Raw genomic sequence first — 72,089 nt, forward strand, 5'->3', positions numbered from 1 at the left:
TTATATTCAATGCTCTCCCTGACCAGGGATAAGAGTGATGAGGCACACCCCTCATATCCTTTCATCTGCTTCACCTTGGCTCTCAATGTCAAGGTTAAGAGCGCCATCTACCCTTTTCCAGTTGACTTTTAAAGTCCAACCTTTGATTGAGCCCAAATTGTGTGGTTATAGTGGGTGCTAAATGACTTTGTTCGCTTGATTTTGTTGCATTTGTACATGCTTACTTGCCATTGTGCATTCATCATTATTGATTGTTACTCCTTGTATGATCATTATTGCATATCCTTGTGATCTATGTTTGAGTTTACCCATTGAGGACAATTGTAAGTCCATGTTGATTGGCTTTTGTTCCCATGATATGGAAGGATAGAGTGTAAGACCTCATTGGTCACTCATATCTTCTTTGCTCTTGTTTGTTGTATGAGAGGATGCAATTGTAAGTCCCTGTAATGTGGCATTTGTATTCCTATGACCATACTTTGGAGGTTGGTATAAGTCCAGATAGATTGGCATTCGACATCCAAGTTTTGTTTTACTTTAGGAGATTGGTGTAAATCCATTTATTGGTATCCGATATCCGCTTTTTGCTTTTGTGAGATTGGTATAAGTCCATTGATGGAATCCGGTATCATTGTTTTGTTTAGGAGATTGGTGTAAATCCATTTAGTGGTATCCGACATCCGCTTTTGTTTGTGAGATTGGTATAAGACCATAGATGGCATCCGGTATCACCTTGCTTTTATTTACTTATTTTTGTTGCCTCATTCCTAAGGACACACTTGAATCATCTTCTATATGATTTCAAGAGGTGAACCTTTATAAGAAGTTTTACATTCCATCATCCATACCCTCATTGTCCTAAACTTTTTCACACTTTGATTTCAAAAAACTTTGACTTGTTGTGCAAACATTCTCACCTCTTTTCAAATTAGAAACTTGGACCTAAGTCCTTGATTTTTCAAACTTCACTTTTCATAACACTCCTTTGAATCAATCCTAATCATGCTTTGACCATATTTTGTGAATAATCATAATCAATTAACTTCACCCATTCAATTGTTTTGGCTTTGTCCACTGTTAATATGTTTTCATACATTAGCCGTAGGTTTTAATTACCATAGTGGTTGATGTAAACCTTACCTTATCCTTAGTGAGTTGATTGTAAGTCTTCCATACTTATTATAGGGTTAACCCCTCACTAGTATGTTGAAGCCGTCCTCGCATGGTGGATTGTTGATATTGGTTGAGTTTTCTCCCATTGGTAATGAAAAGCCTTAGTGCTTGTGTTTTAAAATTGAACTCACTAATTTTTGGAAATCTCTTAGCCGAACTACGGCGTTTTGATCCTTACCTTTGATGGAAGGTACGTAGGCAACGGGTTCATCCGTTCGAACACAAAAATAACTAACTTGTACATTCTTTTCTCATCTTCCCATTCATGTTTGCACAATATGTCAAAACAAATAAACATTTTTTATACAACAAGTGTGAAAAGGGCTCCCTAGGAGTACCTAGGACGTGATGAGTGCCTAACACCTTCCCATTGCGTAATTTACCCCTTATCCAGATTCTCTGATCTTTTTCATTGGTTTTCTACGTGTAAAACTTCTTAGGTTTTTGTTCTCTTTTTAACCAGTCCTTAGGATAAATAAAAGTGTGGTGGCGACTCGATTCATTGTATGCTATGCTTATGGTTTAATCAATAAATCATATAGCGACGAATACACCGCTACAGTTACCCTCCCTTTATCTTATTTCAAAACATTGGGGACAATGCTCGATTTAAGTGTGCGAGGAGATTTTATCGCTTTCTATTTCCCTTTGCTGTTTTTAGTTAGATTGTTTATTTTTATTGCTTTTAAGTTGTTTACCTTGTTTTATTTTGTTTTTAGTTAGTGTGTTTTAGAAAATACATGTGTCTGACGAGTCACCAGTATAGTGTATCTTTAGTACATCCTCATCTCCCAATTCCTTTAGCCCTACCAAAAACATTTTTTGCAAAAGAAAACGGTGTTGTTCTGAAAGTTTTTGGGTTTTAAGACAGGTTTGAGTTAGGATGTGGTGACTTGGGAGAACTTTTTGAAACATCAGTATCGTTTTAGCACCATAGACTTCATGAATATAGGAATCACTCCCGAAACCCCATATACCATGGCCTTAATTATCATTTCAGTATAGTCCTCAGTAGTTTATTCTAGCAGTCAGCTCCGGCCTAAGCATGCTCTACGTAGGGGACCGATGAACATAAGTGAATGATCCAATGCAATAAATAAAGAAAAAACGCAACTCCGGGATAGGTGACCCTCACAAGGTCATTTAAACCAAAAAGTTGTAAAAATTTGCTGCAAAAGAAAAAAGAAAAACTCAGCCACTGATAGTTGGTTCAGAGGTATCTGGCACTGAACTCAGTAGGGTGGATTACGATCCGATCCCCCACAACTGCATTTGGGTCAAATAAAAGGGTTTACACAAATTTATGTGCCAGAAACCCCATGTTTAGGATCAGAATCACTAACCGGTTACTCCACTATGAAGCATGTACGGATAACGAGCTTAATGTGATTGCGCCTGAATGAAAATGATCCAAAAAGAAATGAAGAGGTAGGCCTAGGTATTGTGGGATAATATGGGTTGGTTAATATAGGAATGGAGTTTATGTCCGTGTCTGCGAATAAGTGTCATCACGATACCCTTGGTTCACTCAGTTAGTACCTATCACTGCATGCCGACTTGAACTTAGAAGCCCTTTTAGCCTGAATCACTCGTCGACACCGGTTTTTCTTCTTTGAGCTTTTAAGTGTTTTGCTTGAGGACAAGCAAGGGTTTAAGTGTGGGAGAATTTGATGACACTGAAATTCACCCTATTTTCGACTCTGATTCGCATGCATTTTAGTTGTTTTATTGTTATTTTGTTATGTTATTACTATGTTTTTCTTTGTTTTCAGATTTTTAGTCTAATCGGAGCCTCGATCGAGAAAAGGAGCGAAAATGAGCTAAAAATCCATAAAATCAATATTTTACACTTGTGGCTCCCACTGTGGCGGGCGCCATCCAGCCATGACGTGTCCTAGTTTCAACTTCTCCTCAACTGCAACGTCTCCCACGATCTCTACTTGGACACTGCAATTTCGTCCTGTGGCGGGCGCCATGATATTGTGGCGGGCGCCACAAGAACAAAATGGTTCCCGCCCATTTTCAAACTTAGGGGCATCCTTGTAATCTCCATGTTTTTTTTCTTGCCTATAAATAGAGCCTTGATTTCATTTGTTTCATCATCCAAACTTAGTTACAACTAGGCATATATCAGTATTGTGTAAAAGTGGTAATCGTTTCACATCGGAGTCACTACGCCAAAAACTGGAATAGACAGCGCACCTTAGAGGGCACTTTATTACAAAAGCGCACTCTAAAGTGAAGCAAAAAAATAAGGAGCGAACAACTGGAATAGACAGCGCACTTTAGAGGGCGCTTTTGTAATAAAGTGCCCTCTAAGGTGAAGCGAAAAAATAAGGAGGAGATAGAGGGACAACAATACATGGCGCTTTTTAGAAAGCGCTCTCTAAGGTTACCCTTAGAGGGCGCTTTTAAAAAAGCGCTCTATAAGTCCATGTGCATTTCCAGTTTATAAAGCGCTTTTGGAAAGCCTTAGAGAGCGCTTTCATAAGCGCCCTCTTAGGCCCCCTTTAGATGGCGCTTTTTTTCCATAAGCGCCCTCTAAGGTCCCCTTTAGTAAACATTAAAATTATAACATACTGCGCGTTTTGTTATTTCACTCTCTGTTATTTTCGTTCTTTTTCACGTTAGGGTTCTCACTGCTACGATTTTCGCTACTTCTAAGGCGTTCTCCTTTCACCTCTGTTAGATCTACGACGTTTCCTCCTTCTATTAATTCGTTGTTAGCTGTTCGATTTTGACACCATAGGTATTTTTCTAATCTTCATATTACTTGGTTTCTCTTCTGACGTTCGCTATTGTTCATTTTTGGTTTCATTTTTCTTGGTTCATACATTTATTGAGTATTCTCAACAATAATTATTGTGTTGCAATGCTAGCAATGGAGACTAGGCATTATGGGTTAAATTTCACCAACTGTTCCATTTGTTTCTCGATGAAGAAAAAGGAGGCAGCAATATCTAAAACACCTTCTACCAATCAAAGGTACACTATGCAGCTTATGAATGTATTTATTCTAGCATACATACCGTAGCTAGTAACTTCAGAAGTTTAGTGTCATACCCCAAAATTTGCCCATTAATATTTTAAGACATTCTTCAGGGCATTCCGACTCATTTTTATGACACTGATCTCAAAGGAACGAAGGCCCAGCTCACGAATGGCCCAATCCAGAAAATGGCCCAAACTGGCCTGTTCGCTACGCGCTCGCTACACGCTCGCTACACGCTCGCCTAGCGAACGTTCGCTACACGCTCGCCTAGCGAAGCAAACGTTCGCTACCAGCTCGCCTAGCGAAGCTGACAGACAACAGAAAATTTCGGGCTTCATTCTGAGCCCATTAGGTCATGAAAAAGAGCATTATAAATACCAGCACTTCAGTAATGAAAAGAGGGGACGAAAAACGGAGGAAGAGGGACGAAAACCCTGGCACAGAAACCCTGGAGGCTACTTTAGAAAGTTCCGAGTGCAGAAACCCTGAAGGCCGCTTCTCCGCTCCGAAGCTACCGCCGCCCAACTCAATCCGGCTTCCAAGCAACCAGTCCCTTTCAATATCGCAATTGCACACAGGTTTGCGTATCATCGCTGTTTTACGTTTCCAATTGATATTCTTTACATACATGATGCATTCCGATTAAAGTATTGATATGTAATTCGATTTCGTATGTGAATCTAAGTATGAATATCCTGTATAATTGTCTATGCTATGCCTGTGATCGAATGCCATAAGAGTGCAGGTTTTCGGAAGTCATGCTGCTGTCAAACTCCAAATCCGTGGCCGCTCGCTAGCTCATCGCTAAGCGAGCCTGCAGCGAGCCTTCGCTAGGCGAAGCAGAGGCGAATGGGACAGTGGCTGCTTTGTCCCTTTGCTGTTCTATCTTACGTTTATCTAATTGCGATTTTTGTCTCACCTGGCCTGAACTCATAACTGTTATGTCTATTTTATGGTGCAATTGTCAAATCATATTTTATCTTAATGCTCTAACCCGTGTGTTGAATGGTGTAAAGGCTTCCATATCCTCAATGAAGTGGCCGGCTAGGTACTCCACTTTACGTGTGGGAGACCTTCGTGGAGATGGATTCTAAATTACTTCACTTTAATGTGAAGATTCATATTGATTGCCTAATTAATTTTAATGTATTAATTTTTAATGTATTAATTTTAATGTATTGATTTTAATGTGGAGATTCATCCTAATCACCTAATTGACTTTAAAATATGGACTTTAAATAAATAATATCGGACCTCTCTTTTACCCCCGATTACGTAATATGGTCATGTCCCGCGAATATGGGGATACACTTAGCAAAGACCCTCCGGTTAAATCATCATAAAATAAATCATGGTCCCTCGGATGTTGCCTTCGAAAATACGATTTTGTCCCTCGATGACCCTTCGGTGTAGCCTACGGTTAAATGATGATCGTCCCTTCGAATGCTAAGGTATCCTTACAACTGTTGTCTTCAATGACCTATCGATGACCCTACGATGACCCTTAAACATCCAAAGGGTAAAATTACTTACTTCTCAATAGTAAGGACAGTTTTACCCTCATAAGGATAGGAAATGCCCATAACGACCTTAGGAAGGTATAACTCTCAATTACTGGATCATAACCTAAAATACTTTTTACACCTCACACATTTCCAAACTATTTTTTTTAAACAACTTTCAAAACTAAACGAGGTAACCACTTTGTATACATTCATACAAGAATCATTACAAAGTTAAATTCTCTTTTCAAAACCTTTTCTAAACCGCTTTCAAAATCAAACGAGATAAATACTTTGTATACATTCATACGAGAATCATTACAAAGTTAAACTCTCTTTCAAATATTTTTAAGCAATTCACCAACACTTTTTCAGACAAAAATATAAGTGATCCAGCAATTAAGAGCCCATGGATAACCGTGGATACAAAGGGTGCTAACACCTTCCCTTTGTATAATGTACCTCCCGAACCCAAAATCTATTGAGGTCTTTCCTGTTCTTTTCCACCTTTCCTTATTGGATAAAAGAAAAGTCGGTGGCGACTCTTGCTATCCGCGACATTGCGATAAAAAGCAAAACACAAAAAGTCAGTTCACCGTATGACAGAACTGGCGACTCTGCTGGGGACTACTTACAAGAGAGGTTACCTTAAAAAAACAAGATCACTTATTTAAAATTGTCTGATTTACTTTTAAGGGACTGCTTGGGTACTCTTGAGTGAAAGATCCTACACCCGGATCTAGTGTACCTTAGGTAAGTAGCAATAGATCATCGCGACTATCCGGCGTATACTGGAATGGTTAAAATGATGGCTACGGTTAATGTGACACTTTGGTTGTCCTGATGTTCCTCATGTTACTTGAGGAAAAATTTGGCTTCCGCGTGGTGTCATCAAAGCATTAACCAGACCTTTAGAACCCTAATTGACTCATCCTGGCCATTAGAAAGTAGTGAGATAACTGACTTCGGTTCCGACTGGGGTTGGTTGAGACTCGATACTACACTCTTTGAGATTGGACTTTAGGGACGCTTCGGTCAACCACTTGGTGTTGCACTGAAGTGGACTTAAGGAAAGGTCGATGATTTGAGATCCTTTTAGAACCCGGTTACTATTCTAGGACAGGTTGAACCAACCAAACTTCAGTGGGGAGGGTACTTACCTATGGAACTCATGCAAGCCTTAAACTTAGGGATGATTGTTGTGTGACTTGCTTGTGCTTGTTATTCACCTAACATCATAACATCATAACATCTTAACATCATAACATCTTAACATCATAACATCATAACATCATGACATCATGGCATTGTACTAACCATTTCAAGGACTTTAAACATTGAAAACATTTCATACGTTGCATAGCATGACATAACATTTCATAACAGGTACTCTAAAGGGATCAATGTTCTCACGGTTTTCCTCCAAACAGAAAAATGGACCTCGAACAAATTGTCAGAGATCTCCAGGCTCAGAATGCTCAACTCCAGAAGATGATCTTGAACTTATCCAGGGGGCAGGAGGAACTGAAGGCTCTTTTGCTCGAGAAAAAGAAAGACCAGAAACCTGTGAGGCACGTTAACCCGGGAAGGAGGCAGTTTACGAAGATCAATATGACTTTAGCACAAGCACTGCAGGGTATGCTAAAAGCAAATTTAATTACCCTCAGAGATCCTCCTGCAAAACCCAACACTACTTCTCCTCGTTACAATCCCAATGCCAGGTGTGCATATCACTCCGATAGCCCCGGGCATGATACAAACAATTGTTGGTCGTTGAAGAACAAAATTCAGGATATGATCGACGCTGGAGAATTTGAATCTGATCCGCCTGAGACTCCTAATGTCATCACTGCTCCTCTGCCTAATCAAGACGAGACTGTCAATGCTGTGGAAGATACTGATAACGATTGCGACCTGGATAGCTGGATTTTCCCAACAATTGGTGACAGACTCGACAATTGGAAGGCTGAAGACACTATCCCGATTTCCTTTAGTCAGGAGTAATTGTTATTGCTATTTTAGTGTTTCAAAGCATTGTGTCTATGCCCGGGGCACAATAGCTAATTTTTCAAGGGTTTTGTCATTTTCATAAGCATATTCATATTCAATAAATCAATGGACTTTTTGCATTCAAATATTGCGCTCTTTATCTTTCCTGTCATTTTTCAAACAAGCTATGTTTTCTTGCACACACTCACGTAACAATTTGCCGATCCATATCCACTCTGGATCCTGTTGGTAATGACTCTGCTACTGTTCATTATGACTTTGAAAATCCGATCTACCAAGCCGAGGATGGAAGTGAGGAAGATTGTGAAGTCCCTGGAGCACTTGCCAGGCTGGTACTACGAGAAGAAAAGACCATACAGCCGCATGAGGAATCAATCGAAATTGTAAATCTGGGTACTGAAATAGACAAGAAAGAAGTCAGAGGTTTCTGGGGACACTTGAATTACATTGCCCGATTCATTCCACACTTGACTGCTACCTGCAAACCCATCTTCAAATTACTAAAAAGGAAAAATCAAGAGATGGTATGGAATGATGAATAACAAAATCAGGAAATATCTCCAAGAACCTCCAGTTCCGATGCCACCAGTTGAAGGAAGACCTTTAATTATGTATTTGGCCGTGTTAGAAAATTCAATAGGGTGTACTGGGGCAACATGACGAGTCTGGTCGAAAAGAGCATGTCATACACTGCCTTAGCAAAAGGTACCGACTGTGAAACAAGATACTCACAGCTCGAGAAAGCTTGCTGCGCTTTGGCTTGGGCTGCTCGCCGACTAAGACAGTATATGTTGAACCATACCGCTTTATTGATTTCTAAGATGGATCTTATCAAATATACATTCGAGAAACCTGCTGTCTCCTGAAAGAGTTATCACTGATAATGGTATTAAACTGAACTCTGCATGTAGTTCAAAATAAAACACCATAACTCTTCTCCGTACCAAAGACGAACGACGCCGTGGAGGCTGCTAACAATACCAAGAATACAACAGTAACATACAAAGACTGGCCTGAGATGTTACCTTTTGCTCTTCATGGTTACCGCACTTCGACAGGGGCAACCCCTTTCTCTTTAGTCTATGGAATGGAAGCCGTTTTACCAGTGGAAGTTCAGATTCCCTTTCGAAGAATTGTGAAAGATGCAGGCTTAGGTGAGGATGAATGGATTCAAACTCGACTCTATCCGATAAATCTGATTGATGAAAAGAGACTTGCGGCTGTTTGTCATGGACAGATATATCAGAAGCGCATGACCCAGGCATTTAACAAAAGAATCAAGAGACAGGTGTATCAAATCGGCGACTTGGTGGTCAAGCGTATCATTCTACCACAAGGGGACCCCAGAGGCAAGTGGACTCCCACATACGAAGGGCCATTTGTGGTTAAGAAAGTATTCTCTGGTGGAGCCATGATACTAGCTACAATGGATGGCGAAGACTTCCCACATCCCGTGAACGCAGACATAGTTAAAAAATACTACGCATAAAAGAGACCCGCTAGGTCGACGTACCTAGGCAAAAGTAAGGGCATCCCGGCGAACCAAAAGGGTTCGGGCAAAAATTAGGGATAAACATATAAAGACATACACCCGGCAAGTCGAAAACCTGAAAAGGCGGCTTGAGCAAAAAAGGGTATCCCGGTGGACTGAAAACCTGAAAAGGCGGTCCAGGCAAAAATTAAGGATTAAAAGCGTATGACTATGCCCCGTTCTCTGTCTGCTTCAACCAAGTTCAAGGGACTGAACCAGCCAATCACTTCTATCCGACAGCAGGAGATGAGATGCTTGAAGACATAATGACAGTGGTGGAATTAGAATCGATAGGACTTTTTCTGCATAGCTTTCTCTTTGTTTGCCTGACAATTTCCTCTTACTAGGATTTCTGTCTCCTTGTACTCAAATTGCCTATGTATAGGCCCTCTTTCAAAATCAATACCATTTCATTTCCAAAAAGATGCTTTTGTTTTACTTTCTCTGTTTTGTTTGCGTAAACGTCCATTGATTTAACTTGAATTGATATATGCATTTGAATATGATCAATGTTTATCAAAATGCGTGCATAAAATAGAAGTAGCAGTTACTAAAAGACTTTAGGATCGTGGATAAGGTCTAACCAGGATTTCCAATGAATCTGTCGCTAATTCTATTCCCCAGCATAAACCAGCTATTCCTCAGAAGAGGTTGACATCACCAGACAGACTAGTCATCTCTTCCACTCCCAGCCAGGCTCTGTCGAATATTGCTACCATCAGACAAGGATCAAGTATCCCCCAGCTGAGACAGGGTCATCAACACAAATATCCCCGACCAGAAGACTGAGATTTATTTCCCCCAGTAGAGTCCCCCGACGCATAATTCATTCATTTCATAACATATACCTGCATACAGTGTTCACATTTATTTCATTCCGCATCATATACATTACATCGTTTCATAGCATGCACACGCATACCATGTTCGCATGCATACAACATTTGCATCTCATGCATCATGACATGGCATGAAGCTAACTTTATTTTTCAGGTTAATTATCCTCTTGATACAATCAAAACAAAGGTCCATTCAGACGGGCAGCTTTATCAATTACAACCAGAATTCGACTACATCTTTCAGATAAACTCCATGTCAATATTCATTCTGACATCCTCATAACGATGGCGTCTATGAGTTCATCCCAGACATTTATCGCAAATACAACATATACAAATACTATCAGATACAGCCTAACGTACGGTTCACTCTGATTCAGCTCAACATATGACTCTTCCAACTCAGATGCGATCTAACGTACGATCCATTCTGACCTTCAACAACTCAGATACGATCTAGCGTACGATCCATTCTGACCTTCAATAACTCAGATACGATCTAGCGTACGATCCATTCTGACCTTCAACAACTCAGATACGATCTAGCGTACGATCCATTCTGACCTTCAACAACTCAGATGCGATCTAGCGTAAGATCCATCCTGACCTTCAACAACTCAAATACGGTCTAATGTACGACCAAGTTAGACCTTACATTTCTGAAGCGTAGTCTAGCGTACGACTACCCCTTTCGGCATCAGATTCAGCCTAACGGGCGGCTCGTTCCAGTCAGCAACTACAGTCTAATGTACGACCAAGTTAGACCTTCAAGTCAGATTCTGCAGTGACAGTCTAATGTACGACCAAGTTAGACCGTCAAGTCCTCGGATTCTGCCCAGATACAGTCTAATGTACGACCAAGTTAGACCAGATTCTGCTCAGTGACAGTCTAATGTACGACCAAGTTAGACCGTCAAGTCCTCGGATTCTGCCCAGATACAGTCTAATGTACGACCAAGTTAGACCAGATTCTGCTCAGTGACAGTCTAATGTACGACCAGGTTAGACCGTCAAGTCCTCGGATTCTGCCCAGATACAGTCTAATGTACGACCAAGTTAGACCAGATTCTGCTCAGTGACAGTCTAATGTACGACCAAGTTAGACCGTTAAGTCCTCGGATTCTGCCCAAATACAGTCTAATGTACGACCAAGTTAGACCGTTAAGTCCTCGGATGCTGCTCAAATACAGTCTAATGTACGACCAAGTTAGACCAGATGCTGCTCGAATACAGTCTAATGTGCGACCAAGTTAGACCAGATGCTGCTCGAATACAGTCTAATGTACGACCAAGTTAGACCTTCATCTCCTCAGATGCTACCTAGTGTACGGTACATTTCTGAAGTGTAGTCTAGCATACGACTACCCCCTTCTGTCATCAAATTCAGCCTAATGGACGGCTCATCCAGCTCAGATACGATCTAACGTACGATCCACTCTGATCTTCAACAACTCAAGTAAGGTTTAATGTACGACCAAGTTAGACCTTTATCTCCTCAGATGCTACCTTCGGACAGGTACATTTCTGAATGGTGGTCTAGTATACGGCTACTCCCTTACTCAGATGCTACCTTCGGACAGGTACATTTCTGAATGGTGGTCTAGTATACGGCTACTCCCTTACTCAGATGCTACCTTCGGACAGGTACATTTCTGAATGGTGGTCTAGTATACGGCTACTCCCTTACTCAGATGCTACCTTCGGACAGGTACATTTCTGAATGGTAGTCTAGTATGCGACTACTCCCTTTTCAGCAGATTCAGCCTAACGGACGGCTCGTTCTGCTCAGATATGGTTTAATGTACGACCAAGTTAGACCTTCATCCCCTCAGATGCTACCTTCGGACAGGTACATTTCTGAATGGTAGTCTAGTATGCGACTACTCCCTTTAAAGCAGGTACAGCCTAACAGACGGCTCATTCTATTACTCAGATGCTACCTTCGGACAGGTTCATTTCTGAATGGTAGTCTAGTATACGACTACTCCCTTTTAAAGCAGATTCAGCCTAACGAACGGCGCATTCTGTTACTCAGATGCTACCTTCGGACAGGTACATTTCTGATCCCTCATCCCCAGCAGTATATAGCACACGCTGACTCCCCAGCGAAGCCAACAGCATGATGGATGATTCATTATACGGTCTAGCGTATGACCCGGTATGACATCCATGTCTTCAGACATCGTCTAATGAACGACGCACCCTGAAGTTCTCATCATCAAATTCCCTGGATGGCATCTTTAAGCCCATCTCCATCAAGACTAGCTCCTGATTGACAACCGCAAATTTTTGGGCATTTAGTGTTCAATAATCTTCCACCTCCAGACCACGAATGGTGCACATACCATTCTACTCTCTCGGTTCAAGAATATTGAACAGGGGCAGCTGTCATACCCCAAAATTTGCCCATTAATATTTTAAGACATTCTTCAGGGCATTCCGACTCATTTTTATGACACTGATCTCAAAGGAACGAAGGCCCAGCTCACGAATGGCCCAATCCAGAAAATGGCCCAAACTGGCCTGTTCGCTACGCGCTCGCTACACGCTCGCCTAGCGAACGTTCGCTACACGCTCGCCTAGCGAAGCAAACGTTCGCTACCAGCTCGCCTAGCGAAGCTGACAGACAACAGAAAATTTCGGGCTTCATTCTGAGCCCATTAGGTCATGAAAAAGAGCATTATAAATACCAGCACTTCAGTAATGAAAAGAGGGGACGAAAAACGGAGGAAGAGGGACGAAAACCCTGGCACAGAAACCCTGGAGGCTACTTTAGAAAGTTCCGAGTGCAGAAACCCTGAAGGCCGCTTCTCCGCTCCGAAGCTACCGCCGCCCAACTCAATCCGGCTTCCAAGCAACCAGTCCCTTTCAATATCGCAATTGCACACAGGTTTGCGTATCATCGCTGTTTTACGTTTCCAATTGATATTCTTTACATACATGATGCATTCCGATTAAAGTATTGATATGTAATTCGATTTCGTATGTGAATCTAAGTATGAATATCCTGTATAATTGTCTATGCTATGCCTGTGATCGAATGCCATAAGAGTGCAGGTTTTCGGAAGTCATGCTGCTGTCAAACTCCAAATCCGTGGCCGCTCGCTAGCTCATCGCTAAGCGAGCCTTCGCTAGGCGAAGCAGAGGCGAATGGGACAGTGGCTGCTTTGTCCCTTTGCTGTTCTATCTTACGTTTATCTAATTGCGATTTTTGTCTCACCTGGCCTGAACTCATAACTGTTATGTCTATTTTATGGTGCAATTGTCAAATCATATTTTATCTTAATGCTCTAACCCGTGTGTTGAATGGTGTAAAGGCTTCCATATCCTCAATGAAGTGGCCGGCTAGGTACTCCACTTTACGTGTGGGAGACCTTCGTGGAGATGGATTCTAAATTACTTCACTTTAATGTGAAGATTCATATTGATTGCCTAATTAATTTTAATGTATTAATTTTTAATGTATTAATTTTAATGTATTGATTTTAATGTGGAGATTCATCCTAATCACCTAATTGACTTTAAAATATGGACTTTAAATAAATAATATCGGACCTCTCTTTTACCCCCGATTACGTAATATGGTCATGTCCCGCGAATATGGGGATACACTTAGCAAAGACCCTCCGGTTAAATCATCATAAAATAAATCATGGTCCCTCGGATGTTGCCTTCGAAAATACGATTTTGTCCCTCGATGACCCTTCGGTGTAGCCTACGGTTAAATGATGATCGTCCCTTCGAATGCTAAGGTATCCTTACAACTGTTGCCTTCAATGACCTATCGATGACCCTACGATGACCCTTAAACATCCAAAGGGTAAAATTACTTACTTCTCAATAGTAAGGACAGTTTTACCCTCATAAGGATAGGAAATGCCCATAACGACCTTAGGAAGGTATAACTGTCAATTACTGGATCATAACCTAAAATACTTTTTACACCTCACACATTTCCAAACTATTTTTTTTAAACAACTTTCAAAACTAAACGAGGTAACCACTTTGTATACATTCATACAAGAATCATTACAAAGTTAAATTCTCTTTTCAAAACCTTTTCTAAACCGCTTTCAAAATCAAACGAGATAAATACTTTGTATACATTCATACGAGAATCATTACAAAGTTAAACTCTCTTTCAAACATTTTTAAGCAATTCACCAACACTTTTTCAGACAAAAATGTAAGTGATCCAGCAATTAAGAGCCCATGGATAACCATGGATACAAAGGGTGCTAACACCTTCCCTTTGTATAATGTACCTCCCGAACCCAAAATCTATTGAGGTCTTTCCTGTTCTTTTCCACCTTTCCTTATTGGATAAAAGAAAAGTCGGTGGCGACTCTTGCTATCCGCGACATTGCGATAAAAAGCAAAACACAAAAAGTCAGTTCACCGTATTACATTTAGGTATGGATGTTATTTGATAGAGTAAATTAGAGTCGACTATTCTTCTGTTAGCTTTCAGTTAGACCATTATACAATTCTACATATATATTTTCTAGTCAATGTTTATCTTTTGTAAAAACTATATGATGATATATAACTATGCTACAAATTAGTGCATACCACTAATGCTTAATGCATGGTTCATACATTCTCATGCTAATGAAGTCAGAGATATCTGAAAATGTTGAGAAACTAACTCAATAAACCAAAATTGTTTTGGTTTTGGGTTGTTGTTGGAGACATGAATGCCCTCCACAGAGACTAACTCAATAAAGCGAAATTGTTTTGTCTCATCCCATTTTTGGTTTCTCTTCTGAAATTGTTTTTTGTTTATTCTAATTAGTAATGGATAATACATGGATGTCTTCCAATCGATTGTCGAGAGAGTACGAGAATGGGGTATCAGAATTCGTTAAGTTTGCCGTTGCGCACGCCGAAGACCCCAGTAGAACGATATGTCCTTGCTTGGGTTGTTGTTATGGGAAACGGGTTGACGCAGTTCAGTTGACATCGCATCTAATGAGGCATGGAATTGATCGAAGTTATACATGTTGGAATTTGCATGGTGAGAAAAGTAACGAGAATGTTGAACCGGGGGATAGTACGACCTATGCCTCAAACTATAGTGGCGCAGATACATACGATTGTGATCGAGTTGAAGAGATTGCAGAAGCACTTGAAGGAGATCTTAAGGATTGTCCCGAAATGTTTGAGAGGTTGGTAAGTGATGCAGAGAAACCTTTGTATGATGGTTGCACTAAATTCACAAGATTGTCTGCGGTATTAAAGTTGTACAACTTAAAGGCGGGCAATGGATGGTCGGATAAAAGTTTCACAGAGTTATTAGCCCTTTTGAAAGATATGCTTCTTGAGGATAATGTTCTTCCCAATCGAACATATGAGACCAAAAAGATGTTGTGCTCTATTGGCATGAGCTATGATAAGATACATGCATGTCCAAACGATTGCGTTTTGTTTCGAAATGAGTATGCATCGTTAAATGAGTGTCCTAAATGCGGTGTCTCGCGATATAAGAACAAGTTGTCTCCAGCAAAAGTATTGTGGTATTTTCCTGTTATTCCGAGATTTAGACGCATGTTTCGTAGTGAAACCGATTCAAGACACTTGACCTGGCATGCAGATGAAAGAATTATAGATGGAAAGTATCGACATCCGGCAGATTCACCACAGTGGTTGAAAATTGATAATGATTATCCTGAATTTGGAGAAGAATCAAGAAACCTTCGCTTGGCATTATCTACTGATGGAATGAACCCACACGGTATCCAGAGTATCTCACACAATACATGGCCTGTGATTATTATGATTTATAACCTACCTCCATGGCTATGTATGAAGCGTAAGTACATGATGTTGTCTATGTTGATTTCTGGACCTAAACAACCAGGGAATGACATAGACGTGTACTTGAAGCCCTTAATCGAAGATTTAAAGATTTTGTGGGAGACCGGTGTGGAGGTTTATGATGGATATAGGAAAGAAAGTTTCAACTTGAGGGCGATGTTGTTTGGCACAATTAATGATTTTCCAGCATACGGAAATCTATCAGGGTATAGCATAAAAGGTCAATGTGCGTGTCCTATTTGTGAAGATAAAACAGATTAGAAGCGCTTGGAGTTTGGTCAGAAGAATGTCTTTCTCGGTCATCGGAGATTCTTAAATTCAAATCATCACTACCGTGGATGGAGAAAGGCGTTCAATGGAGAGACAGAACAAGGCAGAGCTCCACCTATATTGACGGGTGATCAAATTTTTGAAAAGGTGAAAGATTTGGATACTCAGTTTGGCAAGCCTTTTGCCCACACACTTGTCAAAAGTGGGTGGAAGAAGAGGTCAGTTTTTTTTGAATTGTCGTATTGGAAGTCCTTGTATGTGAGACATTTTCTTGATGTTATGCATATTGAAAAAAATGTATTTGTAAGTGTTATTGGCACGTTACTCAATATACAAGGAAAGTCTAAGGATGGCCTTAAGGCAAGAAAGGACTTGATAGCGATGGGAATAAGAACTGAATTAGGACCCTTGAAGAAAGGAAAACGAACATATCTACCGCCTGCTGCTTATACTCTATCTAGAAAGGAGAAAAAAACATTGTGTAAGTTTCTAAGTGAAGTTAAAGTTCCAGAAGGGTACTCTTCAGATATTAGAAGACTTGTGTCTATGAAAGACCTCAAGTTAAAGAGGTCTTAAACCCCAAATTTGCACATCTGTCGTATTTTGGTGTTATCGAGCGCATTTGGGTGTTTGATTATGAGAAGTTTCAGATTCCTATATTTGGTTGCAAGTGGGTTGAAAATAATAACGGCATTCGAATGGATAAGTCAGGACTTTTGCAAGTGGATCTTAATAGGGTGGGATACAAAGATGAGTCTTTTATTCTAGCCGCTCAAGCTAGACAAGTGTTCTATGTCAATGATCCGAAAAGTACGAAATGGTCTATAGTTCTTTTTTCCAACAAAGTAATTGATGAAAACACTGGAGATCAAGGTGATATTGATGTTGAGATTGAATCGTTTACCAGAAATGATCAAGATGGGAATATTATATCAAATGATTCATATATTAGAAATGATCATAATGAGGGTATTTGGATCAATCCAACCGTCCGTGTTGTTAAGAGACATGTAGAACATATTCCAACCAAGAAAAGAAAGAGAACTTAGTGAAAAAGGTACAGGTCAAATGATTTTAATTGTTTTCTTTATTACAGGTAAAATGGCTTTTATTACAGCAAATCGAGTCAGTTGCATAAAAAAAAAAAGGTATAAACACAATTATATGATATTTATGCATAGAAAATGTTAATTCTTGATCTTATACTTCACCTAACTAATTTTATGATATTTTAGGTTCATGCTATTGATATTGAACAAAAAGAGGTTGTTGCTAAGAAGACTGCGGCTAGCAAAAAAAACATACATCTCAGAGATGCTTTTGCTACTTAGTTTTATTTCTTTTTAAGTTATGAATTGGTTGTATATTTAGAATCTTTAGAAGTTAAATGATTATATATCAGTGGATTGTTGTATATGTATGGATTGTTGTATATAAGGCTTGTTGAATGCAATGTGTGAAAAAGGGCTTTAAATTATACAGTTTTAGGTGTACTACTTCAATATACAGGTTGTCTAAAATAAATAAATAAATATAGCGCTTTTTAAAAAAAAAAATTTAAATAACCACCCACTTTAGAGGGCGCTTTCCAAAATAAGCGCCCTCTAAACCCTTTAAATTTCCACTTTAGAGGGCGCTTTCCAGTAAAAGCGCCCTCTAAACCCTTAAAAGTTTCCACTTTAGAGGGCGCTTTCCAGTAAAAGCGCCCTCTAAACCCTTAAAAGTTTCCACTTTAGAGGGCGCTTTCTTTAAAAAGCGCCCTCTAAAGTGGCCCTTAAAGGGCTTAAAGAGCCACTTTAGAGAGCGCTTTCACCGGGAAAAAAAGCGTTGTCTTTACCTATGCCAGCGCCAGATTAGAGGACGCTTTAAAGCGCTGTTATAGGCCAAAAAAAGTGCCTTCTTTTCCCTTATTTGGCGTAGTGAGTGTTGCCACACTGTGTAATCGAGTCTGTAATCGAGTTTAGAGCACTTTGGAAGGAAGTTTAATCCTGCCGCCATTTTCATTTCTGTTACGCACTTTATTCGACCCTCCGATTGTAGCAGGTTTTATTGCTTTACCTTTGTCTACTTTACTTTCCCGCACTGCCTTTATTTTGTTTACTTTCCCGCACTGCCTTTATTTTGTTTACTTTCCCGCACTCGCACTTTACTTTGTTTACTTTCCCGCACTCGCACTACTTTCGTTTATTTCTTGCACCGCACTACTTTTATTTACTTTCCTGCACCCGCATTACTTTAACTTATTTTTCACACTCGCACTACTTTTATTTACTTTCCTGCACTCGCACTTATTACCTTTTTATTTAATAATTCTTTTATTTATCCGTTTTTATGATAAAAATTAAAATGCATTTTTACTTTACCATGTCTGGCTAAACCTATAAAGGTTAGAATGTAAGGATCGTAATTGAACCGATAATCCGTACCATTGTTCGTAGAAACACTTAAGGGCTATTTTGACTTTCAACTTAAGTTTTCCCGCACTTAATTTTCATTGGGTAAGATCGAAAGCCGTCTGACGTCTGTTTAAACTTAGTTGTTTTTAACTATTTCAAATACAGCGAAAGCGCTTTGTTTAGTTCATTAGGAGTTTTTAACTTAAAAAGAAAAGTGATTTTAAAAGTATCTTCGGACACGTTTATAAGTTTAGAGTCTGGTTCGTGAGAAACTCTTTTGGTTAAGAAATCCAGGTCAAAATAATTTTCAACTTAGTCAAGACATTATATTTCTTAAAAGTAGGTTTACTACTCTAACGCAATGCGCGCCTTTTTATAAGTGACAATAAGAGGGTTTGATTAGGGAGTACAACTCGGTTCTGAATACGCGAAAGCGACAATTCTCATTAAATTGGTTCTTTTCAAAGTAGGAAACACTGTCCATAAGTAATTCTATTAGCGAGTACTTGGATTATTAATTGATTATGTGAATTACATTTAAACCTGTCTTTATTAATTGAATTTAATTTAATACTTTATTTTTCATTGTGCACTCTTAAAAACCCTGTTTCGATTACCTTAGATAAACACCGTAACAATAGATAATGATAGATTGACATTTGGTCTTTGTGGATTCGACAATCTTTTATATTACTCTGACGCGTTCGTACACTTGCGAAAAACACGCATCACCTCTTCAAAGTCTAATATTTAAGCTCCCTTTTAGATGTCCAATATTAGAACCAATACTTAGATTATTCTTGAAATGTTAGTCTATGGTCCTGCAGACTTCAACAAATATTAGTATACCCTATTGTTCTTTAAATACTTTGTTATCATCAAAAACTAAGGGACATGGTACAAACCAATTTTGTTCCAACAACATATTCATATGGTTATATACAACAACACTCTCACATATGCTTGCATCTACCTACATTCCTAAACAAACTAGAGATTCATACACACTAATAGAAAATGGTGATAAAGGTGGATGGAGATAATTTTTTTTATTGATTTGCATTCACAATAATATATTATTTGACAACACCGAAACTGAATACTCAACATGAATGGCGATAAATGTGATGAAATAGAGAACGTATCGTAAATTGAAGAAGAAGAAGAGACCAAGAAATGATTTTCGTGTGCACTAGATTTTTAAAGTTTGGAAGATCCAATAAATGATAAAGGTGATGAAGTTTGGACTCAATTTTATCTGTTTTGCTATCGCTTTTGTGTGTTCATTTTCTAGTTTTATGAAGGAAATAAACTACGTAGAACCTTATTTTGTAGGTGATATGCTTTTAACAAGGACACTAACCTTTGATGATGACATGTAAAGTATTACAATAAGTCAAGCATGAATAACTAAACGGATAAAGATGCAAAGCTATCTTTAGGATTTGATAAACTTGATAATCCGATGATTGCAAACAAAGAATGCAACTAAATCCTCATCTCAAGCCACTCAAGAACGTGTCAACATAAAGAGAAGTATTTGAAAAAAGCTTGAAGAAATATTTGGTGATCTTCTGACTCAGCATTAGTGATCTCCTTTTTTAGTAATGAGTGAACGATGGTAAGGAAAAATGACTTTATATTAAAATTATAAGGCTAAACGCACACAAACACACATTTTTTTTCAAACTGTTTTATCAAAGAAACTATCTTCTAAAATGCTTTGAAGTTGTGCCAGATGAATTATGAGTTGTTAAAATAGCTAGACAGAAAATTTTGGCATATCTAATCGGTTAGGTCCTTTGTTTAATCGATTAGATTAGTTAAAACTTACGCACCAAAAAATTCAAACAACGCCTTCATGATGTACAACGACTAGACATATTTTCCTTCCTTTTATGAAACTTACAAATAATTATCTTCATGTGTTAAATGTAATTTCCATTTTGAGCCAACCTCAGGCCTATAAATAGAGGTCTAATTTCTCGTATCAAAGCATCCAAAATTGTGTTTTGACACTTTCATCTAAAATCCTTTTGTAAGTGAGATCATTTTGTAATTCTGAAATGGGTAGAATTATAAAATTCACTAAGGAAATCTTTTGTGTATACCTTGGTTGAATACCATCCAATTAGGGATTTTTTTTTGGGATTGGGTATGCCAGTCCTAGTTTAGGTTGGAGATTAGCCTGCGATAAAATCTCATAGGTTCTTGGTCACCCCAATATTAAAATCAAGATAGGTTGAAGCTCAATCAGGTACTTAAAAGCTTAACATGTTCGAGATCATCTCGGTGTTAAAATATCATAGGTTTTTGGTTGGCCCGATTAAAACAAAGGTATTGAGCTTAAAAGTTACAAAACTAAAGACTAGCCACTTCAAGGTTTGTGTTTGTGGAAAGAAGATTAACCGATTTAATCCACCATTTGAGAAGGAAAATTGACCCCTTTACTCACAAGCTTATTATGAAGAAAAGATGCAACCACACACATCCATCGTCTTGTATATTGTGATTGAAGATCAATCACAATTTCCTTATAAGGGGATTCGTGAGTCTTTCCTACTAAAAGCTCTCAATATTTAATGGAAACTCTCAAGATCAATTCTTGGGGAGAGGTGTAGGTCCTTTTGTTTTGACCGAACCTCTATAACTCTTGGTGTTTCCCTTTTCCCTTAAATCCTTTTATTTCCACAATTTATTTTCCATATTTTATTTTTTGCTGCTTAGTTTTTTAAATAGTTTTAAAAAAAAAACTTTCAAAACCACGTTTTTCAAACCACACAATTCACCCCCCTATGTGTGAAGTCTCAAGTCCAACAAACTAAACCTGATATATTTTAATTTTGTAAGAAACAGATTTCACCACGGTTGAAAAAACCAACCGTAGTGAAATATATTAAACATATAACCATGGTTGAAAAGACCAATCGTGGTGAAAAGTTTTTTAATTTTTATATAACTATAGAATTGAAGGGACACACCCTTTTTTGTATAGAAAAAATGGAAAAATATTGATGCCGAGATTCAAAGATCGTAAGCCTTTACATATCACCACGGTTATCACTAAGGGCCGTAGTGAAAAATCTTTTTAAAAAAATTTAGACGCCTAAATATCACCTATTATTTTGGATGATTGAATAACCGAGATAATACCATGTTACAATAGGTGTATTTTATAATAGTGGATCTTCCATAGTGGTGAAAGATCACAACAATGGTAGACATGTGGAATTTGAGGCGTTGAAGTAGCGGAGATGATGACTTCAAGCCAGGGCTGGCCCAAAAAATTTCGAGACTCTGATCTAATATTTCATGTTGAACTCTAATAAAAAAATATTAAGAAAAAAATTAAAATTTTATTTAAATTGTAAATAATATTAAAAGATATAATAAAAAATGATTATAAAAATATAATATTTTAGTCTTGAATAAAATTATGGTAGAATCGAATCAGGTCATGACCATCAAAAAACATTGATACACTTCCATCAACCCAATACATAAACATCTTACATAAATTAAATAAACAACCTATATAATAAATATTTAATGTATTTTAATATTTAAGGCCCCCAAATTTTTGAGACCCTGTGCGGTGGCACACCTCGCACACTCACAGGGTCGACCCTGATTCAAGCGCACAACTTTCAATGATTTAGAATTGATTCTGTCTTATATGGTTTCTTTTTTCTTTAACGAAACAAAAGTTAACCTGATTTAGAGTTGTTTGTTGTGTGGTGGTTCGATGAAGGAATCATGTTACATTGAAGAAGCCTTAATTTTGTATGTATGGAGTTTGTTCCTTGGGGTAGAACGAAGGAAAAGAAGAAGTAAGGGACGATGGAACGAGACATTTGGATGAAATTTTAGATTTGGGCGAGTGATGGAATATTCATTTCATTTTCACGCATTTCAAAAATTTCTATTTTTATTTTTATATGTTTTTCAATAATTTCCATTTCTATTTATTACATATTTTTAATTTTCACAAAATATGAAGCAAACATATACTTCAACTACACATTTATTAGATTTTTTGTGGGCATACACTTCCTATACCTACGACAAATATCTTTTCACTATCTAAGTAAATGTCAAATTTCTTGTAGTGGTATCATGGATGGAGAAAAAAAAAGTATTATTTGTCACACACATGTTCAAGGGAGATATCGAAGCATGATGGGACGGTGCAAGCCCTTGCATGATTTCTGCAAACATAGTGTTAGATTGCAAACATTTCTAGACAATCTCCCCTGATAAATTTCCCCGGATCGAACATTTTACTAAACTTAAGTTGCATACCATTAATGTTGTGAAAGTCATTTTCAATATAATAGGGAGGGTAATTTTAAATTGTGATGATAGTCGCAAATGTAATTGCGTTTGCCCTAAACTTAATTTGCATACCATTGAATGTTGTGAATGTCATTTTCAATATAATAGGGAGTGTAATTTTAAATTGTGATTGTAGTTGTAAATGTAATTGCGGTTGCGAGTGTTACAATGACAAACATTACAATTTTTATGATGCATATTACATTGCAACTTAAATTTTTATTAAGTGATTGAAATACGATGTAAATGAACTCATTTTTTTTCTTTAATTTTACTAAAGGAAAACAAACTGGATTCATATATCATTAGGTACTAAACCACAACAACTAAATAAAGTGAAAATATCATAGAAAATAGACTCCCTATCAACTTATTCAAACACTCATTAGTTCAAAAGTTCACACACAAACAATTTATTCAACTAGTATAGGAAAACCTTTTTCATGAACTATAGCTAGCTCATAAAAGTACTTGGGTAAAGGAAAAGTATTAAGTTCACTCCTTATGCTATTGGATAGGTAGGAACCATAGCAAGTCCGCATACACCTTCCTTTGCATGTATGTCTCTTTTAAACTTGGCATATCCTTTCTCACCCCATTTAGTGCCCCATGAATTTTTCACTAACCAATATTTCACACCATCATCATTGGTACCATAACCAACTATTGTAACTGCATGGTCTAAATCAATTCCACATTCTTCTCCCAAAATTCCACTTGAGTAAAATTGGAAAGCACGTTTTCCAGATGCAATATAAACCCCTACAGGTTGATTTGCAACTGCTTTTAAAAGTGCTTTTTCATTATTAGCAGGAACTGTTTCATAACCTTTAATCTTGGCAACAATGTAGGAACTTTTCTTAATATTACATTTTCCATCAACTCTTTTATAAGGGTATTTGGCTTCACTTGTTATTCCTCCTTTTTTAACAATGAAATCATAAGCATCTTCTGAATAACCACCTTTACATCCATAAGTTGTATTAGTTTTAACACAATCTACTAGTTCTTGTTCTGAGAGTGACACCAATCTTCCTGTTGTTATTTGGTTAATACCTTCTGTTGCAGCCACTGTTGCAAATGCCCAACAACTACCTATAAACAATAACCAATATTATATTAGCTTAAAAGGATAAGTCAATCGCTAGTTGAATTAAAAGATAAAAAATTACAAGTATAATAAATATGTAAATATGTACTATTAATTTGTAGTTGAAAAAAACATCATATTAGTACAATATGTTGCATGCATGATACAAACATGAATTTAGGCATATTTGTCAATTAGGATTCAGTAGATATATATTATAGAGATCGATTTTCATATAAATTAATTTTAGTTGACTTAAAATATTGTAAATAAATCAAAATTATATATTTAAATATAAAATTAATTCATTATTTCATATTTTTAATTTGAATATTTAAGAATTTAACCATATAAAATTATATATTTTAGAATTTGAAACATACCATATAAAAAAAATACACATATTTTATATATATATATATATATATATATATATATATATATATATATATATATATATATATATATATATATATATATATATATATATATAAACCAGATTTTATCTTTTTATATATACTTTCAACTTTTGGAACAAATCAGGTTTCATAACTTCTAAAATTATTCATTAGAAAATAAGGGTTATTTAAAGACGAATTTTAAAAATAGAATAAAAATTTAGTGGGGATTAACATGGTCAGAGCAATCATGATTTTGTAGAAAATAAGTATATTTAAATGAAATTGAGGTTATGATGTAATGATCCAAACTCAAAAGTTATTACACTATATATATGCATGTCATTATATTATATTTTACCACAAAGGTGCTGATGCTTGATTGGAGTAACAGCTCCTCTTTCTCTCCAATCCATGGTAGAAGGAACATCAGTTACATTTTCATACCTAAACACTCTTTCTTCTGATGCTGCTATTTCAACATCAGTTAGTGGCTTCTTCTGACCATTAAATTCTTCATTGGTTTGGTCTGCAAATTGATTAATGCTAAGGTTGAAACCACTGTCTCCAGCAGCATTGAATGATTCAATGAACTCCAAATTTTGCTTGAATATTTGGAAACGTTTTTCTTTCTCAGCAGCATCTTTGTAAGACTTACCATGTTCTTCCATCCACTGCTCGTGTCTCTCCAGCAACTTGTTACAAGTTACAAGAGATGTCCACAGAGTGAGAATGAAAAACAGAATTAAAACATTTTTTTGGTTAAAGCAATACATCTTTTAATTTAGTTGGAACTACTATAATGATATATTATTTATCAATATATGAATGTTTAAAACGGAAACTGATATGCATGCAGCAACTGCAACGGAGGTTATATATAGTAGGAAGAACTTCGAAAACGTTTCTATAAAATAAGTAGGAACGAAGAAGGTAACCGGAAATTCCACAGCAATATGTTATAAAATTTAAAAGAACTTTTTTTTTTTCTTTCAGAGAGGAATCATGTTCAACTTTTCTAGTGGATTGAACTTTACTAGCAGTGGCAGAGCTCCACATAATGTTGTTGTTGTAGGGTTAAAACAAATTAAAAAATTGTAAAATATAATAAATTATTTATACACAGTATTTAACATAATTTTTTTTAATAAGCAAGTAACTAGTAATACTGTTCAATTTTTTGAAGGAGACTTTTATATTATCGTCTATTACGGTCATATCTGACTCAATAGTTAAATTTTACATGTGTGTAGAGGATGTTCATCGTCTATTACGGTCATATCTGACTCGATAGTTAAACTTTACATGTGTGTAGAAGATGTTCATCGTCTATTACGGTCATATCTGAATCGATAGTTAAACTTTACATGTGTGTAGATGATGCTCAACTTATACAATATTCAGTTTATATAAAAAAAAATCAGAAGTACTCTAATCCTCTTACAAATTTAGTCAATTATACACAATTAAGGTCTCTTGAGAAATTTCAAGGGATACTTATACCTTTTATAGAAGTTACATTTTGGATTCCTTTGGAACTTACACAATTATAAATAACATATTTTATTACAAAACATTCACCTCACTCAATCAATAAAAGATCGAGGTCTAAATCTTAGACACAATATATTTTAATTTTTTTTAAATACTATATATTTCATCCGTTTGGCTGAAAACCGAGGGGTAGAGTATTTAGAGGATACGCTTTCGAATCCCAACAACTGTATTTTATAAATTTTTAATTTTTTAAAATTTTTTTATGACTTATTACCCCGGTTGGCCTGAAAACTGAGGGGTATAGTATATATAGGACACACCTCTTCCAATACCGCAACTACATTTTAATACCTTTTAATTTTTTAAAACTTTTTTTATGACCTATTACCTCGGTTGAGCTAGAAATCAAGGGGTAAAGTATTTAGAGAACACACATTCGAATCACAACAACTACATTTTATCATCTTTTAATATTTTTAAATTTTTTTTATGACCTATTACCTTGGTTTTTCTAGAAAGCGAGGGGGTAAAGTAACATTTTTTATTTTATTTATTTATAACCAATTTGATAAAAAAAATTAAGTAATGGATCTTTGTCATTTTTTATAAAGTAACAAATGGATAAGACATTACTAACTCATTAATCCACATGAAACATTAGTGATCCACATGAAACTTTACTATCCAATTAAAATGTGAATGCCACACAACTATACATCTTAGATGCAAAATGCTGAAATTTAAATTTAACATACTGAAAATAATGACAATGAAAGCAAAAGTAGGAAAATATTTTAAGGTTTGTTTCTTAATGTAATCTTTTCTCTAGTAATTCCTTGTTAAAAATGTTTAATGTTCATTAGGAAAACATGAAAGTAACTTATTAATGTTAGTTTGTAGTTGTATCAAGTAAAATGTTTAATATTATTGTTGTTGTTGAAATTTAATATTTAACAATTCTACTGATTTTGTTTATCTTTTGTTGTTGTCGTTTTTTCTTTCTTCTTCTTGTTATTGTTGTTGTTGTTGTTATTGAGATTTAACGTTTAAAGAATCTATGGATTTTGTTGTTGTTGTTGTTGAGATTTAATGTTTAAGGATTTTATTGATTTTATTTTTGTTGTTGTCATTGGTGTTGTTATTGATGATGAGGAATATTTAAAATTTGTCAACAAATTTGATGCTTTGCAGATTAAAACGAAAAAAAAAACACGTTAAAACTAAAATTTATAAACATGACTTTACCTACCCCTCGGTTATTGTTTAAAACCGAGATAAAAAGTAGCGCAGTTTTAAAAATCCAAAAAATATAGTTGTTGTGGATCAAACTTATCACCAATGTCACTTTTCCCTCGGTTATTAATAAACTGATGGGTAAGGTGAAGGGTTTTCGTGTGTCCGTTTGTTACCTTGCTTGTATAACTAAGGTTATATCCCCTTTGCATCCGAGACGAAATGAGGTTATTTGTAGTAGTTTTATTATCAACTAGAGCCAAGAAACTATTTTAATGCTAAATTATATTTCCTATACATCCCCAATATCTCCCTTGTATAAAATTGTATTCCTCTTGCCCCAGATTCACCAGCTGGTGGTCATCCATATAATTTCTAGCTTCTTGCTTGCAACTCTTCCCCTTTGCTGATTTATTGAACTCAGGAAATGGTCTCTGCAACATGTTGATTCCACAAATAAAAGACTCGTCTGTATGCTAATTTTCTGTCAAACTTTATCGACAAAGGGACATTGAAACATTAAGTGTGAAAGATTCTCCTCATACCTGAAGCATTCTACACACACTTTGCACTATGTCAAAAAAGAGTTTAGGCAACACCTTCTTTACCAACGTTTTTTTATTTATAACAACGTTGTTACCAAATAAAAGAGGACATTAGAAAACGCTTTTGATAATAAGCGTTGACATAAGGTATCCACATAGGCAACGCTTTGTAATATAAGTGTTGTTGTATGTTAATAAATAAAAGTGTTGTATTTTAAAAAATTATATATTACACAACGTTTATGAATAAATAAAAGTGTTGCCCTAAGTATATAATGGGGGATCAAATCCCCGCCTTATAGATATTCACAAACTTCTCAACCACTCAATTAATAGACATTTCATGCTATTTTTTCTCTTATTTAATAGTTAATAACTATTTTTAAAATAAACTTAAAAAAATACAAAATTAATTTTCTTTCAACTCAATTATTTCTCTTATTTTTCATTCAATTCTTTTCCATTATTTTTAGGGGTTCTCACTTTTTCTCTTTCATTTTGTAGGTTTCATGTTTCTTTTTTTATTATTTAAAGTTTTTGAAAAAAAAATTAATCTTTTTCTTTGTGCTTGCAATGAAAAATTTTGTTTCTTTTTATTTGTGCTTGTAATGAAATATTTTTAATTTGATTCTATAGGGTTTAATTTTTAATTTTGCAAGTTTTTAGAGAAGTTTATGTTTGGTTAGAAATAACTATAATGAGTATAGAAACAATTTTTTATAATTGTTTAGATTGAACAATGTTAATAAAGTATACAATTTTTTTTTAATTATATCTATATAAAGTGAAATTAAGAATTGCATGGGAGAATTATAACATGCAGGACAATGAGAGAAATATGTGATATTGTATGATTGATCGTTAAGTTAATGATTTTTGATCAAATTCAATAACTAAATTTTATTTTCTCCCATTCAAAAGAATGGATGTTAAGTATTGTGGCATTTTCTTCATTTTGAGACAAGAGAGAGGTTATAGTGATTCTCTTAATTGTAAGATACCTTTAATGATAAGAATTTTTAATTTGATGCTGGTTTGTTTGTCAATGAAAATGTTTAAGTATAAATAAAACAGTGGAACACTATCAAATAGGAGCACGAGTATTAAATACTAAATCAAACAACATTACACGGATCAAAGTACATACTGACTATCATATTCTAAAAATAGTATGGATTTATAATTTAGTTATTATTTTGATACTTAACGATTTTTTTTTATCTAATTAGTTTTAACTCAATCATATTATGTTATATTATGCAGTACTCTGATGACTTCAAGTGTTTTACTTATTTGAAAGATAAATTTAATCAAATTAAGGAGGATTGGAGTGAATACAAATATGCCAAATAATAGTTACTTAGAGATGTTTGTAAGTTATCAATTGTGATCATATAAGTTGGAGATTAATTTATAGTTTTTTTAAAAAAATGATACTGATATAATATCTAAGTGTCATTTTGGCTTACTTTCAATGGCTTATCCCACCCACTTCAAGTGCAACCGTTGAAAATATGCATTTTGATGAACCAAAATTTTATATATATATATATATATATATATATATATATATATATATATATATATATATATATATATATATATAGATGATATTCACTAGTTTCAAAATGTGTGTATCATATATGATGATTGGTCACTAAACTGTTGATTGAAATATATTAAATATGATGTATATCACATTAATCTGATTGGTCACATAAATGTCGTATGTGCATGGTATATAAAAATGGATGATTTTAAAGAAGACATTATTGAAGTAATTACATACCATATTATAAAAAAAAAAGGAATTTTACTTCAATATATCATGGAAATTATATAATTTTGAATACATATATGTTGTCATTTTTCTCCATATATGTACTTTTGAATTTGTATCAGAGAGATTATGAAATTTATGCAAATTTAAGTTAGTTCAGTTGTGGTTATTATCAATCACAATACAATATTGATCTATGATTATGAGAATTGTAGAATTTATGATATTTAAATTTGAGTGAAAAAATTGATATTGAAACTAAAAGTGACTTACGCAAGCGCTTTTATCAGAAAGTGTTACCTAAAGGGGACTTACATCAGCGTTGTTAAACAGAAAGTGTAGTCTAGAGTATACTTAAGCCAACACTTTTAATAGAAAACACTTCCTAAAGTGTACCTAAGTCAGCGCTTTTAACAAGACGTGCTGCCTAAAGTGCACTTAAGCCATCCTTTTTAACAAAAAAACTTTACGTAACGTGTACTTAAGACAATGCCTTTACATAAAAAAAGAGCATTATATATACCTTTAGCAGCGCCAAAATAGACAACGTTTATAAGCGTTGCCTAAGGTTAAAAAAAATGATGTCATGTTGTCGTGCAAATATTGGACAATTCCTCTTTTCTCCAATTGAAGATCTTGATTTTTAAGGGAACTTTAGCCTTCCATAATGTTTTCATTATCATCTTCAATGGTTCATCTACATTGGCTTCAACTTTTTCCTGTATCACTTTGTTATAGCATGATTTCATTGAAAAATTTATATATGTAAGTGTACCTAAGCCAACGCTTTTAATAGAAAACGCTGCCTAAAGTGTACCTAAGTCAACGCTTTTAACAAGTCATGCTGCCTAAAGTGCATTTAAGCCATCCCTTTTAACAAAAAATATTATGTAAAGTGTACTTAAGACAATGCCTTTACATAAAAAAAGCATTGTATATACCTTTAGCAGCGCCAAAATAGACAATGTTTATAAGTGTTGTCTAAGGTAAAAAAAAAGCGTTGTCTAAGGTCTTATTTGGCATAATGTTGTCGTGAAAATTTTGGACAATTCCTTTTTTGAACAGTTGAAATCTTGCTGGTGGCATGTCTTGAAATAATCTCCAACTGAAGATCTTGATTTTTAAAGGAACTTCAGCCTTCCATAATGTTTTCATTATCATCTTCAATGGTTCATCTGCATTGGCTTTAACTTTTTCCTGCATCACTTCGTTATAGCATGATTTCATTGAAAAATTTATGTATGTACCAATAGGCCAACCAAACTCATCCGAGCCCTCATTATGTGGTTCTATTTCTGATAATATGTGCATTAACTTTGCACGATCTTCTTCAGTTTGGAATCAGGTTCCATGTCTTCATAAAATAAGTTCTAGCTCTAAGCTCTCTCTATCCAAACTCCCATATCCCCAATCATTCTTTTTGTTTTGTAGATGTCATATAAAGGTATGGATATTGAATTGCTAAGGGCCTTTGACCTATCCATCTTCCATTCCAAAATAGAATTTCCTAACCATTCCCAAGTTTGTGGTTCAATAGAATCATAAAACCATTTCCACACAAGTCTGCATAGCCTCCTAACTTGACCAAATCTCTTCAACACAAGTCTGCAGTTCAATATACTCGTAAAACCATTTCCAAAATATTTTGTTGAGATCATAATATTTATGATTTAGAATACCCACCCAAATTGCATTCTTCTCATTTATAAACCTCCAAATACACTTACATATCAAGTGAAATGTAACATTCTCATTTATCAAAAAGTATGAGCATAACATTTTACTTGTTCAAATTTATGTATATGATTTTATATTTGGTGCGACTAACGAATCATTGTGCAAGGATTTTTCTAATATGATGAAAAACGAGTCTGAGATATCCATGATGGGGGAGCTCTTCTACTTCCAAGGACTTTAGATACATCAATCAAAAGAAAAGACATTCATAAATCAAGTCAAGTATTGCACTTGCAATACCCCGGTATAACTATCGACTAATTAACACACCAATGAATTATTAGTGTGATTAATTGGGAGATTGGTGGTATTAGTTTCTACTAATTGGCATTTCTTTATAAATTGAGCCAATTAGGTAGAAAAGGGCATTATTGTCTTTTCACCTCTTAGATAGAGTTAGGGATTTTGGAATATTATTTTTCCTCTCATTCATTCACTTGCCAAATCAGAATTTGGAGAGAGGAAGGGGGGAAACATGGAAGAGGCTAGAAGGAGACCAACCAACACCAACTTCATCATTTCTTTGTTCATGGTAAAACTATCAACTCAATCTTGATATTCTCATCATCCCATTCTGAATCCACATTCTCCTTCTCATCCATGTGAGTCGATAGAGAGGACTTGGGGAATTATTGGGAAATCATGTTCGGGGGTCAGGGTGTTATGAGAAAATTGCATAAAGCATGTCATCTACATGATTGTATGTTCAAAGATGTTGTAATGATTACATGGATGCTCTAATCTTGCTTTTGTTGCTAAAATGATGAATGCATGTGAGAAAGGAAGTGGAATTTCGTGTTGGATCATCCCTTGTTTTAAATTTTTCTGCATTTTCTGCAAGCCTCGCTTAGCGAGCCTTCATGGCGCTAAGCGAGCATTCGTGTTCTTTCATTTTGTGTTTCTGGGAAGCCTCGCTTAGCTAGCGAGTGTCCGATTGATGAATCCTCCCTTAGCGAGTGTAGGTCTCGCTTAACGAGCTCAGACTTGCCATTGTTCGCTTTAGGAGAAGGATTGTTTTAAGAGCTCAGTTCCATTAGGCCCATTGGGGACCTCTTTGGGTCTTACATAACGCGCCTTTGCAGATGGAGTTTTATGCTTTCTTTCCCTAAGGGAAGTTTTCATTTCGTGGATCAGAACCGGACGTCGTCTTTCATGTTGCGCAACTAGTTTAAAGTAACTTGATGTAGTAGAGACTATGGTGTCATCCACTCATTTTTCCGACATAGTGTTGAATTTAAAGTAACTTCAACTTTCGGAAGTGAATGGTTTGGATATGCTTGAATACGAAGTGGGGTTATACTACTTGGTGGTGATTCACTTGCGGATACACACCTGATCTATCGATATGGTGGGCTCGTAGGACCTAGTAAGGCACATTACTCACTTGGATATTCATCTGGATTATCTTTATGGTGGGGTTGTGTGGCCATGTAGGCCTCTACACTTGGTTACTCACCATTGGCGGGCTTGTGTATCCACTTAGAGCATAAATCACTTGGTTACTCGCTTACACTATCGCCCAGTGGGCACGTGCAGTCATGTAGGCATTTTTACACTTACGGATACTCATCTGCATACTAATGATTTATGGGCTCGTGCCTCCACATAGGCAATGGTACTTGGTTACTCATCATGGATACGGGTATGCATATGTGTTGTGCTAACTTTGTTATTTGTTGGTGATTTGGAATTGGGAAGTCAAGTGACTTTCAATTCAACACTATGTGATATTTGTGCATTTCTGAAATGGTAAGTAAACCTCAGATCTATGGTTGATCCCTATATGATTATGCATTCTGTAGAGTCGAGTGGGCCCATAAGTTACGGAACTCACTGATATTTAGTAATCTTACCCAATATTCTTAATCTTTTTCACGTTGCTCGAGGCAGGTCAAAGGGAAGGGTAAGATGTCTTAGTCGGCTTGGAGATGTTTTCGTGGCATATCATTTGTTGTGTTTTGAGCTCCTTAGCTTTGTTTTAATGGATTTTATGTATTAGTAATCTTGATGTTTTATTTTGGGCCAGGATACATTCGAATTTTGATCCTTGTACTAATACTTATTTTGATTCCGCTGCTTATGTATGACTTTCATGTACCATATTCATGACATCACTATGTATTATTCTATACATATATGTATGAGGTGTTACAACAAGGAATTTGTAAAGAGGTTTGATATGGAGAAATAAAAATCAATTGATACTCAAATTGCTACATCGTGTAATTTGGACAAGGATGAAGGAGGAAAGCCATTTAAGGAAAGCAAATATCAAGTATTTATCAGCTCTCTCCTTTACCTTACTGCATTTTGTCCTAATATTATTTTTGTTTTTTATATGTGCATATTTTCCAGCATCCCTTAAAGAACCAATTTTTTTTGCAGTAAAATGTATTATGAGATATCTCATTGACACACCATATGGTTTTATGGTACACCAAAGGAACAAATTGTATCTTAGTTGGGTACTCAGACTCTGATTTTGGTGAATGGAAATTAGATCGAAAGAGTACCAATGGTATTTGTCACCTACTTGGTACCTCGGTTGTCTCCTGGAATAGAAAGAAACAAGCAAGTATAATGTTATCCACTACTGAGGAAGAATATGTTGATGCGGCTAGTTGTTGCATGCAAATTATTTGGATGAAACACCAACTAAGTGATTGCGGAGCTAATCTTGATGTTATCTAGATAAAATGCAACAACACTGGCACCATAAACCTCGCAAATGATTTGATCTTTCACTCTCAAATGAAACATATTAAGGTCGCACAATTTTATTAGAGATTATGTTGAAAAATGGGATTGTGTAATTGAGCATGTGTCTTCATACTATCAACTCACATATATTTTTAACAAAACTCTTCCTAAAGAAACTTTTTTTCCATAAGAAATAAGTTAGGGACATTAAATCAATCATGTGTGGAATAATATTTGCTAAGTATCTCTTATCCTTTTTCTTTTTCCCATTCTATATGTGGTATACATGATCTATGTGTTTGATCTATATGTGGTATGCGTTTGCTTGATCACATTAATTCCTGGTGATATCTTTCAATCTATCTCTGATGATGATGCTTATTCTATTGTTATCTCAAACCTCGTCAGAGAGAAGATTCAAGATTCTAGTGAAATTAATGTCTCATTTTAAATTTGAAAATTTATTGACAGCCGTGTTAACCGATTCAGTTAACTTAATGTCTCGTCTTAACACAATAGTTTTTTTCGTTGATGGTCGCATCAACCGATTCAATTAACTTAATGTCTCAGATTTAAGTTTTAAAAATGTGTTCAGCTAACAAGTATATACAAGTAAAATAATATATGTTTCCCTATAGTAGCTCAAAATATATATTAATTTTTATGGTGAAAGAAGACATTCTATTCATTAATCTTCTTAAAGAGACATTGTCTGGTTTTAAGTTTTGAAAAATTGTTTAGCTAACAAGTATATACAAATAAATAATATATGCTTCACCATAGTAGCTCAAAATATATTTCTTAATTTTTATGGCGAAAGAAGACTTATTTATTAATCTTCTTAAAGAGACATTTAACAATGGATGTTACTTTGTTATGTAATAGTGAAAAGAATAAATGCTGAGTTATAAAATCACTTTAGTTTTTTTTCTTCTTTTTTTTTACATGTACACACCTGCATTAAAATCATATGCTTTTTTTAATATTTGATGTTATAAAATTTTAGAAGTGTGAAATGGAACAAGTAAACCAAATTATGACATTAATCCATGCCCATGCCAAACACATACAGTTGGTCGCACTACCCCTAACAACCCAACAAAATTGTGCAAAATTTTCAAAGATGAAATGTTTCCTATGTCCACACCTAAGTAACAGTTAGAAAAAGTACTAAAGGTAAGCTGCACATCGTTTAGAGGAGTATTATATTTGAAATTAGAACTTAATTTACATTTGCAAATCATAAAGTAAATTTGCAAAGTGTTTTGATTACATCATACAAGAAAATTTTTATACTTTGGAGTTTATCTTTGTCAACATGTGAGTGCTGAGTGGACTAATTTGTAACGATGGATCAAATGAAACACAAGTTAAAATTTAAGAATACATTAGTTTTTAAATAAGGATTCCTTAATGTCATAAAGTTATATATTTTATATATTTAGGCAAAAGTTTATTGTATTTTTTAGCAATTTTTATTCCTAGTTTATTTTGAAGTGACTTTAGCTTTTTCTTTTTTTTTAATCATTAATGTTCAAAATAATAAATCTGAATAGTAAAATATTCTCTCGTGTTAGACCACGAATAACCCCAACAATTAAGAGTAAAATCTGATTATACAGCAAAACTTAACATAAATAACTATTTATAAAGAGAATTAAATCAATTTAATTTATTTTATAAAATATTATATTACAGCTGTAAAATCATATGTTTGACACATAAAAGTGTCTTTAGCATACTAGTGGTTTTTTGTGTTCACACTAATGAAAGACAAAGACTTTCAGAAAAATATTACGTTACTGTTTTATATGTAACAACCCGCATAATATATATCTAAAATAATATCATACAAATGTTATTATTTTGTACTGACACATTCATAAGTGTGTATTGACATCACTTGCATACTTGACCAATTATACAAGGGAAATACAATTATATGGTACAAGATATGGAAGGTGCCAAAAATAAAAATCTAAGATATAAGTATAATGTTCGTCATTGTACACGATCATTGTACACGATACATAGCGGAAGATCTCAATGGACTGGATCCCTTGAAACATCAATGCACAGTTCCTATTATATATTGTAACCTGCAACAAAACCTGAAAAGTAACAATAATATTGGGGTGAGATAATAATCTATGTGAGTTCCCTATCTTATGGGTCCACTAGGCCCTACCAAGTTTTCTAATTGAATCCTAACTCAAGTCCTCATCTCTCGCTACTTGTATATCATTCACATAAGATAACCAAGACTCGAGTGTCTAAGGGATATTGGCAATGTATGGAATCATGTCACAAGAGTTATCGTAACTCAAAAAATCACTATTCGGATTCACAAAACATCAAACATCGAATGGACCTATGTCTAAGCCAAACACGATTCACGCATGCTCGTATGATTAGACTTTCACGGTGGATATCCGGTCCTCTATAAGGCTTAATCGCCCGTTCAAACGATCGTCACCTGTATGAGCCTCTAACTCACTTAGGGTATCATTCACCGTATAGGCCTCTAACTCACTTAGATGTCCACCTTTCCCCCATGTCCACCATGGTTGGGGCTCAAATCCAATTGAGGCACGAATCATTGATGCCACATCCCCACTTACCGCTTTACCTAAGCCTTTGAAGTAGTATGTGCATAATTCATATCCAAATACGTGATTAGGTCTCAATAACAAATAGAACTTTCAGAGCAAGGCTTCCTCACCAAATAGGACTTTTGAAACAAATGTTCCTCACCAAATATCAAACCAATTCTCACGGTGTTGATAAAAAACTAGGTGATCATATCCACTAATCCACAAATTATTCAACATGTTCCATACAATCTATATTGATTCATAATCAAGCAAATACTTGTTCGCGATACACACCGAGGTATCGTTGTGTCCAAGCATCACCGCATACTCATTTCCATAACCTAGATTATATTTCTAAGTCATTCTCCTAGTTATACTCCTAGGTTTCCTCACTCATCTTTATAAAGTTTTAATCATGTTATTTAACATTCATCACAATAACAATGTTTAGCATACATTATAATATAATTCATAGCATTTATAAGGCATACAAGGTAATATAACATGGTACAAGAATATAGTCATCTACATTATCGTTTTAACGCATCCTTCTGCGTCCAAAACAAATTTACAACACTTAAATAATTTAACAATCTAACTTAATCAAGAATTTAGGTTAAGACTTGGTCATTGTTAAAATATTCAACAATAAGAGCTTAGCCTAGTGGTAAGGCATGCACCATACCAAGGAGGTTGTGGGTTCAACCTCCGTTTGGGCATATTTTAATTTCTCATATATATATATATATATATATATATATATATATATATATATATATATATATATAATGATACAAAATATCCTCAAGTGATATTTTTATCTTCTAGTACCAATTGACCAATTATTAATGTTACCAAAATATTCCTTCTTATACTTATTAATAATTCCCCATCTCTTTCAATAATAATTGATCTCTTCTGAGTCCATTGTTTACTCTATTTGTCCCAACTTGCAACAACTAAAGTATATAGGAGCTCAAATTGTTCCAATTGACACAAGATAAAGTACATTGAAACTCAGTTGGCCTCAACTGAAAACTAATTGAGTATTTAAGGGAATATGGGATATCACATTCTCCCCCCTTAAATTGAAATTCTCCCCTGAATTTCCTCCACTCAACAAATAAACACTTCTTGCATCACCGTCTTTGGTCAACACTTGACTTTGCTTCGATTTCAAACCCATGACTTACTCATTCTTCTAACTTATCTTCCTTGGAAAACATCCTTCCTTCACAGACACTAAAAAATGTTCTGGTCTTTAACCTTACTCTCATTCCGATATTGAATTAACTTTAAACCTTATTCACACTTAGTTTATCTGATATACCACTTTGAATCACTAGGTCACTTTCCTTCATGAATCTACAACTCCCTTTTTGTACCGAGTCACAAAAAACACACCCACGACATCTTATATTGATATGGATAATCAACCCTCTACAAATCTTCATGAGGTAATTTACTGAATCCTTGACTACTCACCATACTGAAGACTCCTCTCTAAAACAATTCTTCAACAATTCACACAAAACACTTCTTGCATCACCGTCTTTGGTCAACACTTGACTTTGCTTCGATTTCAAACCCATGACTTACTCATTCTTCTAACTTATCTTCCTTGGAAAACATCCTTCCTTCACAGACACTAAAAAATGTTCTGGTCTTTAACCTTACTCTCATTCCGATATTGAATTAACTTTAAACCTTATTCACACTTAGTTTATCTGATATACCACTTTGAATCACTAGGTCACTTTCCTTCATGAATCTACAACTCCCTTTTTGTACTGAGTCACACAAAACACACCCACGACATCTTATATTGATATGGATAATCAACCCTCTACAAATCTTCATGAGGTAATTTACTGAATCCTTGACTACTCACCATACTGAAGACTCCTCTCTAAAACAATTCTTCAACAATTGTGACAACTTTATAATCCATTGATTGATATTCTTATCAATTACTCTTGACCTGATACTATATACTACAAGCATTTACACTTAATGTTTCATTTCTCTCGCACTTATCCAAAAGGATAGTACACTTATTAGACCGAGCTTGCCTTACCTTCATTCTTACGGGTAGTTATCTCTCTGATCCTCCATAAACTTTATTGAGCCCTTCCATCCATCACCTTCCACTGTGCTACTTTGATTCAAACATCACGGAACACATGGGGTTCTTGGGCATCACTGGTTAGATAACAATCATCATAGAAAATCTCATTTATCCCCCAGAGTGCCCACTACCAAATGGTACTAGAACCTTACCGACACCTATTAAAAGAATAACTTTCTTATTGATACTCATAAGTTTAGAATAGGATCAACACCCTCCAGTAGATAGATATGCAAGAGTCACACAACTACAACTATAAAAGTGTACATCATTCAGATTTTCCCTGTGCTCGAATCAACTTATCCAAATTAGTTTGACAATATCTGATTCTTGTTACTATATTCCATATCAAATCTTCTTATAGGGTCATAGTTCATTCAAGGTTTCTGCCGACACCGGATCTCGACTAATAAAAAAATAACACCACCAAGGAACTTCAATCATCAACAAGACACCACTTCCAAAGAACTAAAGAAGTCTAGAACATAAATATGAGTGTACATACAATTCATAGAGTCACACACAACATTTCACACACAATATTTCACACACATTTGGAGATAACATTGCACTTCCTATCCAAAATCATTCATTTCAATCGTCCTGTCCCATCTTCCATAATCTTATCTCATGCTCTTACTAATATACAGTATGAGTTACATGTTTAACTTCAAGAATATCTAATTCACATTCCATCCTGGAAATATAACTCACGAATCCTTCTCTTAGGGAAAAATATAACTGCATCCATCAGGTACCACTCTCATGGGGTCTACGTCTGAGGCCATGAACCTGAGAGAATTAACCAATACCATACTCTAACTAACCTCTTACACCTTACTAGCACATATGCAAAAAAAATATTGAGCTGATTTCCGCAAGATCATTACTTAGTAAATCTCTTCCAACTTCACTCTTTGTGGTTCCCACTAGTCATAATAGTGATACAACCAAGTCTTACTCACACAGAGTAAGGTTCACTAGGTTGTTTCCCCAAACGTCAAACTCCTTTGACATCTACACAAATGGTTAACTAAGCAATACCCCTTTAGAAATTCCAATTTCAAAACTATCAATTTGGTTCGCACTAACTTGCATCTCCATCCTCCAGTCACATATCCACAATGGTATACCAATGAGATTTAGGATAGCCTCAATTACAACAAGGTGTGAACATCATACTCCGTGATCAACCGACAAAATAATACTAAGGAAGATACATAACAGTCGGACTTCCAATAAGCCACTCATACTCTTGCAACTCAAAGAAAATACACTTAAGATGAACCATAACATTACCACACACTTATGACTGGAATTTTCTTCTAACCCAATATCCACTACACACTTCATCATACAAGGGTTACTTATCCAAATAACCTGCTACTGACAATCCTTATCGACTCCTTATGAGGTCAAAAAACATAGCTTGTCTGACATCCTACACTTAGTCCCCGTACTCAAGCTTGAGTTGTCTTTCGTTGTTTACCATATATTCAACTTCTTAGAACACAAGATTAATTACTCTACAAAGAGTGTGTTACTTGCATCCATTTCAAGATAAATAATCAATTAGACATACTTGTGACCATAATGCTACTATCACACACTTCTCTTGATACCAAGTTTTAACTTTCTCCATTACACTCCATCCTATATAAAATCTCCGCATGCAAACGATCATCAACCACACACCCCTATCTTAACCTCAATAAAATCCTGATGACTCCATAGTCTCATTATCTAAAGTGTATTCCATTACGATAATCATAATGCGAGGTTTACACTGCTTCCAAACTTTATGTCTTCTTATTTTCTACGGTAAGTCCCTTAACTCCAATGATAGAACCCTTCTACTAGAATTTCCTTAAATCGAATTACTTGCCCTATCTCTCAACACAAACCCCTTTCAACCCATACCACTAGAACTTTTGTTACTATATAATGCTTGTTCTCTCTTGGACATAATCTTTCATAACTGATCCTTAGGTAGCTCAACATTCCGTAATAGTCTCTTACTAACACTGAATCCCAGAAAAACCATCCTGAAACCGATATCCTTTTTTTATTATTATTTTTTAAGACTGAATATACTTGATTTATCTTCTACCCATCCTTAGGTGTTTACATGTATCACTCGGAATAGGAAGTCGTGTCCTCGAGTCTCCTCTTACACTTCGCCATTGTCTTAGTCTTACAAAGATGTTGAACATCCTCCTCTCTCAAGCCCTCAACCACTTGGAAGCTAACGTTCTAATCATACTCCCTGAAATCCTCCCGTTCTTCCAGTATGCCCTAATGACTTTAGAAGTTGAAAAACCGATATACTACTTCACCCTAGACCTTATAGCATATGAGCAACACAACCACCTCCCTTTCTTCATAATTACAACACTTATTCCATACCAGTGAGTCAATCTTGCTATACTAGAAGATTCACTAATTCCTCAAAATTCTGACAAACTCATCCGATAGGATTCCTCAACTTCTCGACTTCGATAACACTGCATGATTGCTTGAACCATACACTACTCTTTAATTCTACATTTCCTGAATCACAACTCCTACTAAACTTCAACTAAGCTATCCGATTCTCCTTAATTTCTAACTCTTGGCTTGAGCCTACCTTCAAAACACAAGTTCCACCAACACTTCAGAGTCCTCGTGGTCACTCAAACATGATCCTTCCTACCACGCATATAGAAATAGGTGAAGGAGAATAGCGATCCAAAACGCAACGAAAATTAAAAATTTCTCCTTTAGTGATCCTTACGAATGGGCATGATCAGCGATAGAATCTTTACCTCTTGTGGCAATTGAAACCTCTGATGCATATCTAAGGAGTGATCACGAATGTCTAATGGTGACAACGCCTCTACTCAGTCCACACGAACGAATTACTTCAATCTCAGTGCTAGCTGCTATGAATGAAGGCTTTGAGTGAGAGAGAGAGAGAAACAAAAATTTCAACTGTCCAAATGCTTCTACACAAGGGTTCTAGTTATAGAACCACTTGTGTGGGATGCAAGCTAAAAAGCCTACTTAAGTGTATTTGGCCCATATCTTATGATATGCCAAAATCACTTAAGCATGTGGTACCTTACCATATTTCGTATTCTGCTTAAGTACATCGTACCTTACGATGTTCTACAATTCACTTAAGTGCACCGTACCTTACGGTGTTCCTTATTTACTCTACCTCTCATCAATCCGTCCTTTTATGTGTGACCCTGTAGGTTTTCGCGACATTAGCAACTATATTAAATCACATATTTAACATAATAAACAGTGAGCGATATCTAGCAACACATCGCTGCTACCCAAGACACGAAAATGTCATGTGATCTAACAAATCCTTTTGTGATAATACTTATGTGTACAATTACCCTTTTTCCCCTATGTCTATATTGAACACAAGGCATATACCGCGTCGTCCTTGTCCAGTTCAATATTGGGCCCGTAGACATTTATCCTGTTACGCAGGATGGGTAAATTCCATCTAGGTCACTCATGTCCCTCAGCATGCTTCGTGGAGTACCCATCAACTGTCTTTATGATCATCTAGTTAAGGACAATGTTTGATCAGCAATAAAGCACTCGACTCTACATCTAGGGTCCATAGTGGTTTCAGGTCGAAGGGTGGTATACGCCACTATCATCATGAGAATAACTTATGACACTTTGCATAACGTTCTATATGGTATTCTCATAGTGGGTTAATCCAGTATAAATATTACTCATTATATTCAAACCTATGTTTAAGACTTGATAACTCCTTATCCATGAGATGTGATCATCAGTCTATATACATAATAGTCTTAATGCTTTAATGTTATCCCACTTCATAACAAAGCTCGACTACAGATACTTTAAGAATAGTGTCCTTATGTTTAATGGTATCTCATGATTAAGTCACACTTGATACATTAATCGGACTATCTATTCTAGGGACTTTATTAAACAAACATAATAAAGAAAAAGCCTTTTATTATTAATAAATAATTCGATACAAATACCAAAAGTATTGGCCTCTAGGGCTTACACCAACACTAGGTTGATCAGGCCCAATACTACATACAATATTATTAAGAATCATGTTGGCTAAACACACACATGAGACAAGGATAGATTTACTTATGATGTTTCAAGGCTAGGTCGAGAATTGACCTGCTCTGATACCAACTCTAACAACCCGTATAATATATATCTAGAATAATATCATACAAGTGTTATTATTTGGTACTGACACAATCATAAGTGTCTATTGGCATCATTTGCATACTTCATCCATTATATAAGGGAAGTACAATCATATGGTACAAGATATGAAACGTGAAAAAAATAAAAATCTAAGATCTAAGTACAATGTCCGTCATTGTACACGATACACAATAGAAGATCTCAATAGACTGGATCCCTTGAAACATCAATGCACAGTTCCTCTTGTATACCGTAACCTACAACAAAACCTGAAAAGAAACAACAATATTGGGGCGAGATGATAATCTCAGTGAGTTCCCTATCTTATGGGTCAACTCGACTCTACATGGTTTTCTAATCGAAACCTAACTCAAGTCCTCATCTCTCGCTACTTGTATACCATTCACCCAAGATAACCAAGACTCGAGTTTCTAAAGGATATTCGCAATGTATGGAATCATGTCACAAGAGTTACCATAACTCAAATAATCACTATTCAGATTCACAAAACATCAATCCCCGAACGAACCTACGTCTAAGCCAGGCTCGGTTCACACATGCTCGTATGATTCAACTTTCACGGTGGATATTGGGTCCTTTATGAGGCTTAATCCTTAGTTCAAGAAACTGGCACCCGTATGGGCCTATAACCCAATTAGGGTATCTTTCATCGTATGGGCCTCTAACCTTCTTAGTTGTCCACCTATCCCATATTTCCGCCATGGTTGGGGCAAAACCGAATTGAGGCGCGAATCATTGGTGCCACACCCCTACTTACCAATTTACTTAAGCTTTTGAAGTGGTATATGCATAATTCATATCCAAATACGTGATTAGGTCTCAATAACAAATAGGACTTTTGGAGCAAGGCCCCTCACCAAATAGGACTTTTGGAATAAATGTTCCTCACGAAATATCAAACCAATTCTCATGGTGTTCATCAAATACTAGGTGATCATATCCACCCATCCACAAATTATTCCACATGTTCCATACATTGCATATTGATTCAAATCAAGCAAATACTTGTTCGCGATACACACTGAGGTATCATTGTGTCCAAACATCAATGTATATTCATTTTCATAACCTAGATTATCTTTCTAAGTCATTCTCCTAGTTATACTCCTAGGTTTTCTCACTCATCTTTATAAAGTTTTAATCATGTTATTTCACATTGATCACAACAACAATATTTAACATACATTATAATATGATACATAGCATTTTTAAGGCACACAAGCTAATATAACATGGTACAAGAATATAGTCATCTATGTTATCGTTCTAACGCATCCGTTCGCGTCCAAAACAGAGTTACAACACTTAAATAATTTAACAGTCCAACTTAATCAAGAGATTAGGTTAAGACTTAATCCTTATACAAATATTTAACAATTAGAACTTAGCCTAGTGGTAAGGCATGCACCATTCCAAGGAGGTCCTGTGTTCAACCCCTATTTGGTGTCATATTTTAATTTCTCAAGGAATTAATTCATGTCTTAATTTCCCAAAGTCCAAGATTCTTATAATCAAACAACAACAATATCATTAAATCAATAGCATATAATCAACACAAGAAACACATATATCATCACCATCATCCATGAAGGTTTTCATGATTAAGATATCAAACTCATCATATTATCATTAACCATTCTAACTATTTTATGGTTTATCCACACCCTAACTTCTACAATCAAAAGTTATAACTAGAACTCACCTCATGACTGATGAAGATAGTGAGAAGAAGATGAGATGATGATGGTGAAGATGATGATACTCCATGATTTTTCTTCTTTTTCCTCCCAAGCTCTTCTCTCCCTCTTTCTTTCTTCCTTTCTCTTGTCTTGTTTCCTTCTTCTCTTTCTGATATCTCTACTCTCGCTCTTATCCACTCCCCCTTTTTCTTTTCCACCATATATATATATATATATAATATTATGTCACTAGTGCAGAAAGAAGATTTTACACCCGTTTTTTATACATATTACACCCGTTATGATAGGGTGTAAATTCAAAGGGTGAGATATGTATGAAGAATTTACACCCGTTTTAAAACGGGTGTAAAAAGAGAATATATTACACCCTATTTTAGATTTAAAAAAAGGGTGTAATTGGTAGATATATACATTAAATTTTAAGACATTTACACCCTATTTAATATAAAACGGGTGTAAATTGTCACCTATTACACCCTGTTTTAGATTAAAAAAGGTGTAATTGGTAGATATATACATTGAATTTTAGGACATTTACACCCTATTTAATATAAAACGGGTGTAAATTGTCACCTACATACATTGAAGTTAAACGAATTTACACCCTATTATAATTCAAACGGGTGTAAAATGACAAATATTTACACCCTATTTTTGATATATCAAATGTAAAATATCTTATAATTACATTTAATTTTAACACATTTACACCCTATTTTGTGTATGAAGGGTGTAAAATATCTCAATTTTTTTAAAAATATTTTATTTGAAATTTCATTAAACCAAATATTTTTATATATTCCTGGATATTCAATAAAAAACAAAAATAACCAAAACAAACATTTCTCTAATCTTTAGAATCTTGCACCAAGTCATACATCAACAAAAATTGTATTCATGTAAGAAAAAAATTCAACCACTTTGTTCATGTAACTTGTACCAATAAATCATTCATGGAACAAAAATATATCTATATATAAGTTTTTTTTAATCGCTTCTGTTTTGTCATTAAATCTTTCTTTTCCTGGTTCTCTTGCTCTTCAACCTTTTGCAAAAAGAATTGAGCCCAAAGTTGTCGGATGTGATCAATTGACTCTTTTTCATATGATGAGGTGTCTGTGAATATCTGCAAGTTCAAACATATAATAAATTAAACAACTACATGTTAAAACAATAATTTACATGTTTTTCATTAAATATATGTAATATAAAATACCTCATTGAATCTTTCAACAATACAAGCATCAATAATGTCAAACATATTTTTCATGACATAATATCCACATGCCCATCCGTTATCTTGTTGATGCCCCTGCATATAAACTCCTAGTTACATTAAAGCCACCAAAAACAACAACATCACAAACTTTTTTCCTTTTTCACAAAATTTGTACCAACACTAACTTTCTTCACTCGACATAGAAACACATACAATTTTAGTTGGTTCAGAGCATGTACAACTATAATTTTATCACCATAAGTGCAATTCAGTAATAAATATACTACATGTTTATAATGATAACTTACAAATATATCACTTGCAATTATAAAATCGGAATTTTCTTTTTCAATTTCGGCAGTTACCAAAAATAGAAAAGAAAATTACTAGTAAAATGTTACCTTCAAGTACTTCAGCAGAAACAAACATGAGAAGACCTGAACAGATGTACTGCAGCTCAGAGTATGGAATGATTACATGAAAGGCCGAGACTATGCCAATTAAAACCATGATTTCTGATGCCAACAGAATTTGCCTACAAATAGATCAATAGAAAGCTGTTATATCTTTAGCTTCTTAAGGATAATATTTCAATTTTCAACAAATTTAAGGTTCTAAATTGATCTTGCAAAAGAAATCTATATTGAAAATCATAATCACTTGGATCTTTATATTGCTTTGTCTATTGAAGTTCAAAATTTACTATCATGCATCTTACTACAAAATCTAGATAAGCTTCTAAGGGTGCAATCAAATGAGACATGAGTTTTTCTTATATGTTACCTGTCGTCAAACCAGTTGCTTACATAGCTTCCAACAATAATGTTTATAGGAAGAACTGTCAAACCAAGGCCAGCAAGAAAAATGGCAACTGTGCCAGTTGACCACTTAAAGTAGTATGTTGTGATGACACTAGATTCTGCTAGTAAAATCTCCATCACATATTTGAGCATGAAATATATCAATAATTGAACCTGAAGATGTTAAGTAAACTTGGTCAGGACCGTTTATCTTGAATTCAATTGGAACTTTGTGAATTGCAAGATCAAACAATTAGAACATAAATAACTTGCAAAACATCTAGTGGATTGATAGTATGACATTTAGAGTTGCTCACAAACCTTTACAGAAGGTGTAAGGAGTCTATATGCCGATCCAATTGAAGTGGCTGGCTGACGAGATTCCTCTGGAGCTTCCTCGCTATCATCATTATCCTGATCAGCATCTTCATCTACCTTATCTTCCGAAGTAATCAGCAATGGTTGCTGTAGCCCCTTTTCAAGTGCATCACTGTCTTCTACTAGTAAGGGAAAAAGTGTCATTTTCTATTACTTGTATGATGCTTTACAGAATGAAAATAGTGCAAGGATATATTGCAGTCATAGATGATTTTCTATAATGATTAACAATGAGATGGCATGATACAGATTAACTATCTTGCTAGATCACAATAGAAAAAGTAAAAGTCATCAGTAGAGGTACCAGCATTAGATTTCTGAGATTTATCTGTTTTACGGTCCTCTTCAAATTCACGAGAAGGTTCCACAAAAGAGATCCACAGCCATATTGAATAAATAAGCCAAGCAATAGTCATAACCCACCCTGGCAAAGTATCTTGATTAAATGTAACATTGTAAATCTTAAAATTCGTCTGCAGTAAGCCAACTAATGCAGGACCACAGGCCATTCCAAGAGCGCTGGCACTAACAAAACCTGCCGATGCTTGTATGCGGATTTTCAAAGGCACACAATCACTGATGTAGCGCCGGTTTACGGCTCTGGCAGAACCAAATCTGCAGTTATAATACAAGTTTATAAACCAAATGAGGTCTTAATGTAATAATATTTATCTAAAGTGAAATGGTAAGATACAACATGAAAACCTATGCTCATCAAGTAATATTGAAAGCAAGTAAGAGGTAGAAGACTATTTACCCACAGCAAAGACGGCCAATTAGGAGAATCCATATTGAATTAAAATCGTACGCTAAGGCATACATGGTATTCCCGAGAAAAAGAATTATGCTACTGAATACAAGAGGTCTGAAGTATGATTTATTTGACCATGCACTGAAATATACAGAGGAAAACAGCTGAGCCACGGCCATTGCGCCGATCACAATACCACAGACCGTTGGTGCAGCCCCAAGGTGCATAGAGTAATCATCAGCTGTAGGGACAATGATATATGTATTGACCATATACAAAAATGTGTTAACCAAGTTTAGAATAAGAGACGTAAAATGGTATCTCTCATCAACATTTTCATCAGTAGGTGCAGGCAGCTCTTCTTCCATAACTGTTGAAATTTCATTATAAGAAATGTGTTAAATTTCAATACATAATTGTAAAGAAACCAGTCACCCTGAAATTTTAATTTTGTTAGGCCCACACGCATTAGTGTTTTGGTTTTGATGCCTGGACAAAGCACATGCCCTTTCCTACCTTTTTTACAATTTAATTTTAATACAAGACTGATAGTTGGTATTAACCAATCCACATTGTAGGAGTCTTGTAACTAACCCAGTTGAAATCTATGGTTCTTTAAATAGATCTAAATCCTTTGTAATCACAGTTAACAAAAATACAATACAGAAATCAAGAGAATTCAGTTGAGAATTCTCTCATCACATTCGTGAGAAAAGAATTCCAACAATCTTCAACATGAACCACATTGCACATGACATAAGGCATATACACTTGATAAGTTGATATAAGCTTGGAGTTTACGAAAATAATTTCAACTGAACCTACCTTTTAAATAACACATCACCAATAGCTCGTGTAATGGCCAGCTGACCATTTACGCGAGGCAAACCACCCCAATTTAGAACTTGACCACCAGCAGCTTCCACCCGAGTTCTTTCATCCTCTCTGTCTGGATGGTGATCCCTAGTCAATTCCTTCACTGCAAAATGATTGAGCCCATGGGAAGAAGCTAATCTATACTTTTCACGATCCCACACAGAAACAGAACCATCACGCTCTGTCTGCCTATATAGCTCTAATAAGGAGGCTACAGAAATATATATTAAAATTAACAACAATAGTCATGTTTTCTTTAAATAAAAAGTATGCCGGTCACCTTATCATAACCACACACAATATTATATTTATATTTTATGTCTAAAGTTTAGACAGAAGCAAGGAGAAACAATATAATCTTTATGCGATATCCTAATAAAGACATGATAAACTTATATCTTTAATAATGGAAGTTTGGTTATACTGTATTTCATAATCTTTCTCACCTTTAGCTTCCTTAGGAGACTGAAAATTTTCAGAGCACAAGAAAGCCTTAGAATCCCCAATATTGGCAACCAAAAACTTATCATCTGCAACCAATACAACTGTTGCTGTAGATCCTGAATGAATGTTATTTCTAGAGGCTTCCTTCATAGGTCAATTGAAAGATGTCAATAAAGAACACATACAAAACTGTATCAAACAGAGTTTTGTAAAAGTGAACAAAAATTCAATCTCACCTCAGAAAACCTTACATCAATATCATGGATTGCTCTCAACAATGCTTCCTTCAAAATTTCCAAGTGAAAAGAATCATCAAAATTAGCAGAAAATACATTCTGCAACCTGGAAAAGTAATTTTAGATGAGATACAGACACACAAATGCGAGAAACTAAATTAATGTAAAACTAAATGCTGTTTGAAATAGTTAGTACACTAATAAACCAACAAAACAACTCCAAATCCGAACCAAATATCAGCAAAATAGATATTCAAAAGTTATCCAAACAAAAATCACTTTGTAAATAACACATTTCTAACTGATACGCATTCCTTATAAATTCTTAAAAAGAAAGCACCAATATGCCACATTTACATTCACAGCTTACATAAGACCAACCATTCATGATAAACTATACTCGAGGTTTGATCAACAATACTAGAGATGCAAAAACACCTCTCTAGTGCTAGCTATTAATAAAATGTAGAACTATAGCTGCAATGCAATTGCAAAACCACCTTTCAGAATGCAGTTCATGCCATTGCCAACCTAAAATCTCTTTCCACCTATGCAATAAGTTTCCGTGATCATGGTCTCGCCTGTGAAGCAATTTTCCTGTGGAAGTCTTTGATACAACAGAATACATTGCATCAAGAAGAAAATAAGTATGCAGAACAAAATACTCCATCAAAAGTTTTGACGCCATCTCACTAGCTTCAGCACCGTTATGTCCATCGAAAACCGCCACAATTCCAACTACAACCTCCCTGATCCCCATCGTACCTGCTCCAGCAACAAACACATAGAATCAGAAATAAATCTTCCGAAGAAGCCTCTGGAACACGAAACAGAAAGGAAATTGGAATAGTGAATAGTTTACCGGGGAATGGAATGCGAACATCGAGTACACAGAGAGTGCGATCCTCTTGTGATTTTCTTCGACCCTGGAGCATCGAAGATTGACAACGCGTTGCAGTTCGAGGAGAAGAATCGTAATCGAAGAGTCTCCAGCGAGGGCATTTCGGGGATTGGAACACCGCCGGAGCACCGCCGTTTTTGTAAACCGTCAAGCACGTGGATGATTCACCGTCAGCGAATCAATTTTGATGAGTAGATGAATGAAAACAAACGAATAAATGAATAAAGTACCTTCCAAGCGAGTTCGAAACTGATGGAATTAACGATGAAACTAGAAGAAACCCAGCAAAGAAAAGTAAGAACAACAACGAATGAATCAACTTTAATATCCAAAGCAGCGTAAAAGAGAGTATAGAAAACGGTAAAGAAGAATGATGAAGCCGTTGTGGGTTGTGAAGATTTCCGAGCAATCACGTTCTTTGTTCCTTTTTCACTATTTCGATGATGAAAAATTTCTAAAATGTGAAATGAAAAGAAAATTTGGAACATGAGAAGTCATGGTTATATTTTAGGCGGTAATGATAAATTGTACTTAGGGATTCCTAAATTTACACCCTATTTTAATATAACGGGTTTAATATAAATTTAGTCATTTATATTGTTATAATTATACACCCTATTTTTAAATATAGGGTGTCTATTGTTATATTAATATTCCAAAATTTATACTCTATTTTAATATAACGGGTTTAATATAAATTTAGTCATTTATATTGTTATAATTATACACCCTATTTTTAAATATAGGGTGTCTATTGTTATATATTAATATTAAAATTTATTATTTTTTAAAGAAAATTTAAGATTAAACAAATAAGAATAATAAAAGTTATTGTTTAAGGCACGAATATTTTATTTTTATTTTTAAATTTACACCCTTTTTTTGAATATCAGGTGTAATATAGAGTTGATAATAAATAATACTTGAATTTACACCCGTTATTTAAAAATAGGGTGTCTATTGTTACGTACTAAAATTCAAAATAAGACTTTATTTACAAAACTGCCACCGCATTTGCTTTTTACACCCGTTTTTTGTAAAACGGGTGTAAATTTACAAATTATATTATTCTTTTTGTACTAGTGTGTAATGATATAAAATATCCTCTAGTGATACTTTTATCTTCTAGTACTTATTAACAATGCCTTCTTATGTAATGACTAATTATTAAAGTTACCAAAATATCCTTTCTTATATTTATTGATAATGCCCTTTCTCTTTCAAAAATAATTGATCTCTTCTGAGTCCACTGTTTACTCTATTTATCCCAACTAACAACAATTAGAGCACATAGAAGCTCAAATTGTTCCAACTGACACAAGATAAAGTACATTGAAACTCAGTTGATCTCAACTGACAACTAATTGAATATTTAAGGGAATATGAGATATTACATTATATTTCGTAGATTAAAAATTAATTTTAAAAAAGAGTTTATAAAATTAGGAATGAGAGTTTTTTTTAACTGAAAAATGAGTTTCCTATCATAAAGATTATATATATATATATATATATATATATATATATATATATATATATATATATATATATATATATATATATATATATATATATATATATATATATATATATATATATATATATATATATATATATATTTAAACAAAAGAAAAATATGTATAGGGGACGAAATCAAAAATTCAAACAAGAAAACAAAAACTAAACCAAGAGAAACGATATTAAAGGAGACCTAATTTGTCTCTAAGAACCTCATCCTTAATGAAAGAATGGATTATATCGCACCAAACAAGTCAGTTTACAGAATGACCAAATTTGATAATTTTATCCGTGCAATTGTTACATTCTCTGTAAATATGAGCGCAAATCACATTTAAACCATCACACTATTACTCCACCTATTGCGCAACTCCCAAGGATCTATATCGAGGTTCGAAAATGTTGTAAGAGCAACTTGAGAATCACTTTTAACCCAAATGTTATTCCAACCTTTGTTCGTCAAAATCGCCATTGCCAAAATAATGATCATTAAATCCACATGCAAAACACTAAGAGAAATGAAGGTTTAAATAAAACCCTCCCAAAAAATTAGCAGAATAATCATGGAAAATAGACCCACAAGTTGTATTGGTGTCAACCATCGAATCGTCGGTATTAGCTTTAACCCAAAACAGACAGGAGACTTCCATAAAACCATGGTTATTATAAGAGCATACATCTACGTTGTGGAAGCTAAATATTCAGAAGAATCAAGTGCTTCAACTACAAAAATATTGGTCACTATGCATCCGAGCATAAATTCTCGAACAAGGTAGTGGTGAATCTAAATTTGTAGAAGAAAAAACCAAAGAAGAAGGAACTTTACTACTCACGTGTCAAAACCAAGTTTAAGAGAAAAGAAACAAGTGGTACCTCAACACCGGAGCAAGTATCCATGTGTGCGGCGAATGAAACAGTTCGTAGAAATCAATGAAGCATCAACTAGAAATGTCACATTTGGAGATGACTTAAAGATATCGGTCAAAGGAAAAGGTAAAATTACCATACGCTTGAAAAATGATTGTGATCAATTCATCTCCAATGGCTACTATGTGCCCAACATGAAGAATAATATTTCAAGCTTGAAACAATTATTAGAGAAAGGTTATGAAATCCACTTGAAATAACATAGTCTTTTCTTAAGATATTGTTGACATACCTTTATTTCTAAGGTGCATATTCCAAAGAATAGAATGTTTCTCTCGAATATTCAAAATGATGGGGAAAAGTGTCTCAAGGCTTGATATACCGACTCTTCGTGGCTATGTCATCTAAGATTCGGGTACCTCAACTTTGATGGTCTATAATGTTTGGCGAAGAAGAAAATGGTGAGAGGTTTGCATAGCATCAACAACCCAGACCAACTCTTAGAAGGATGTCTAATTGGGAAGAAATTCCAGAAAAGCTTTCCAATGGAATCAACGTCAAGAGAGACAAAGTCGTTAGAGCTCATACACACCAATGTCTATGGACCAATAAAACCTTACTCTTTTGGTTAGAGTAAATATTTTCTCACTTTTTATTGATGATTATTCCATAAAGAATGAGGGTTTATTTCTTGAAGGAGAAGCCAAAAGTATTTGAAAATTTAAGAAGTTCAAAGCCCTTATGGAAAAAGAAATTGGTCTTTCCATTAAGGTCATGAGATATGACTGGGGATGAGAGTTTACTTCAAATGAGTTCCACAAATATTATGAATACTATGGCATATGGTGTGAAGCATGCTCACGAGCAAGAAGATGTCAAAGGAGTTTTGGGACGAATCAGTGGCATGTGAGATTTTCCTGACAAACCGTTACCCAACAAGAAACATGCGAGAGAAGACACCACAAGAAACATGGAATGGAAGGAATCCCGGGATATCTCATCTCACAGTGTTTGGAAGCATTGCCTATACTCGCATCCTAGAAGGAAGGAGAACAAAGCTCGATGATAAAAGTGAGAAGTATGTGTTTGTCAGTTATGACTCAAGCTCTAAGGGGTAAAATCTATATAATCCAAATAGTGTAAAGATCATCATAAACCGCGACATGGAGTTCGAATAAGAAGATTGTTGGGATTTGAGTGTTCAAGAATACAAATATGATCTTCTTCCTTACTATTAAGAAGAAGGAGAAATGTAACAACCAATGATATAGTGACATATTACATCTCATGCCTCACTAATACCAAGGTTTGGTGAAAAAATCTCAAGTGAGAGAACACCGCTACTAAGGAGCATTGAAGAGCTTTATAAGGTACGGAAACCAAAATAACATTAAGCTATTTTGTCTTTTTGCTGATTGTGAACCTCTAAGATATTAAGAAGCAGCAGAAAATATAAAGTGGAGAAATTCCATGGATGAAGAAATCAAGTCAATCATGAAGAATGATATGTGGGAACTTACTACACATCCACGAGGACACAAATAAAATATAGTAATATGGGTGTGGAATGTGATGAAGAATGCAAAAGGAGACGACAAAAGATACAAAGAAGATTGGTGGAGAAAGGCTATAGTCAAATATAAGGAATGGACTATGTTAAGTAATTTTCTTCTATTGCTTGTCTTAAAACTATTAGACTGGTCATTTCTATGACACCCCAAAATGAATGGAAGATCTATCAAATGGATGGGAAGTTGACCTTGAAGGTGGCAAGAAACACAAGAAAGAGGGGTTTGAATTTGATTTGTAAAAATAAAAGTTTTTTAAAACCAAATAAATACAATAATAAAGAGTGATAAGACTGAATTATATAGATGTAAGGTGAAAAGAGTGATATAGTTGAGTTATGAAGAGTGACAAAACCAAAAGCTTTTTAGAGATATAAAGCAAAAAAGAGTGATAAGACTGAATTATAAAGAGTGATAAAACCAAAATATTTTTATAGATGTAAGATAAAAAGATTGTTTTATATAAAGAGTGATAATTATGTTTAATTATTAACTCTTCTCAGATATTTAATAATAGTATTTTTGCAACATATGCTTTTGGAATACAAATTAAACTATAATTGTGTAAATTTGTTTCAAGATTCAATCTTAAAGGTGACACGTCAAAATTTTAATTGATATGACAACTATAATCTACATGACATATTATATGTTGTAACATAATTCACCGTCTTAGATTTAATATATTATTAGTTTAAGACTCGCGCGATGCGCGGGATTGAGATGGATTATTTAAGAAATATTAGATTAAATAGATTTTCAATGTCTAGTATACAATGTTTTTTAATTAACAATAATATGTAGAGAGTATTTAAAAAATACAATTTTAAATAAAAAATCTATGTTTGAATTATGAAAATATAACATAAGACATCAAAATTAAAATGAAAAATTTGAAAGTGTATAAAATTTATGTAATTTTTTATTGCTTTATTTTTAACTTATCCAATATCTTCAAGAATTTTTTTCATCATTATTGAATTCAATATATTCCACATTTGAAATATTTACACAATATAATCAATTATCACGGTCGACATTAAATCTTTGACGAAATTTTCTATTTTGCAAAATTTTGGTAGTTTGAGAGTAAAATAAGCATGATAGTTGAATATATTTTTATGAGTTGAATATGAATTAGGTATCGAAATAAATCCAATAATATTATTTTTGTGTTTTTTTTATTATTCCATTAATTTTTAATGTATACAATTGAATTAATGCAACTAAATTGTCTTTTCATATTAATTATTTTTAATTTACTAATATATTATAGGACATTTATATGTAAACTTTTTGTTAAATAATTATTTAATTTTGTGTTCGAAGTTTAATTTTTTAATATGTAACAACAATTATAATTGAATTATATTTTTCAAAGAATGTGGATTTTTTTTTGTCTATTTGAAAGTTATAAGTCAAATTTAAAAGTATTATTTGATTATTTTACTTTGTAATGTAATATTTTTTTTACTATGATTGTAAATTTTTTTTTACAATATTATATAATATATTTTTAGTTTGAAAAAACTGGATAGACAAAACAGAAAAAAGTTATGAATAATATCTGAAAAAGAAAATAGAAAAATTATTTATAAAATATAAATAATGATTTTTAAAAAAATTATTATAAATTGAACGTTACACTTTATAGTAAGATGAATATTAAAAAGTTTTATAATTTTATATAAAGGAATTTTCAAAAATACCACATTAGAATTTAATAATTGTAGCATAAGAGACTATGAATAATCAATAAATTAGTTTGTGGCTCAAAATTAATATATTACAATAGATAATATAATATACATATATTAGTATTGCAAATATATATATATATATATATATATATATATATATATATATATATATATATATATCACATCATTAATTAACTACACCTTTTATATACTCTATTACATTAAGCAGTGAAAGAATGATAAATTAACTTAGTTACCTATTTCAGAATGAGTTTAAACATGATTATTAACTAATTAATTATCTGAAAAGTGTTTTTAACAGAGGAAGTTCTACCTCATCTCTCAGAGTCCCATGAAATATGAATGCAACTATTTAGGCAACTTCAAATTCATGTATTCCATATTTGCAGCCCAATAATATTGACAGGACTCTCCAATTTCAATGAAGTTAAAGACAAAAGAATTTTAATTATGATTAGGTAGAATTCATGAAATTAGAGAGGGAGGGGTTTTTCAATGAATATCATGGAGGGAAAATATTAGAGCTTTGTGAAAAATTATATTAAAAGAGAACTAAAAACATAATATAACTAAAAGATTTTTTTTATTATTATATGAAAAAGAAGGGGAAAAGTTAAAGGTAGGAGGGAAAGGAAATTATCTAGAGAGAAATTAAACTTTTTTTTCTAAATTTTTAATTTTGTTATTAATTTTAATTTAATATTCACTTTATAAATAAATCAATTAGAAAGAGTGTATTAAGATGATTGATTCTATGATATTTTTTTATTTATTAATAATTAAAAATTGAGAACAAGAATAAATTATTAGGACGGAAAATGAAAAATAACATATTTCGATCATATTTTGGTTTTCTTAAAATATTATGGTAAATAATGACGGGCAAAACTGTCAAGCAATCTTATGTCAGTTTCAAAAACCATCATAATCTATGTACATAGTGACGGTTTTATTGAACACCCTAATAAAAACGTGTAATTCACCATTTTTTTTAGTGAATTAAGTCTAATTCAAAGTTTCAATGATTCTAGGGTTAAATATATCTCTGTTGTTCATAAATATCTCAAATTTCATTTTAGTCTTTAAAATATTTCCTTCAAAGAATAATTTTTTTAAAAAGTTTCATAAACACTTTTAACTCATAATTCTAAAATCGTCGTTAAAACTGTCAGAATCAGTCACTAAATAATTAACCGTCGTTAATTCTTTCTTTAAAGAAAATATTATAAAAGATTAAAAATAAAATTTAAAATAATTAGGAGGATCACAAACCTGTTTAACCCTTAATTCTATTATAACATAAATCCACTTTATTTCTTTTCTCTTTATCTCTTTTCATACCCTTCTTTTACTATCTTCTTAACTTTTTTTTAGCATCCAAAAATACCATTAAACAATAAATTGTAAGTCATAAGTGCACTAAATAGGAGATTAAAAGAGCAATATCAATTAACTTATTTTCTTTTTCAAATATTCTATTAAGAGAAACAAACTCGATTGATATATCTAAATATTAAACCGCAACAACTAAATAAAGTGAGAATAACATAGGACATAAACCCCTATTATCTTATTCAAACACTCATTGGTTCAAAAGTTCACACACAAACACTTGGTGTTTCTCTTTTTCCTTAAATTCTTTTATTTTCACAATTTATTTTTTATTTTTTATTTTTTGTTGTTTAGTTTTTCAAATAATTTTAAAATTTGATTTTTTTCCTTTCAAAATCAAGTTTTTTCAAACCACATAATTCACCTCCTTATGTGTGAAATATCAAGCCCAACAAACTAAACTTGATATATTTTAATTTTTAAAGAAATATATTTCACCACAGTAGAAAAGACTAGCCGTAGTGAAATATATTAAACATATAACCACGGTTGAAAAGACCAATCGTGATGAAAAGTTTTTTAATTTTTATATAACTATAGAATTGAAAGGACACATCTTTTTTGTATAGAAAAAATGGAAAGATATTGGATTGAGATTCGAAGTTTGTAAGCCTTTTTACATATCACCACGGTTATTACTAAGGACAGTAGTGAAAAATCTTTTTTAAAAAATGCAAACGCCTAAATATTACTTATTACTTCATATGATTGAATAACCGAGATAATACCATGTTATGATAGATATAATGAATTCATTTCTAGATATGGTGCAAGCCATTGCATAATTTATGCAAACTTAGTGTTAGATTGTGGACATTTCTAGACAATCTTCCTTGATAAATTTTCCCATTCTTGTTTTTGATTGAACATTTTATTAAACTTAATTTAAGTACCATTGAATGCTGTGAATGTCATTTTCTATATAGTAGGGAGCGTAATTTTAAATTGTGGTTGTAGTCGCAGGTGTTGCGATTGCAAACATTACAGTTTTGTGATGCATAAAGACGTTGTCAATGAACTCATTTTCTGTCTTTAATTTTACTAAAGGGAAACAAACTGGATTCAAATATCATTAGGTATTAAACCAGAACAACTAAATAAAGTGAAAATATCATAAAAAATAGACTCCCTAACAACTTATTCAAACACTCATTAGTTTAAAAGTTCACACCCAAATAATTTATTCAACTAGTATAGGAAAACTTTTTTTATGAACTATAGCTAGTTCATAAAAGTACTTGGGTAAAGGAAAAGTATTAAGTCCACTCCTTATGCTATTGGATAGGTAGGAACCATAGCAAGTCCGCATACACCTTCCTTTGCATGTATGTCTCTTTTAAACTTGACATATCCTTTCTCACCCCATTTAGTGCCCCATGAATTTTTCACTAACCAATATTTCACACCATCATCATTGGTACCATAACCAACTATTGTAACTGCATGGTCTAAATCAATTATTCCACATTCTTCTCCCAAAATTCCACTTGAGTAAAATTGGAAAGCACGTTTTCCAGATGCAATATAAACCCCTACAGGTTGATTTGCAACTGCTTTTAAAAGTGCTTTTTCATTATTAGCAGGAACTGTTTCATAACCCTTAATGTTGGCAACAATGTAGGAACTTTTCTTAATATTACATTTTCCATCAACTCTTTTATAAGGGTATTTGGCTTCACTTGTTATTCCTCCTTTTTTAACAATGAAATCATAAGCATCTTCTGAATAACCACCTTTACATCCATAAGTTGTATTAGTTTTAACACAATCTACTAGTTCTTGTTCTGAGAGTGACACCAATCTTCCTGTTGTTATTTGGTTAATACCTTCTGTTGCAGCCACGGTTGCAAATGCCCAACAACTACCTATAAACAATAAATATGTAAATATATACTATTAATTTGTAGTTGAAAAAAATATCACATTAGTACAATATGTTGCATGCATGATACAAACATGAATTTAGGCATATTTGTCAATTAGGATTCAATAGATATATATTATAGAGATCGATTTTCATATAAATTAATTTTATTTGACTTAAAATATTGTAAATAAATCAAAATCATATATTTAAATATAAAATTAATTCATTATTTCTTATTTTTAATTTGAATATTTAAGACTTTAACCATATAAAATTATATATTTTAGAATTTGAAACATACCATATAAAAAAAATACACATATTTTATATATATATAAATGAAATTGAGGGTTATATAAAGACGAATTTTAAAAACCGAATAAAAATTTAGTGGGGATTAAACTGGTCAGAGCAATCATGACTTTGTAGAGAATAAATATATTTAAATGAAATTGAGGTTATGATGTAATGATCCAAACTCAAAAGTTATAACACTATATATATGCATGTCATTATATTATATTTTATCACAAAGGTGCTGATGCTTGATTGGAGTAACGGCTCCTCTTTCTCTCCAATCCATGGTAGAAGGAACATCAGTTACATTTTCATACCTAAACACTCTTTCTTCTGATGCTGCTATTTCAACATCAGTTAGTGGCTTCTTCTGACCATTAAATTCTTCATTGGTTTGGTCTGCAAATTGATTAATGCTAAGGTTGAAACCACTGTCTCCAGCAGCATTGAATGATTCAATGAACTCCAAATTTTGCTTGAATATTTGGAAACGTTTTTCTTTCTCAGCAGCATCATTGTAAGACTTACCATGTTCTTCCATCCACTGCTCGTGTCTCTCCAGCAACTTGTTACAAGTTACAAGAGATGTCCACAGAGTGAGAATGAAAAACAGAATTAAAACATTTTTTTGGTTAAAGCAATACATGTTTTGATTTAGTTGGAACTACTATAATGATATATTATCAATAATATATGAATGTTTAAAACGGAAACTGATATTCATGCAGCAACTGCAACGGAGGCTATATATAATAGGAAGAACTTCGAAAACGTTTTTATAAAATAAGTAGGAACGAAGAAGGTTACCGGAAATTCCACAGCAATATGTTATAAAATTTAAAAGAACTTTTTTTTTCTTTCAGAGAGGGATCATGTTCAACTTTTCTAGTGGGTTGAACTTTACTAGCAGTGGTAAAGCTCCACATAATGTTGTTGTAGGGTAAACAGAAATTAAAAAATTGTAAAATATAATAAATTATTTATATACAGTATTTAACATAATTTTTTTAGTAAGCAAGATATATATTAACATAGAGTAACTATGAATAATGTTAAATTTTTTGAAGGAGACTTTTATCGTTTATTACGTTCATATCTGATCAGACAGTTAAACTTTGCAGTTGTGCGTAGAGGATATTCAACTTATACGATATTCAGCTTATAAAAAAAAATAATCAGGAGTATTCCAATCCTCTTACAAATTTAGTCAACTATACACAATTAAGGTCTCGTGAGAATTTTCAAGAGATACTTACACCTTTTATAGAAGTTACATTTTGGGTTCCATGGAACTTACACAACTATAAATAATATATTTTACTACAAAATATTCACCTCACTCAACAAAAGATCGAGGTGTCAACCATAGACGCGTCATATTTTAATTTTTTTAAATACTATATATTCCATCTGTTTGGCTGAAAACCGAGGGGTAGAGTATTTAAAGGGTACACCTTTGAATCCCAACAACTACGTTTTAGCACCTTTTAATTTTGAATTTTTTTTTATGACTTATTACATCGATTGTGCTGAAAACTGAGGGGTATAGTATATATAGGACACACCCCTTCCAATACCAACAACTACATTTTAGTACCTTTTAATTTTTTAAGCTTTTTTTATGATTTATTCCCTCGATTGAGTTGGAAATCGAGGGGTAAAGTATTTAGAGGACACGCATTCCAATCTCCGCAACTACATTTTATCACCTTTTAATATCTTTAAAAAAATTATGACCTATTACCTCGGTTTTGCTGGAAACTGAGGGGTAAAGATTATATTGATTTTCTTGTTGTTGTTGAGATTTAATGTTTAAGGATTTTATTGATTTTGTTTTTGTTGTTGTTATTGGTATTATTGTTGATGATGATGCAGAATATTTAAAATTTATCAACAAATTTGATCCTTTGCAGATTAAAACGAAAAAAAGCAGGTTAAAATTAAAATTTTATAAACATGATTTTACCCCTTGGTTATTGTTTTAAACTAAGGTAAAAAGTATCGCAGTTTTGAAAATCCAAAAAATGTACTGGTTGTGGATCGAACTCATGACTAGTGTCACTTTTTCCCTCGGTTATTAATAAACCGAGGGGTAAAGTGATGGGTTTTCGTGTTGCCCTTCGTTATCTCGCTTGTGTAATTAAGATAATTACCCATTCGTGTCCAAGGCAAAATGGGGTTATTTGTAGTAGTTTATTGTCAACTAGAGCTAAGAAACTATTTTAATGCTAAATTCTATTTCTCCTACATCCCTAATATCTCCCTTTTATAAAATTGTATTCCTCTTGCCCCCAGATACACCAGCTGGTGGTCATCCATATAATTCATAGCTTCTTGCTTGCAACTCTTCCCCTTAGCCGATTTATTGAACCCAGGAAATGATCTCTGCAACATGTTGATTCCATAAATAAAAGACTCATTTGTATGCAAATTTTCTACCAAACTTTGTTGGCAAAGGGACATTGAAACATTAAGTGTGAAAGCTTATCCTCATACCTGAAACATAATACACACACTTTGTACTATGTCAAAAAAGAGTTTAGATGCCACCTTCTTTACCAACGTTTTTTTATAAAAACGTTGCTACAAAATAAAAGAGGACATTAGAAAACACTTTCGATAATAAGCGTTGACATAAGGTATCCACGTAGGCATCGCTTTTTAATATAAGTGTTGTTGTATGTTAATAAATAAAACCGTTGAATTTTAAAAAATTGTATATTATCCAGCTTTTACTTTAGACAACGCTTATTAGTAAATAAAAGCGCTGTCTTAGATATACATTAGGCTACGTTTATTAATAATTAAAAATGTTGTCTTAAATAGTACGTTAGGCAACCCTTATAAATAAATAAAAGCTTATAAATAAATAAAAGCAATGTCTTAAGTAGTTTATTTGGCAGCGCTCATAAATAAACAAAAACATTGTCTAATGTGCACATAGAATCTTTAAAATTTTAACTAAATAAAATTTTCGAAAATAATCAACATTAGACAGGTCATATTGAAAAATAAAAGTGATGCTTTAAGTAGTACATTAGGCTTCCCTTATTAGTAAATAAAAGTGTTGTCTTAAGTAATATATTAGGCAGCGCCTCTAAATAAACAAAAAGTGTTGTCTAATATACACATAAATTAAAATTTCTGAAAAAATCAACATATATGGAAACAGAACCCATGAAACTTCAATTATTGGATAATATTTTTACTATCTCAACCACTTGGCTTCTAATAATATATATATATATATATATATATATATATATATATATATATATATATATATATATATATATATATATATATATATATATAAACGTAAATAATCTAAATTCCAAAAAGTTTACTATAATGGAGGATCAAACCCCTGCCCTTATGGATATTCACAAACTTATCAACCACTAAATTATAGACATTTCATGCTATTTTTCTCCTATTTAATAGTTAATAACTATTTTAAAACTAAACTTCAAAAAATACAAAATTAGTTTTTCTTTCAACTCAATTATTTCTCTTATTTTTCATTTAATTCTTTTCTATTATTTTTAGAGTTTGTCACTTTTTCTCTTTCATTTTGTGGGTTTTATGTTTCTTTTTTTATTACTTAAGGATTTTGAAAAAAAAAAATATTTTTCTTTGTGCTTGCAATGAAAACTTTTGTTTCTTTTTCTTTGTGTTAGTAATGAAATATTTTTAATTTGATTCTATAGGGTTTAATTTTTAATTTTGTGGGTTTTTAGAGAAGTTTATGTTTGGTTACAAATAACCATAATGAGTATAGAAATAAATTTTTAATAATTGTTTAGATTGAACCATGTTAAAAAAATATACAATTTTTTTTTAACTATATCGATATAAAGTGAAAGTAAAAATTGCATGGAAGAATTATAACATGCAGGACAATGAGAGAAATATGTGATATTGTATGATTGACTGTTAAATTTGTGATTTTTGATCAAATTCAATAACTAAATTTTATTTTCCTCAATTCAAAAGAATGGATGTTGGAAGTATTGTGGCATTTTCTTCATTTTGAGACAAGAGAGAGGTTATAGTGGTTGTCTTAATTGTAAAATACCTTTAATGATAAGAATTTTTAATTTGATGATTATTTATTTGTCAATGAAAATGTTTAAGTATAAACAAAATAGTGGAACACTATAAAGTGGGAGCTCAAGTATCAAATACTAAATCAAGCAACATTACACGGTTAGAGTACATAGTGAGTATCATATTTTAAAAATGGTATGGATTTATAATTTAGTTATTACTTTTATACTTAACGATTTTTTTATCTAATTAGTTTTAACTCAATCATATTATGTTATATTATGTAGTATTTTGATGACTTCAAGTATTTTACTTATTTGAAAGATAAATTGAATTAAATTAACGAAGATTGGAGTAATTACAAATATGTCAAATAATAGTTACTTAGAGATGTTTGTAAGTTATCAATTGTGATCATATAAGTTAGACATTAATTTATAGTTTTTTCAAATGGCTTATCCCACCACTTCAAGTGCAACCATTGAAAATATGCATTTTGGTGAACAAAAAATTTCAATTTGTATATATATAAAGATGATACTCACTATTTCAAAATGTGTGTATCACATATGATGATTGGTCACTAAACTGTTAATTGAAATATAATAAATATGATATATATGACATAAGTTGATTGGTCATATACATGTCTTATGTGCATGGTATATAAAAATGAAAGATTTGAAAGAAGACATTATTGAAATAATTATATACCATATTATCAAAAAATAAGGAATTTTACTTCAATATATCATGGAAATTATATAATTTTGAATAGATATAGGTTATCATTTTTCTCCATATATGTAAGTTTGTATTTGTATTAGAGAGATTATGAAATTTATGCAAATTCAAGTTAGTTCGCTTTGTGGTTATTGTTGATCACAATACAATATTGATCTATGATTATAAGAATCGTAGAATTTATGATATTTGAATTTGAGTGAAAAAATTGATATTGAAACTAAAAATGACTTATACCAGCGTTTTTATCAGAAAGTGTTACCTAAAGGGGACTTACGTCGGCGTTTTTAAACAGAAAGTGTAGTCTATAGTATACTTAAGATAACGCTTTTAATAGAAAATGCTTCCTAAAGTGTACCTAAGTCGGAGCTTTTAACAAGAAACGCTGTCTAAAATGCACTTAAGCCAGTGTTTTTAACAAAAAATGTTGTGTAAAGTGTATTTAAGACAATACATTTACATTAAAAAAAGTGTTGTATATACCTTTAGCAGCGCCATAATAGACAACGCTTAAAAGCGTTGCCTAAGGTCTTATTTGGTGTTGTCGTGCAAATTTTGGACAATTCCTCTTTTGAACTGTTGAAATCTTGTTGGTAGTCTGTCTTGAAATAATTTCCAACTGAAGATCTTGATTTTTAAGGGAACTTCAGCCTTTGGTAATGTGTTCATTATCATCTTCAATAGTTCATTTGCATTGGGTTCAACTTTTTCCTGCATCACTTTGTTATAACATGATTTCTTTAAAAATGTATGTTTGTACCAATAAGCCAAACAAACTCATTCAAGCCCTCCTTATGTGGTTCTATTTATAATAATATGTGTATTAACTCTGCATGATCTTCTTCAGTTTGAGAATCAGATTTCATGTCTTCACAAAATAAGTTTTAGCTAGCTCCAAGCCCTTTCTATCCAAACTCCCATATCCCTAATCATTCTTTTTTGTTTTGTAGATATCATATAAAGGTATAAATATTGAATTGCTAAGGGCCTCTGACCTATCTATCTTCCATTCCAAAATAAAATTTCCTAACCATTCCCATGTTTTTGGTTCAATAGATTCGTAAAACCATTGCCACATAAGTCTGCATATCCTCCTAACTTGATCGAATCTCTTCAACACAAGTCTACAATTCAATATAATCGTAAAACCATTGCCAAAATCTTTTATTGAGATCACAATATTTAAAAGTTAGAATACCCACCCAAATAAACCTCCAAATCCACTTACATAGCAAGTGAAATGTAACCTTCTCAATTCTCAAAAAGTATGAGCATAACATTTTACTTGTTCAAATTTATGTATATGATTTTATATTTGGTACCACTAACGAATCCTTGTGCAAGGATTTTTCTAATATGATGAAAAACGAATTTGAGATATCCATGATGGGGGAGATCTGCTACTTCCTAGGACTTCAGATACATCAATAAAAAGAAAAGACATTCATAAATCAAGTCAAGTATTGCAATTGCAATATCCCGATACAACTATCGACTAATTAACGCACCAATGAATTATTAGTGTGATTAATTGGGAGATTGGTGGTATTAGTTTCTACTAATTGGCATTTCTTTATAAATTTAGCCAATTAGGTAGAAAAGGGCATTATTGTATTTTCACCTCTTAAATAGACTTAGGGATTTTGGAATATTATATTCACTTTCCAAATTAGAATTTAGAGAGAGGAAGGGTGGAAACATGGAAGAGGCTAGAAGGAGAGAAACCAACTCCAACTTCATCATTTCTTTGTGCATGCTAAAATTATCAGCTCAAACTTGATATTCTCATCATCCCATTCTGAATCAACATACTCTTTCTCATCCAGGTGAGTCCATAGAGAGGACTTGGGGAATTATTGGGAAATCATGTTTTGGGGTAAGGGTTTTGTGAGAAAATTGCATAAAGCATGTCATCTACATGATTATATGTTCAAAGATGTTGTAATGAGTACATGGATGCTCTAATCTTAGTTTTGTTGCTAAAATGATGAATGCATGTGAGAAAGGAAGTGGAATTTCGTGTTGGATCATCCCTTGTTTTAATTTTTTCTGCATTTTCTGCAAGCCTCGCTTAGAGAGCCTTCATGGCGCTAAGCGAGCATTCGTGTTCTTGCATTTTGCATTTTTGGGAAGCCTTGCTTAGCTAGCGAGTGTCTGATTGATGAGTCCTCTCTCAGCGAGTGTAGGTCTCGCTTAAAGAGCTCATACTTGCCATTTTTTGCTTTAGGAGAAGGATTGTTTTTAGAGTGGTTCAGTTCCATTAGGCCTCTTTGGGACCTCCCTGGGTCTCGCATAGCGCGCCTTTGCATATGGAGTTTTATGCTTTCTTTCCCTATGTGCAGTTTCCATTCCGTGGATCAGAACGGGGTGTCGTATTTCATGTTGTGTAACTAATTTAAAGTAACTTGATGTAGTAGAGAATATGGTGTCGTCCACTTCTTTTCCTGATTGTCCGTTCGTTCCAATTGAACGTTCGGAAGTGAATGGTTTGGATATGCTTGAATACGAAGTGATCTTATATTACTTGGTGGTAATTCGCTTGCGGATGCACACCTGATATATCGATATGGTGGGCTCGTGGGACCTAGTGAGGCGTATTACTCACTTGGCTATTCACCTGGATTATCTGCATGCTGGGGTTGTATGGTGATGTAGGCCTCTACACTTGGTTACTCACCACTGGCAGGCTTGTGTATCCACTTAGGGCATAAATCACTTGGTTACTTGCTTACGCTATCGCCTGGTGGGCACGTGTAGTGATGTAAGCGTTTTTGCACTTGCGGATACGCATATGCATACTAATGATTTATGGGCTCGTGCCACCACATAGACAATGGTACTTAGTTACTCATCATGGATACGGGTATGCATATGTGTTGTGCTAACTTTGTTATTTGTTGGTGATTTGGAATTGGTAAGTCAAGGGACTTTCAATTCAGCATTATGTGATATTTGTGCATTCATGAAATGGTAATTAAGTAAACCCTGGATATACGGTTGATCCCTATATGATTATGCACCCTGTTACAACAAGGAATTTGTAAAGAGGTTTGATATGGAGAAATAAAAAGAAATTGATACTCCAATTGTTACATCATGTAATTTGGACAAGGATGGAGGAGGAAAGCCATTTCAAGAAAGCAAATATCAAGTATTTATTAGCTATCTCCTTTATCTTATTGCATTTCGTCCTAATATTATTTTTGTTTTTTTATATGTGTGCATATTTTTCAGCATCCCTAAATGAATCAATTTTCTTTGCAGTAATATGTATTTTGAGATATCTCATTGACACACCATATGAGTTTATAGTACGCTAAAGGGGATTGTGTAATTGAGCATGTGTCTTCATATAATCAACTCGCATATATTTTTAACAAACCTCTTCCTAAAGAAACTTTTTTCCATAAGAAATAAGTTAGGGATATTAAATCAATCATGTGTAGATTAATATTTGCTAAGTATCTCTTCTCCTTTTTCTTTTTCCCATTCTATATGTGGTATACATGATCTATGTGTTTGATTTATTTATTTTTCGCCTTTTTTATAATGCCAAAAAGGGTAAATGTATACTCTTAGAGGAAGTAGGATACACTATCTGTAATTGTCAAGGGGAGTTTAACCACTCTAATTTCTCGCCTTGTTTATTTTAGTATGTCCACCTCCATGAGAGATGTGTCGTACTCATAAAAAAGAAGGAGAATATGAATCTATGTTCTTGCAAATACTAGATACTATAGCAGATGATGTTTTGATCCTTTGAGTGATCATATGGTCTTGATGATGACTTCGATGTTCGGTGGAGTCACGATGGTTGATCATTTCTTTCAATCTATCTTGGATGATGATGCTCATTCTATTGTTATCTCAAACCTCGTCAAGGGAGAAGATTCAAGATTCTAGTGAAATTAATGTCTCGTTTTAATTTTGAAAATTTGTTGAGAGTCATGTTAACCAATTCAGTTAACTTAATGTCTCGTTTTAACACAATAGCTTTCTTCGTGGACGGTCGTGTTAACGGATACAAGTAAAAAAATATATGTTTCCCTATAGTAGCTCAAAATATATATTAATTTTTATGGCAAAAGAAGACATTCTATTCATTAATCTTCTTAAAGAGACATTGTCTGATTTTAACTTTTGAAAAATTGTTTAGCTAACAAGTATATACAAGTAAAATAGTATATGTTTCACCATAGTAGCTCAAAATATATTTCTTAATTTTTATGGCGAAAGAAGACATTCTATTTATTAATCTTCTTAAAGAGACATTTAACAATGGATGTTACTTTGTTAGAATTTTTTTTTTAAATAATCAATTTTTAAAAAAAAAATTACAAAAAAATCCATAAATTCAAAAAAATTACATAAATGGGCAATTTTTGTCCTAATTTGTACATTGGCGCCACCCTAGATGGCGCCTACCCTTAAAAGTAGGGCAAGTCGCCACTAGGAGTGGCGCCTACACCAATTTTTTAAAAAAATTTTTTTTTAAAATTTTTTTTAATATGTTTCTAATTATTTTTTTAATTTTTTAAAATCTTTTTTAACTTATTTTAAATTTATTAATTTATATTTATTATAAATTATATTAATTTATATTAATTTATATTAATACATATATATAAATAATATTATTTACAAGATATATATATATATATATATATATATATATATTAATTTAATTTATAACTAAATAATATTATTTATAAATTTTGGGGAGAATTAGGGTTAATCATGTTAGGGTTAATTAATCAATTATAATTAGGGTTTATTGATCGGTTATAATTAGAGTTTGATAATTATGACCTAATTCAAACTCTAATTCTCTCTAAGACTAATTGCTTAAGTGCGACACTAATTAGGGTTAAGTACATTGGTGTACAACCTAGAATTTTTCCTATAAATAAAGTTTTATTTTCTTGCATTTTCTTCACCATATTTTCCTATCACTTTCTCTATTAAGTTGAGTTCATGGCATCCCCCAGACCGTCATCATGGCAGCGAACATCATCAAGGCGGCCGGATCCTGAACCAGTAATCGTAAAAAGGGATGGGCATGTTATTTTCTCGCCTGTCAAACCCCCAATGGAGATGAAATTTTGGAACATCCGTTCGTTGGACCAACTAAAAAGGTCATTGATGTCTTGGTTAGAGGGAGATTACCAACCTGGTGAAGTCATCAGTAGGATTCAGAGGCTTAGAACAAGGTTCTCATTTGAAACTGGAGAAACGGTACGTTGGTGGGTTGAAGTTGAAAGCGACGTTGATTGCATCCAAATGATGCATGGATCAGATGACATAGTGTTAACTGTTGTAATTTCCTAGATTTTAATGGTTGTTTGTGTTGTTGTTCTTGTATTTGTTATTGATCTAGTACTTGTTCTTATTTTAGTACTTGTTCTTGTTCCAGTATTTGTTTTTGTTTTAGTATTTGTTGTTCTAATGTTAGATGTTTGTGTTTGTTGTTCCAATGTCATCTTCTATTTGGAATAAAAAGTAAACTTTATTGATAAATAGCATTGGTACACAGAGTTATGAATATGAAAACTATGTTGTGGAACTAGATCCATGATATGGACATTTGTTCTTATTATGCCCCAGTTGTCGACATATGCTACACTTCCTCTGCATTTTCTCTACGACGTCCATTTCAGTTCTAATGCGCCTGCTGTTTGGGCGACCACTTTTATTACGCCGCATCGAATCGTTGTGCCAAACAATTTCCCCGTCATACTCTGGCCAATATGCCTCCAATGCTACCACCGAAAAGGGATTGTCGTATACATTTAGCAATGTTGCGACTTTGTAAATGGGAGACACTAGCGACAATGCATCGAAGTGGGTGTGTGAACACGTTGCAATGACATGGGAACAAGGCATACGATAGGCCTGAAATTGATCATAGTCGCACCAACAGTCTGGTATTAGGACCCTATACTCTTGTCTGAGCAGCCCCTGGTTGTGGTCAATTGTTTCCTTGACACTAAAAGTGTGGCCATGACGGTCGAATTCCGTAACCCGATGGTTGCTGGCTTTGGCAGATTCCTGCCTCATAAACTTCATGCAGGCATCACTATATACTTGACTCGTCTGTAACACTGCATGCTAGCGCTTTCCTCTTGTTACGAACAACGTTGCCATCCGAAAATAGGTCGCACTCACCAAAGCGGTTACCGGGAGGTTACGTATGCCCTTAAAGATGTCGTTCATTGATTCCACAAGATTTGTTGTCATGTGGCCCCACCTCACCCCATCGTCGTATGACCTAGTCCACTTTACTCTGTCAATATTATCGATCCACCTCCCTGCATCAGAATTTACCAATACTATTTCCCGACGGTAGTATTGGAATCCAGGTTGGTTTAATGCATACCCCGCGTTTATCAAATTTTGCTTCAAGAAATTATCTTTGAACTCCCGCACAAAATTTTGAGCAATATTCCTGATGCAGTAGACATGCGTAGACGGGGGGTCATGCCAACCATTTGCTGGATTATTGTATGCACTGTCTATAGAAGCGTGCCTGTCAGAAATCACACAGATGCCAACTTGTGGAGTCACGTGCGTTCGGAGATTCTTAAGGAAGAAACTCCAAGCAGCAGCCGTTTCTCCTTCTACCAATGCAAAGGCTATTGGGAAAATATTAGAATTTCCATCTTGTGTGACCGCCATCAGTAACGATCCTTTGTATTTCCCATACAACCAAGTACCATCGACTTGAATAAGCGGCTTGTAGAATGTGAAACCGATGATGCAGGGACGGAATGCCCAGAAAAGTCTATGGAATATTCCATTACCTTCTAGACGAGTTCCGTCAGGGGATTGTGCCGGCAAGGTCTCCATTATAGAAACCGTCCTAGGTGAATACAAATGTAGTGCAGCCAGGTAGCGCGGAAGTTGTTTGTATGATTCCTCCCAATTACCGTATACCAGTTCAATTGCCTTGGTTTTCGCTAACCAAGCCTTTCTGTACGGCGGTGTATATTTGAAAACAGCAACACAATGGGAGATAATAATTTTGACCTTGAGTGACGGGTCAACTTCAACAAGAGGTATTATGCAATGGCAAATCATATCATGGCTAAGTTTGCGATGATCCTGTGCCATGTTTGTGTTGACGCAAGTGTGAGCTTGAGAAATGGACCATATCACCCACGCATTATGTTTCTTCTTGTACGATGCCATCAACCTATACCCACACTCCGGGTTTTTGCATAAAATAATGAATCTTTCCGGGTTTGATTTGTTAACATCGTAGTCAACACAGTTTTTCAAGTGCCAATTTTTTATTGCTAACAGACACTCTTCCTTGGTCCGAAATTGGTCACCCTTCTTTAACTCCTCATCAGACCTCATATATGGGTTGTAGAACATATTTAACGAGGGCTCATCCTCTCCCAAGTTAAGGGTTGTGAAGTGCGCAGGAGGTGAGTAGCGTTGTGCTATAAGTATTTGTACTTGGTCTTCGTCATCAGAATCACGGTTCACCAAGTCATCAACCACGTCTTCTGCATCATCAACCACATCGTCTTCAATGGGATGTTCAACATCTTGTTCGTCATCAACCATAGGATCAATAACTTGTGACTGAATATTCTGAGTTGGTTGAAATTGTTCCAACATAATGTACAACACTATATAATCGTAACCAGAATACTCATGGTTACGAAACATGTATTGTGCCTCCATGTCATTTTGAATCAATGACTTATAAAACCTGACTGAGTTATTTTCAGAAAAAAAGGTTGTTGATAAAAAATTTGGGACACAGGTTGTCTAAGTTTGGACTCAATCTTTTTTTTCAGATAAGAGAAGTCAGCTCCTCTATTTAGACAAAAACGAGTGCAATCGGTGTTTCTAAATAGGAAGCCAGACATATCACATTCATAAGTCTCACCATTCACATGAGCTTTGATTTTGTATTGTGATGAAGATGCCATGATATGTGAAGATATGTGTGAAATATGTG

The 72,089-nt window shown here is 33.9% G+C and overlaps 3 protein-coding genes across 3 annotated transcripts; all 3 read right to left on the reverse strand.

Annotated features, from left to right (window-relative positions):
* Positions 1–23,367: 23,367 nt before the first annotated feature.
* Positions 23,368–25,129, reverse strand: LOC127086531 (zingipain-2). The gene is made up of 2 exons (XM_051027307.1): positions 24,715–25,129; positions 23,368–23,960 (listed from the first exon to the last, which is right to left on the reverse strand). Exons 1-2 carry the CDS (start codon positions 25,127–25,129, stop codon positions 23,368–23,370), a joined length of 1,008 nt encoding a protein of 335 aa, XP_050883264.1.
* Positions 25,130–47,975: 22,846 nt separating this feature from the next.
* On the reverse strand, positions 47,976–50,265 carry LOC127082112 (putative protein phosphatase 2C 76). Its single transcript, XM_051022339.1, has 6 exons — positions 50,055–50,265; positions 49,693–49,957; positions 49,193–49,298; positions 48,959–49,100; positions 48,462–48,723; positions 47,976–48,006 (listed from the first exon to the last, which is right to left on the reverse strand). The coding sequence occupies exons 1-6, from the start codon at positions 50,125–50,127 to the stop codon at positions 47,976–47,978; spliced, it is 879 nt and encodes a 292-aa protein (XP_050878296.1). The 5' UTR covers positions 50,128–50,265.
* Positions 50,266–58,428: 8,163 nt separating this feature from the next.
* Positions 58,429–59,969, reverse strand: LOC127086532 (zingipain-2). Its single transcript, XM_051027308.1, has 2 exons — positions 59,558–59,969; positions 58,429–59,024 (listed from the first exon to the last, which is right to left on the reverse strand). The coding sequence occupies exons 1-2, from the start codon at positions 59,967–59,969 to the stop codon at positions 58,429–58,431; spliced, it is 1,008 nt and encodes a 335-aa protein (XP_050883265.1).
* Positions 59,970–72,089: the final 12,120 nt, after the last annotated feature.

This window comes from Lathyrus oleraceus, chromosome 5, assembly GCF_024323335.1.
Source record: "Lathyrus oleraceus cultivar Zhongwan6 chromosome 5, CAAS_Psat_ZW6_1.0, whole genome shotgun sequence".
Classification (NCBI taxonomy): Eukaryota; Viridiplantae; Streptophyta; class Magnoliopsida; order Fabales; family Fabaceae; genus Lathyrus; species Lathyrus oleraceus.

Coding starts and splice junctions, on each gene's coding strand:
- LOC127082112 (XM_051022339.1), bottom strand. CDS start 50,127: ATGCTCCAGGGTCGAAGAAAATCACAAGAGGATCGCACTCTCTGTGTA. Junction 48,724..48,958: donor GTCTCCTAAGGAAGCTAAAG/GTGAGAAAGATT, acceptor ATATTTCTGTAG/CCTCCTTATTAGAGCTATAT. Junction 48,007..48,461: donor GGTGATGTGTTATTTAAAAG/GTAGGTTCAGTT, acceptor AAATTTCAACAG/TTATGGAAGAAGAGCTGCCT.
- LOC127086532 (XM_051027308.1), bottom strand. CDS start 59,969: ATGTATTGCTTTAACCAAAAAAATGTTTTAATTCTGTTTTTCATTCTC. Junction 59,025..59,557: donor AATCAAGCATCAGCACCTTT/GTGATAAAATAT, acceptor TATTGTTTATAG/GTAGTTGTTGGGCATTTGCA.
- LOC127086531 (XM_051027307.1), bottom strand. CDS start 25,129: ATGTATTGCTTTAACCAAAAAAATGTTTTAATTCTGTTTTTCATTCTC. Junction 23,961..24,714: donor CAAGCATCAGCACCTTTGTG/GTAAAATATAAT, acceptor TATTGTTTATAG/GTAGTTGTTGGGCATTTGCA.